We start from the raw sequence: 72,089 nt of genomic DNA, 5'->3' as shown, positions 1-72,089 counted from the left end.
GACGGCAGGAGTGCCACAGCCTGAAGAGAGACACACACATACAGTACCTCAAATATTGTACTTAACCCCTTCTGGGTGGGAAGGGAACCCCTTTTGGTGTTTTAGGGCTCATGTTATATTTTTAGCTATTGAAAAATAGCAGATCTACAAGCTCATAGCGCAGCAGCGAGTGCCGCGCTACGATCTACCTGGAACAACATATTTTCAGATGGGGGTCGGTGGCCAGTTACATATATTTTTGGGTTATCATGAAATTGTTTGAGAACGACGATGACATAGAAAACTTTTTCTCCAGAAAACTGTCAGGATTTAGAAGGCATTTGTAGAATCATCCTCGGGCCTAAAAGTACAGTACTTAAAGGGGCATTCCACTTATTTTCAACATTTTACTATGACATTAATGTACCTTAGAGCTGTTGTGTGGAAATAATAAAAAGGTTCCCCCATTCTGTGTTTCCTAGAACTAGAGGTCTGAAAAAAATCATTAACATGGTGAAACACATCTTGATGACATCATCAAGATGTGTTTCACCATGTTAATGATTTCTTTCATAATTACAGTTCTAGGAAACACAAAATGGGGGGGACTTTTTTATTATTTCCACACAACAGCTCTAAGGTATATTAATGACATAGTAAAATGTTGAAAATGGGTGGTTTTCCCCTTTAAGCAAATCTACTTACTTTCCACCACTGCATGCAGGACAGGTATACTCACCATAGGCAGCGCCGACAAAGGCAAGGCAGGAGAGGATCGACAGGAAGGCCATGGTTTCAGGTTGACTCTATAGCACGCATCCAGCAGGGTCTTTTATACTGGAAGGAACGCATGGCTTCTTATCACTCGCTGGGAGTTTGTACAGCTTGCGTGTTAGTTATGACATGAGTTTTTCCTCTGAAGGCACTAGTGGGGCCTCGTTAATATGTCATTTTACAGATACTGTAAAGAGCTGAGTTTGCGCTCCTCTGTGGCAGTCAGAACTGTTCCAACGTGGGATGAAAAATGTCACACACAAAAAATATATATATATCTCCGTCTGATTAGTTTACAGCAGTGGCAGATCATGAAAATGAACAATATTCATATGCAATATTCAATAGTCCCTAATTGTGTTGCCCTTCTCGTGGTGTAGATGTAGGCCTACCAAAAAAGGCAGCCGACACCTTGTGTCGGCTGCCTTTTGTGTGTGTGTGTGTGTGTGTGTGTGTGTGTGTGTGTGTGTGTGTGTGTGTGTGTGTGTGTGTGTGTGTGTGTGTGTGTGTGTGTGTGTGTTCAATTCAATTCAATTCAATTCAATTCAATTCAATTCAATTCAATTCAATTCAATTCAATTTTATTTAAGTGTCAAATCACAACAAGTTGTCTCAAGACACTGGGGAGGAAGGCCTTAATTGTATTTAATTGTGTCTATTGTAATCTGTTTATTTTTGAAGTGCACTCTTTGTATTGAGTTTGTGCATGAAATGTACTGTAATTCTGCAAACTGTTAATAAATATTCAATCAATCAAAACTGTTGCACTCTGTACTTGTTTTTATTTCTGTAAATCACTTTGAATTGCCTTGTGTATGAAAGGTAAGGCGTTGCCTTACTGGGGATACAGCAGGTTTCAGTAAGGCATTCCGTTGTACAGTGCGTGTGCGTGCGTGCGCGCGCGCACACGCACGCGCGCGCGCACGCACACACACACACACACACACACACACACACAGTATGGATTTAACTAATAGTTCTCAGGTCTTGTTTTTGTCCTCTCTTTTTTCTCATTGTATGGATTTTGGCCAGGCCAGAAATGGATTTGGACAACCTTATTGTAGATACGCCTCTGATGCAGAGACCAAGTGAACTATGTGGGGACATTCAGACACCGTTGCACATCACATCCCAGGGAAGAACAGAAGCTCTGTGTTATCCATGTTCAGTGGTAGAATGAGAGAAGTACCATCTCCTGGGAGTGTGTTATCCATGTTCAGTGGTAGAATGAGAGAAGTATACCATCTCCTGGGAATGTGTTATCCATGTTCAGTGGTAGAATGAGAGAAGTACCATCTCCTGGGAATGTGTTATCCATGTTCAGTGGTAGAATGAGAGAAGTACCATCTCCTGGGAATGTGTTATCCATGTTCTGTGGTAGAATGAGAGAAGTACCATCTCCTGGGAATGTGTTATCCATGTTCAGTGGTAGAATGAGAGAAGTACCATCTCCTGGGAGTGTTTTATCCATGTTCAGTGGTAGAATGAGAGAAGTACCATCTCCTGGGAATGTGTTATCCATGTTCAGTGGTAGAATGAGAGAAGTACCATCTCCTGGGAATGTGTTATCCATGTTCAGTGGTAGAATGAGAGAAGTACCATCTCCTGGGAATGTGTTATCCATGTTCAGTGGTAGAATGAGAGAAGTACCATCTCCTGGGAATGTGTTATCCATGTTCAGTGGTAGAATGAGAGAAGTACCATCTCCTGGGAATGTGTTATCCATGTTCAGTGGTAGAATGAGAGAAGTACCATCTCCTGGGAGTGTTTTATCCATGTTCAGTGGTAGAATGAGAGAAGTACCATCTCCTGGGAGTGTTTTATCCATGTTCAGTGGTAGAATGAGAGAAGTACCATCTCCTGGGAATGTGTTATCCATGTTCAGTGGTAGAATGAGAGAAGTATACCATCTCCTGGGAATGAGAACATAAGAGCATTCAGCTCTGCAAGGACACGCGTGGACCTGCGGGGAGTAGTGAAGCACAAAGATGTAAAGAAGAACAAGGTGTGCAATTGAAACAGCATGACATTCAAATGTCATGTGAAATAAAATAAATTAAGGGGCATACATATTACACGTTTGTTTTTGATTGATTGATTGATTGAACATTTTATTAACAGTTTGCAGAATTACTGTACATTTCAAGCACAAACTCAATACAAAGGCTGTTAACTGTGAGTGGACGACCCAATTAAGCATTACACTTGTTTACAACAGGGTCCACCATGTTCAATTCATCAAAACATTTAGAGACGTACAAATAGACACTTCTATATAGACAAGGAACAGTACAGGAATTCATCATAATGGAGGTAAAAAGGGAAAAGAAACATATACAGTGAGGGGAAAAGGGGGTGGGGGCGTTGGGGGGGGATTCAGATTTTACGGGGGCCAGTTTCGAATTGCAGCCATCCGTAGGTGCCCTTTGAGAGCGGTTTTGAAGGAGTCAAGGGATTTGCATGTCTTAATGACAGATGCTGTACTCTGTTGCCGACCCTAAGCCATGCCAGTCTGTCAAAGTGGGCAGGGGTGAGGTGGGTTCGGGGGGTGAGGCCAAGTAGGAGCCTGACCAGTTTGTTTTGGGAGGTCTGGAGCATTTGCCATTGACCATTTGCCATTTGCCATTGACTTGCCATTGACTTGAATGCTATGACAGACATGACAGGGGGTGGACAGACATAGAGCCACACGTTGGAGCACCGCTCAAAAATGCACATAACGCCTTACAATTTCACGGTTGAGATATTACCAAGTGTACTTAAAGATGGAGTGCCACATTTTTTGTATTTTCCAGTTTTTCATGTGTCTATGAGGTGACAGTACTTCATTAGACACCCTGGAGTTGTGTTTATGTGCAATGGTGTATTAACTTTGTATTTAGGGTTTCTTCCTGGAGGCTGAACCCTTGACAGTCAAATGGGCCAATGAAATAAACAGTAATATAGTGACACCACACTATCAGCCCATCCCCTAACCCCTCCCCCTTTTCATACAACTACAGCTGTGGGTGTGGCTTCAGTTCAGGTGGATCACCACCCATCACCAGCCACCAGGCAAACCAGGCATACTTAATGAACTGGTGGGCGTGTCCACATAAAAGCATGATTTTAACAAATTCTGTACACTTTTTGGAAAAGGTTCTACCTCTTTATATTATAATAATACCTGATGATCATGTTTTAGGGTGGAAAAAAATTAAACATTATAACAGAATTTATTCTATTTTTGTTATAGTTTTCAGTGTTGGAACAATGCTTCATCTGTAAAGAGAAAATAAATGCACCCGTTGAGACCATCCCACTTCGTCATTCATTCATAATTGAGGGCTGCTACAAATTTTAATGCTACTGAGTTTATTTTTTGTTCTATTTTTTTTTTTACAGATTTCGAGGACTGATACCATCAACCTAACCTCAGGAGGAGGGGAACCCTGTGTACTCTCTGCTGCCCCATCTGGTGGAGTCAGGGGGTCGGATGAGGTCAAGATGGGGGTCTTCGGTGACAGGTATACGTGACAGGTGAGTAAGGGTCAATTTAGGCTTCTTCTGTTTAATTAGATCCCCAAATAAGTCATGTATGAAAACCAACAACACAGAAAAACAATCCTGTACCTCGCTCTGCTAATCAAGGGTGCTGCCTAAGTGATGCATAGGGCTGCGATCACACTGTCGAAACGCATGTTTTGTGGGGGGGGGGGGGGGTCCAGCTCGCAATTCATTTTCAATGGGAATCACCTGGTGGAAACAGCCTTGCTTGATGGCTCTGTTCTGTCCCCCCCCTCGACCAGAGCTGTTCGGTCAAAAACACGTGACTCCCATTGAAAATGAATTGCGAGCCCAGACTCTTCTAATACATCCCTTTGTTAAAAACCTCATTGTCATTTTTGATAAAGATTTTAAATTTAATAAACAAATAAGCTCTGTTGTAAAAATGAGTTTCTTCCAACTTAGAACTATTGCTAAGATCAAGTCGTACCTCCCCCCCAAACAGCTCGAGATGATCATCCACGCCTTCATTTCCACACGAATTGATTATTGCAATTCTCTGTACACTGGTATCGACCAGGCGTCACTTAGGTGCCTGCAGTTAGTGCAGAATGCAGCTGCCCGCCTTCTCACCGGAACCAAAAAACGAGACCACATCACCCATGTTCTGGCCTCTCTCCATTGGCTCCCTGTTAAGTCCAGAATAGATTTTAAGGTGCTTTTATTTGTTTTTAAATCACTTCACGGTCTCTCTCCCTCCTACCTCTCTGACCTAATTGTGCCCTACGCCCCATCTAGAGCATTAAGGTCTGCGGACAAGCTGCTGCTGGTCGAGTTCACGACTAGTAAGAGGAGCAGGGGTGATCGTGCTTTTGTGGCTGCGGGCCCCAAACTCTGGAACATGTTGCCCCTCCATATTAGATCTGCCGAGTCAATTGGGGCTTTTAAATCCCTCCTCAAAACTCATCTGTTCTCCCTCGCCTTTAATTGCACCTGATTTACCTGTATATTGATTTCCAGCTCTGTGCTATTGTATGCTCTGTTTTATATTTTATTGTCTCTTTTCATTGTTTTATATTGCTATGCTCTACTGTCTTGTTTCACTCTGTTCAGCACTTTGGTCATCTTTGGCTGTTGTAAAGGTGCTATACAAATAAAGTTTGATTTGATTTGATTTGATTCTTCAACAAAGATGGCGAAAGCAAACATTCTTTGTTCTGTACTTATACATACAATAGTATGGTACAAAACACTGAAGTCCTTAAACCAGAAACCTAACCCGAATGTGTGAGGAAGCCATCTTGAACCCCAGGTACACACCAAAACAAAGCATGTCACAGCATGACACTGTGGAGAATATAAACAGCTTCACTCAGCTGTCCAATAAACCTGGTTCCAGGTGGACTGGATCTCACCTATGCATTGTATGGCATAGGCAGCTCCCGGCAGGATCCACCGGGAGAAACTATGCTCAGCTGCGCGACATGAGACTAATTACTTAGAGCGACAGAGAGAGAGAGAGAGGAGTGTGTGTGTACGTGTGTGCGTCAATTTTACAACGGTGCAGACGATCAGAAATCAGCAGAGAGTGAGCGATGTTTGCGCTACTCTATGCCGGATTGAGGTGGACTCGGTCCCAGACTTGTTTTTCTCCCTGGAAATAAAAACCTCTGGGTTTCCGAGGCTAGGTTCCATGTGGTCCCCAGCTAAATGATGGAGAGCTGGTAACCAAATGGACCTCTTGAGAGAGCATATCATTTTACACTCAAGATTGTAATTATTATTCACTCCTTCAAAGATCTTTATATTGATGGGTTATTTCCGACCTTTGAACAAATATGACGCAAATTTAATTTACCCCAATCACATTTGTTTAGATTTCTACAGATACGACATTCTTTAACACAGCACACTGCTTCATTTCCAAACATAGGCCTACCTACCAACTCATCAATGGAATCTATATTTCTACCTGACCCATTGGTCAAAGGAGGTGTTTCTATTATTTATAATTCTCTCTCATGTTTAGATAGTAATGCCTCCTTGGATTATTTAAAAACTGCTTGGGAAAACGATTTAGGAATATCTATCACTGACGAGCAATGGTCTACATCTAAAAAATTAGTGCACTCTTCTTCAGTATGCGCCAGGCATGGTCTTCTACAATTTAAAATATTACACAGGTTACATTTGTCAAAGGAAAAACTCAACAGAATGTATCCAAATGTGAATCCAGCCTGCGACAGATGTGGCCAGTCGCCGGCCACTCTAGCTCATATGTTCTGGCACTGCACTAAAATAACATCATATTGGAAAAGTATATTTAAATAACTGTCAGACATTGTTGGAAAACCTTTTGACCCAGATCCACTGACAGCAGTTCTAGGAGTCAAAAGGCCTGGGGTCAAACTGTCTACTTTCCAATATAACATGGTAAAATATGTGACTTTACTGGCTCGCAGACTGATACTGTTGAATTGGAAGCAAGCACAGGTTCCGACTCACACTACACTTATGAAAGATGTTATGCACTATTTGCAATTGGAAAAGATAAAGTTTGAATTGAGAGGGAGTGAAGATAGATTTTACCAGACATGGCAACCCTTCATTGACTCCTACACAATAGATAACATAATCGAAAATTGGAAAGGAAAGAAGAAAAAAAAGGCATGTTTTTTCTTTATTTTATTTTTTCTCATTTAAAAAGAAAAATGTCTGTAATTCAGTTGATTTACAACAACGTGTTGGGAAAGTTTGAGAGCAAGAGTGTCTGTCCTGTTGTCTTTGTTTTGTTTGTCTGTTCACATTTGTCACTGTTTAACTGTTTTTAGTTTTTTCTTGTTTATCACATTTATATACCTTTTTTATTATGTATTGTATTTGGAACATTTACACTACCTGTCATTATTATTTTTTTCATTTTATATCACTTAATTACTCATTATCATTGTCAAAGATATTCTGAAGTTATGTCATATACAAAATGCCTAATATAATGGAGTTGGAACAACTGAGGTTCGGGAGGTTTGGCCAAGCAGATGACTACCTAGCTCAACCCACCTGCCACTGCCAACTCCACCCTTGCCACCCTTGCCAACCACTCACCCACCTCCAACCAACCTGGCCACTCCTCCCTCACCTACCACCGGGGGTATTTAAACGCAAGTTTAAAAAAATGCCAGTGTGCCAGTTTCCAGTAACCCTCCCTCCCTCCCTTTTCTCTCCTACTCCCACCTTCTCTGCAGGTCCCAGAGGGGGTTCCAACACAATCACACAGGCGCTCGCCTCGACCCCTAAGCCAAAGTACCTGGGTCCACGCCCCCTCGAACCTGATCCCTGTCGCCGACGTCCTGTGCTCACGTCGACGTCATACATGCCCCACTGATCCCTGTCGCCGACGTCCTGTGCTCACGTCGACGTCATACATGCCCCACTGATCCCTGTCGCCGACGTCCTGTGCTCACGTCGACGTCATACATGCCCCACTGATCCCTGTCGCCGACGTCCTGTGCTCACGTCGACGTCATACATGCCCCACTGATCCCTGTCGCCGACGTCCTGTGCTCACGTCGACGTCATACATGCCCCACTGATCCCTGTCGCCGACGTCCTGTGCTCACGTCGACGTCATTCATGCCCCACGCCCTCACCTGTGCTCTGACCATCTAAGCCGCACACCGCACTCTTGCAAGAAAGCGTGTGGTGCTGACCTTCGATGATCAAGCACCCGATGCCATTCGTGCCCCGCGCCATCTAAGCCGCACACTGCACGCTCGCGTGCGGTGATGACCTTCGATGTTCTTGCTGAGCACCTTTAATGGCACCCCCCCCCCCCGACCTGACAGTCCAAGCCGCATGCTACACGTTCGCGAGTAGTGATGCCCCTGGATGGTCACGCCGGCGCCCCATGTCATGCGTGCCCCGACCACCCAAGCCGCACACTTCACGCTCGCGTGGGGTCGTGACCTTGGATGATCAGGCCCGCTATGGCATCCCCTCCCGCCCCTGGCCATCTAAGCCGCACACTGCACTCTTGCAAGAAAGCGTGTGGTGCTGACCTTCGATGACCATGCTGGCTTCACCCTCACCTGTCCTGCCGTGGCCGTTTATGCCTCACGTCCCATGCTCCTCCCCCATGCGACGAGTACATAAACGTCCACGCGCCACATCTATTCAATAAACCATCTAAAAGGTTCTCATGTCTGATGCTTGGTCTTTCCTAGTGAAAACAGTATTACAAAAAAAAGATTGTAATTATTGTTACACATCTGCATTACTTAATTTACAAGAAGTCTACACAATTAGAGAGGGTAGAAGAATTGTTATTTTGATCAACATTTGCCTTAGAGATGTCCCGATACTGTATCGGTATCGGGAAAAGTATAAGGGCCGAATCGGATCGGCCCTTATTTGTCATATCGGGTCATATCGGTATCGGTGAATATGCCAGTCTAACCACAGATCCGACACAGGGGTAAGGGGTTGACACTATGGCAGGTAAATACAATGTTGGGGCATGTGGAGTTTACTTTGGAGTGCACATTTGAGATGACATTTGAGGAGTCTGCTATAAACACAACACGAGATATATAGCTAGATAGCTATAAACACAACATGAGATCACGACACTGGTATCGGTATCGGCTAACACAGAAATTGAGGTATCGGGATCGGATCGGAAGCGAAAAAAGTGTATCGGGACATCCCTAAAATGTTGCCTGTTATCTCTCCTATCAATACAGCATGGAATTGAGGACAAATTATCTAACAACCGGCATACCCACAGACAAATAGTCTGCACGTATATAGCCGAGCTCTAAGATGGTATGTAGAAGTGGTTGGTATTTAATGACCGTGGTCATAAAGGCTCTTGGCTAAAGGTCAAAAGGTGCAGACTATCTCTTGACTCTTCATCAACCACAACAACATTAGCTGTCAAAGACATACAGGTGTCTGGGTAATGACAGAGTTGAAACAAGGATGGGATGACTCCGGAATGTTTGTACCTACATTTTCACTGAGGATGCAAGATATTTAGATATGTACTTTGTTATGAGTTCCACTATTCTATCATGGCGTGCTATATATGTATACTAGGGGCTCATATCTTGTGCCACCATTATCCCTTATATCCCTAAACTTATTTGCCATTTTTTACTATTTTGAAAATCATTTTAAAATAGTTAAAAATGGAAAATAAGTATAGGGATAAGGGTTAAGTGGGTGGTGCAAGATATAGCCCTAGGTCCGTTTTCCCAAAAAAATGCAATGCAACACCGAGCAATATTTCCCACCCCGGGGCAGAGACGGGCTAGTGTCGGTAGGCCAATCAGAGGCATGCGGGGGTGGGTCTTTACGCGAAAGGCCCGTTGTGATTTTGAATCGAGCTGGTGGGAAGGACCTGTAGTCTGGCTTTAACTGTGAATGGGATGATGTCTTTAGCTTGTTGAGTGCAGTGTTCTTAAGGAATGAGTCCTTAGCTTGTTGAGTGCAGTGTTCTTAAGGAATGAGTCCTTAGCTTGTTGAGTGCAGTGTTCTTAAGGAATGAGTCCTTAGCTTGTTGAGTGCAGTGTTCTTAAGGAATGAGTCCTTAGCTTGTTGAGTGCAGTGTTCTTAAGGAATGAGTCCTTAGCTTGTTGAGTGCAGTGTTCTTAAGGAATGAGTCCTTAGCTTGTTGAGTGCAGTGTTCTTAAGGACTGAGTCCTTAGCTTGTTGAGTGCAGTGTTCTTAAGGAATGAGTCCTTAGCTTCAATGTTGAGTGCAGTGTTCTTAAGGAATGAGTCCTTAGCTTGTTGAGTGCAGTGTTCTTAAGGAATGAGTCCTTAGCTTGTTGAGTGCAGTGTTCTTAAGGAATGAGTCCTTAGCTTGTTGAGTGCAGTGTTCTTAAGGAATGAGTCCTTAGCTTGTTGAGTGCAGTGTTCTTAAGGAATGAGTGTGAGTGCAGTGTTCTTAAGGAATGAGTGTGAGACGGAGTGATATCAGCATATAAGGAAGACGTGCAGGTTTCCCTTGGAGTTTTAGTCCAGTCCAGTGCACCTGCAGCTGTTAGAAGGTGACTGTGACCAACATAGGTGAGTGACACGCACGCACGCACGCACGCACGCACACACACACACACACACACACACACACACACACACGCACACGCACACGCACACGCACACGCACACGCACACGCACACGCACGCACACACACACACACACACACACACACACACACACCAGAGGGACTATCCCCTAGTTTGATCAGTCACTGTGCAGGGATGCTTCTTGGCATGCCCTGCAATTTGGGGTCTGGGGACCCCCAAGGGGTCCTTGAGGAGGGTCCAGGAGGTCCCCTGCCAAATATCTCTCTTTTTTTCTTTTTTTCTTCAAAATGTTTTGCACTGCATGCAATCACCTTGACCCATCCAACATATAATTGGCACTTTTATAGCGGAAATTCATTGATTGGCTGTAACTAGTATCAAATGGGGGGTGGGGGGTCAATGGTCTACTGGGGTTCCTTGAAATTGAAATGTTGGGGATCGCTGCCATAGAACCACGGTAAACATCTTCTCTTATATGGAGGTCCCTGACATAGATGTATCTTCTTATGGAGGTCCCTGACATAGATTTATCTTCTATATGGAGGTCCCTGACATAGATTTATCTTCTATATGGAGGTCCCTGACATAGATTTTCAATATCAATTTGGGGTCCTTGAAATGGTAACATGCAGTACTACTGATGCAACACAGGACTGCTATGCATAATACAGCTCCATCTCAATGCATTAGAATGTTTTGTAAAAGTTCATTTTCTTCCGTAATATAATTCAAAAAGTGAAACTTTCATATATTCTCAATTCATTGTGAAGTATGAACAAGTATTTTGTTTTGTATTTTTTTTTATACCTTTTTTTGTTTTAATCTTGATGATTATGGCATACAGCACATGAAAATCTAAAAATCCTATCTCAATGAATTACAATATTTTACGAGACCACTAAAAAAACGTTTTTTTTAAACGAGAAATTTCAACCATCTGAAAAGTATATTAATGTATGCAGTTAATACTTGGTCTGGGCTGCTTTTGAACAAATCATTTCATCAATGGGGCGTGGCATGGAGGTGATCAGCCTGTGGCACTGTTGAAGTGTTATGGAAGCCCAGGTTTTCTTTGAACAATACAAATTAATTTACGGCTGATATCAGTCTCAAGTCTCACACCTTCCTCTTGACAATACAACCTAGATTCTCTGTCGGGTTCAGGTCAGGCCAGTTGGCTGGTCAGTTAAGCACAGTAATACCATGGTCAGTACACCAGTTACTAGTAGTTTTGGCTCTGTGGGCAGGTGCCAAATCGAGTTGGAAAGGAAAATTAGCATCTCTCCATCTCCATCAAAACATTAAACGCCATTGACATTGAAGGGAAAATGTACGTCATATGTAAACGAGCAAATCAGCTAACCAAACACAGGCAACAGGCATTCTGATTGGTCAGTATAAGATGATGCATGATGATGTATCATGTATGATGATAAGAGCTGATAATTCTCAAAACATTAAACGCCATTGACATTGAAGGGAAAACTTACGTCATATGTAAACGAGCAAATCGGCAAAACCAATCACATGTTGGTGGGAGCGCTTGGCCAATAAGGGACCAGCTTATGTACCTTATGTAGCAATGTCAAATGTCCGCTAACATAAATTGATGTACGATAACAAGCACGGTGTGATTTTTTAAATGTAGGCCTAGTTGCTTATTGGGACTTGGTTTCTTTCTTTAAAAAAAATAAATAATATGCTTTATCCACCAAAGTCAATATAGAAGCACAATTAAGTGTCATCCAGCTCTCACACAGAATATTTAATGAACATGTCAACCTCCTCTTTCTGACATCTCTCTCTCTACGCGTCGGGGGGCTAGGGATGCGTTTAGCTCCAGGCAACTGGCCTATTGACCCTCAAGAATGTCAAGGCATGGGAGCGGCAGCATCGTATGTTGCAAGCGAAAGGTTTTGACATTTACGATAATAGGCCTACTCATTATACCTGTGTTGTATGACATCATGAACTTTCTCTCTCTCTCTGGAATGTCACGTTTTCTCAAAACAAGACGCATGTTGTCACGTTTTCTCAAAACAACACGCATGTTGCAAGACCCCATGTTGCAACTAAGCCCATGATGCAATATCTCAACAAGTACAATCTTAAACATGATCCATGGCTTTTGGCCAAACGAGGCATTATAGTCATGCCTGTTAATGGGAAAAAGAGGTTGCGCATCAGCAATGGTTTTCAGTGGAGTGCTAGACCCAAACTCCAGCATACATCAACAAGTAGGAATTTTAAAAAGAAATCCAAAAAGGTAGCACATCCAAAATTGGTGGACAAAGTACTCACTTTTCAATTGTTTTTAATTGGCACACACCAAAACCACCACTCATCCGCTGAAAAAACTTAAGTGAGGTGCTGGAGCCACAAAGGGAACATGAGAAAAATAAAGGGAAGCTCCGCACACTCAGATCTGCACACAATCAATGTATTAATTTAGCAAGCTAAGGACAGAATATATGTTCATCCATTGGCACACACCAAAAAGGTGTAGTCTGAAAACCCACCTCTTCAGACTCCCCCATGGCCCGTAGCACTAGCCCCTAGCACTTAATTAGACTTAGATAGTATTTTAAACAGACTTATAGCATGTTACGTAGACAGCACTAGAATTGCATTTTACGTAGACAGCACTAGAATTGCATTTTATGTAGTCATAGCACTTTATAGTACACATGTATAATATATAATAGTACACATGTATAATATATAATTGCGAACGCAGTGATTGCGAACGCAGTGAGCATTTACTATGAGACCCAGCAGATCACGTCTGTGTGTGTGTGTGTCTGTGTGTGTGTGTGTCTGTGTGTGTGTGTGTCACGCTGTAACACCACCCGCCCACCACCAGAGGGCGCATCTGTATCACACACAAAAACACACACACACACATGCACGCACGCACACACACACACGCACACACACACACACACAAAAAACTTAACTTAAAAAAAAACTTTTAACTTAAAAAAAAACTTAACTTAAAAAAAACGTAACTTAAAAAAAAAACGTAAAAAGGAAAAACGCACACACAAAAAACTTAACTTAAAAAAAAACTTAACTTAAAAAAAAACTTAACTTAAAAAAAAACTTAACTTAAAAAAAAAACTTAAAAAGGAAAAACGCACACACACAAAAAACTTAACTTAAAAACAAACTTAACTTAAAAAAAAACTTAAAAAAAAAACACGCACGCACGCACACATACACACTAAAAAAAACTTGAAAAAACATTTAATTTAAAAAAACTTAACTTAAAAAAAACCTTAAAAAGTACGTAATTTATTATAATTGTTGTTATTGCAATTTACGAGCTGCGTTCGCTTCCCGCGTTTGCGCGTCTTACTTGTATAGTATGTATAGTTTACATAGATACTCCACTGTTACGTTCTTAGCTTACGCATGTTTCATGATAACTACTTTTTGTCTCCACCAGGCCGAAGGCATGGGGAGACAAAAAGTACTCCACCAGGCCGAAGGCATGGGGAGAGAGTATGTTTTGCACTCCGTCCGTGTGTGTGTGTGTCCGTCCGTGTGTGTGTCCTTCCGTCCGTCCGTTACCAGCTAATCTCCGGCACCGTTAACCCGGTCGATGCCAAACTTTGCACACACACTCCCTGGATGCCAACGATGAACCTCTGCCCCACATTTTCCACAACAGCCTGTTATAGCGCCACCATGAGGCAGCTTTTCACATTTTTTACCTAAAACTGCACCGATCTGCGTGAAACGTTGCATGCACACTCCCTAGAGGCCAAGGACAAACCTTTGACCTGCATTTTCCGCATCTGCTTTTTATAGCGCCACCAGGAGGCCGACTTTTGTAAAACAATTTTTTTGATATTACTCCTCCAGAATCTGTCCAAAAATCTCACAAATCGTTACACAGTATCTCTATGGTCATGTGCTCAAGTCAGATCTGTCCGATATTTCATATTCCATTCTAATTGGCTATAATTGGCTTTCACAGTTTGCAAGATTGCCGCGTTAACAAAAGCCTCAAATCATGAACGCAGCATGCAATTTACGTGAAATATTTCACACATTTTCTTACTAGGCTGAGGAATATATCCCACCCTTTTCACATTGGCCTGTTATAGCGCCACCAACAGGTTGATTTTTGCAAAACACATTTTTGGAACAAAATGCCTCAAATCATCCAATTGCCATCAAAGGCGTATGAAGAAATGGCACCCTTTTCACATTGGCCTATTATAGCGCCACCAGGAGGCCACAACCTGACCTGCCCTGGTGGAGACCTGTGCCCCGAGGGGCACTTTTTCTAGTTATATATATGATGTATGCCATGCTTTTTGTTATTGCTTAATGTAAGTCGCTCTGGATTAAGAGCGTCTGCTAAATGCCTACATTGTAAATTGTAATGCTTACGCGTTTCTGCTATATGAGCCTTCATCAGAGCCGCTCATAGCCGAATCACGTTTGGTGTGTGCCAATAAAAAGAAAATGGAAATGTGAGTACTTTGTCCGCCGTTTATTATACAGTACATCACTTGTTTGTCACATTCAGTAGAGCCTGTGATATTTTGTGCAGACCAGATGTAATTTCCTGGGATCTAGTAGGCTATAGTAGGCTATATGAGCAAGATATTTAATCCATAACTGCTAAATATGTTAGGCTTATATGGGTTTCTTTCTCTTTATTACTATACTATTATAAGAGATTGCCGTAAAAGAAAACATATAACAGTTATGGATTCAATATCTTGCTCAAGGTCATTTCAATGACATTGTTGACACATCCTGTCTGCTTGCATTTGTGTGTTACAGTTTCCCGATGGCTCTAAACATAGCTGGCTTGGTAGCGACGTTGGTCTTCTATGCCTTGATCCTGGGGATGGGGGTCTGGGCTTCTAGGAAGTCCAGGAGGGAGGAGAAGAAATGCGTGGGATCCAGAAGTGAGGTCACCATGATAGGAGGACGCAACATCAACATGTGGATTGGCATCTTCACAATGACAGGTGAGAAAATACAAATTGTTTCACGATACCATTGGCATAAATCAGGGATTCACAAACCTTGTCAAGTCAAGGACCCCCAAATAGAGGGTATGTGTGTGACATCATCATCATACCCGGAAGTAATGCGGGAACGCCTACTGAGTGGCAAGAAACTACTTTCTGGCCTTGACAGCCCATACATCCAAACAGAAAAGTCCTTATGATACTTTACATCAGGAAGATCTTTACATCAGTACGGTCAGGTCTATCCACAGTACAGTACTGTAAGTTAAAAAGGTTTTTTTCTGTATTTGTAACAGATCTTTCTAACCAACATCCCATTGTAAGCTTTTAGATTCTCTGTGAGATTGCCTTTTCCCATGACCCTCCTGTTCTCACGCTGTAGTTTGAACCACACTGTGTTATTTTGCTGGTGTTAGGCAGAAACCGTTGTACAGTGTCACGTATCAGAGTGAATGAGTGATGATGATGATGGGGCGCGTTGTGAGCTTGTAGATTTGCCTTCTTTTGAAAATGTACGAAACATTTGGCCTACAGTGACATGCCCAAAATAGGGATGCCAGGTTGAAAGTAGCCTCGGAAACCCAGACGTTTTTATTTCCTGCAGGGAGAAAAAAAAAGTCTGGGTCCGAGTCCACTTCAATTCGGCATAAAGTAGGCCTAGTGCAAACATCACTCACTCTGCTGATTTCTGATCGTCTGCACCTTTGTTAAATTGACACACACACACACACACACACACACACACACACACACACACACACACACACACACACACACACACACACACACACACACACACACACACACACACACACACACACACACATACACACACACACTCCTCTCTCTCTCTCTCGCTCTAATTAATTAGTCTCATGTCTAGCAGCTGCGCATAGTTTCTCCCGGCGGATCCTGCCGGGAGCTGCCTATGCCATAAAAAAAGCATAGGTGAGTTCCAGGCTAGGTTGAAAGTGCTTAAGCGTTCCCTGTGGGTTTTCTGCAGCAAATGTTAAACAACGAAAAGTATTGAGAGCTTGTGGCTAATAATAATACTACATTATTTATTTTATTTATTATGCACGTGCAATGTAAGGCTTCTTCCTGAGAGCGTCTTGTTGTGTGCAAGACGTGTGTCAATCTATTCTAAGGCCTCACTCAGACCTTTACAGCGTTGTATGAATGTTGTGAGTGTCATGGCCGCCCCAATGCATTTCCAATGGAGGTCACATGGTCTGTTGTATGGCTTTCAGCTGTGTTTCGACTGCCCCCTCCCCCTCACACAACACAAATGTTGTGTCAAACCATGTGACCTCCATTGGAAATGCATTGGGGCGGCCATGCCACTACACAACATTCATCCAACAAGCATACAGCAATGCAGTAAAGGTCTGAGTGAGGCCTAAGTGTGTGTTCCTGTGTATATGTAAGCAAAGAAAGCAAAGTTACTATATTTACCCAGGGTAACTGGACTAAGCATCAGATACTTGTTTACAGCCAGGCTGGTAGTGGTTCAATGCCTTGCTCAAGGGCACATCGGCGGTGGTAATTTTAACGTGCCGGTCCGGGGATACGAACTGGCGACCTTCCGGTATCAAGACCGCTCTGCAAACCGTTCGGCCACCGCTGCCACATGTGACTGTGGCTGTGACTGTGTTAACTGCTTTACATTCCATTCCTCCATCAGCCACCTGGGTTGGAGGAGCCTACATCATGGGTACTGCCGAGGCCGTCTACACGCCCTCCCGTGGCGTCGTCTGGGCCCTCGGGCCCCCTTCATATATTCTGACCTTCCTCGTCGGTAAGAAGCAGCACGTGTATCTTTCCAATATTTCTTCACTGATATTGACCCATACAATAGAGGGTATGCGTGTGACATCATCATCAAACCCGGAAGTTATGCAGGAATGCCTAATGAGTGGCAAAAAACTACTTTCTGGCCTTGACAGCCCATACGCCAAACAGAAAAGTCCTATCTGATTGCATTAAACAACATTAAACAATGTTAAACTCACTTTTCCTGTTGCTTTGCCACTCGATTTGCCACTCGATGTGCCATTCACTTTAAGCATGCGCATACTCTCTATACAAAAATATAATAATGTAATTTCACCTAATGGCTTTGAAAACGCTCATCCTGATCCACGCAGACAGCCTCGCACAGAACATGTCCCGACCCAAAAAACTGAGGTAAACATGCCACCGAAAAATAGCTTCCAATATAATAGCTTGTTATTTTCCTTCGAGGAGCGCTGTGTGTAGCCTACATGTTCACCATGGCCAAAAAAAAACACTCCCACAGTGAAGCCTGATTTAATCTTTGTCGTATGACGTGGTGCATGCTTAAAATAGCTGATCTGCAAGCTCACAATGCGATTCGTCCGCGACACGTTGTGAGCTGGTAGATCAGCTATTTTTGTTGTGACAGGAAGATAACAGGAAGTGAGGTATATAGTATATTCTTTTAAATGTTTTCTTTTTGTGGCTTTCGCCTTTATTTTATATTTTTTTATGGAGGGACAGACAGTAGGCTGACAGGAAATGGGGAGAGAGATGGGGGGGAAGACATGCAGTAAAGGCCGTCGGGATCGGGAGTCGAACCCGCGGCACACTGCCAGACTTGATTACCAGCCAAGGTGCCTGGACCACTGAGCCATGGCCCATATAGTATATTCATGATACAATCAAGTGCAATTGAATACAGGTACCAACTTTCATCACCTTGAAAGCTGTCAAATGAATATGGTACTTATGTGGCATTCACACCAGAATGCTTTACTGCGATTAAAACGAATTGTATTGTTGGAAAGTGCGCTTAGTTTGGCAGGTGTGAAGGCTCAATCGAAGTCTGATGCGGATCAAAGAACCGCATTATAACTTCGCCAAAAAACGGGGGTTTCACTTCGCTTCCAAGTGCACCTGACTTCGATTCACTGCAGGTGTGAATTCAACCTCCATCAAATAAAAAGGAAATTAAGCAAACAATGTGGCGGATGAATGATGAGGAAACACAGTTGGAGACGGAGAAGGCATATTTTACGCAGCGCAAAGATGTCCCGTTACCGTGGATGGACGTGGTCGAATGAGGAGACTGATATGAAGCCCTCATCGAAATATGAGGACGAGTACGTTAATCAATATTGCTTAAGGAAACACTGCAGAGTACAGAATATTCTGCCTTTCTGTCTGTGCGTAAACATGGAGTGCTGTCACTGTGTGGGGAGTAGGGACTTTCTTCATCTCAATAAACTTGTAAACGTTGGAGGTTGGATTCATTTTGCGCTGCGCTGCACTCAGTGCCTCACAGTGCACGACCTGGACCAGATGTGGACCAGGCCCCTCCATGGAGCCCACCCTGTCTATCTCTCTTCTATTCTTTCTTCCTATTCCCCCTCTACCCACCACCCCCCCCCCCCCCCCCCCCCCCCCCCCCCCTCTCCCCCGACACGGTCGCGGCAGATGGCCGCCCACCCTAGAGTCGGGTTCTGCCTGACGTTTCTTCCTAAAGGGGAGTTTTTCGTTACCATTGTCGCAATATTGCTTGCTCTGGGTGGATCTTTGTTGGTTGTAAAGTGTCTTGAGACAACTTGTTGTGATTTGACACTTTAATAAAATTGAATTGAATTGAATTGAATTGAGTGCGCTCAGTGCTGTGCCTCCATGCCCAAAAGACCAGTACGTGTGTAGAGAGAGAGAGAGAGAGAGAGAGAGAGAGAGAGAGAGAGAAAGAAAAGAGAGTCCCCGACTTGACGGCCCGACGACCCACTGCATGCACGTTACCCTAATTCTTAACACCATATATTTCACTGTGTAGTTTATGAGTTGAACACATTGATAAAGGTCCCTGCTGCGTTTCCAATTGCTGTGGATGACAGCGTGCAGTGTGAAGGCAAACGCAGCAAATTTAATATGCAAAAATGATGCAACTTCTCCACCCATTCGCATCGACTCTATACCGAATTAGAGGTGTGAATGCGACCTATGACAGGATAACTGCCATGTGAAATAGTATAGTAAATAGTAAAAATGTACACAATCACATAGAGCCAACTCAATATAAAAGAAGGCAGGGCCACTACAGGGCCTATAAGGTGCCTGGAAAGTTTGTCAACCTAACAGACAATAGAATAGCTTATGAGGTTGAACAATGCATGATTCAAAATACAATATAGAAATAGAAAACATGAGAGGGAGACCATTGGTAAAACTCAAAAGTGAACGTAAGTCTCTATGATGGACGTATTTAAAACTAAAAGTGTCTATTCTCTTATTCTAAACCTTATTGTCAGTAGATACATGGTTAACTGAGTACTAGACACATACTGTATAATGACACCTTTGCAAAAGCCCTCCCTTCTCACTCAAAATGTTCTGACAATTTGCTGACAATCCACTTTTCATGCATACAGGCTTCTTATCTCTCTGGGAGTTTGTACAGCTTGTGTGTTAGATATGAGTTTTCCCTCTGAGGGCACTAGCGGGGTCTAGTTAATATTTCACGTGAATTCTATATTTCACAGTTAGTTTTTGAGTGGTGTAAACCACTCCTACGACGGGCTTTGTTAGTTTACGTGTCTGTCTGACTGTCTGTCTGTCTGTTCGCTCAAAAATGAGCATGGTTGCTATGGTCACCCAGTTCACACGGGTGTGATTTCATTACGTCAGACATTACGTCAGACCACAGCTGATCAGTCTATATAAGACCTTACACCACTCAGTTCACACGGGTGTGGTTTTTTAAGTATATTGTAAGTTGCACTCTTTATGCTATTGTGTAATACTAAAGATTAACATTTTAATGCCATAGACTTTCTTCGCATCCGGCTGCTGCAGATTGCACAAACTGTATTGTATTGATATATGTGACCAGATTTGACGGAGAGCCTGCCATCGAGGAGAAAACATTTTTTTTCCCAAAATGAGTTAATAGCATAGGCAGACTCTTCACATACTGAGCATGTCTGAAATAAGTGTCAGAGCTGAAATCGACATGTAAATATGAAATAAATGCTTAAACATGTAGCTAGCTAGGTGTAATGTTAGAGACCACAGAAGTGAACCTTTCAAGCCTGTTTTCTAAACTCGCACATGTTTTCTGCAAGACATTACTCTATAAGCAGAGGCATCTGGGAAAAATGCGAGGCCCTGTGCGAACATTAATTAATTAATTATGAAAGCCTTTTATGTTTATACTATTGGTATGGTATTTCTCACAGGTGCTGCCACTAACTAATTATCTTGCCAGTCAGTTGCATATGGAATATCTATTCTAGGTCATATCAATTTAAGCAGCAGAGCAGCACTGACCAGCTAGTTTATGCCTATACTTTAAAACATAATATGACAAACTTTGGATTTATTTCTTCAAAACCAGCAGAAGCAATAAGGTAAGTGATTCACACATTCAGGCGGGCAGTGGGTGTTAGTTATTGGATCAGGATGCACTGCGAACGAAAGCAGTGTGTGGCCTGACCACTCCGCTAAACGTTGTGACAGACGTGTGGAGAGAGAGAGAGAGAGAGAGAGAGAGAGAGAGAGAGAGAGAGAGAGAGAGAGAGAGAGAGAGAGAGAAGCCGTTCCCACTTCAGATAATTGACAAATTGTTAACATTTTATAAGCCTATTAAAAGGAGAGAGGGGGGGGGGGGGGGGGGGGGGGGCTGCAAGCGTGAGGCCTCGCGCTGTGCGACAGCCCAATAAGCCATATCTCCAAAACTGGTGGGTCAAACTGAACAACCAATATGTCAATTTGAAGCTATGATTCCCTGCTTTCATATGACATGAAAAAAAAACGAAAATCCAATGGCAGCCCCTCAGTCAAATTTAGTCACATATGAATGCAACATGCAATTCATCTGGGTCGGGAAGTGATTGGTCATCACTCAACACCGCTGAGTGCCCTTGAGCAAGGCACTGAACCCCCAACTGCTCCAGTGGAGCCGCTTAGTGGCCAATAGTATAAGACTGTGGTTGTACTGGTCAGCTCCCAGGTTTGAATGTGTGTGTCTGTCTGTGTGTTTCTATGTGCATTTGCTGAAAATGAGCACTCGTGCTCAGCTATACTACCCTGGGTAAATAAAGGAAAAATGTGATTTAATTATGAAACAATTCAATTAAGTGAGAAAAAAATTAAGTGAGTATGAGGAAAAGCTCCCAAAATGCCTTTGATGAAACCAAAAACAAAAACAATGAAGAACTGATCTTAAAATGTTAAAATGTTATTCAAGGTGTCCGCTGCCTTATTTGGTAGGCCTACATCTGCACCAGGAGAAGGGCAACACAATTAGGGACTATTGAATATTGCATATGAATATATTGTTAATTTTCATGATATCTGCCACTGCTGTAAACATTTTTCATCACACAGTTTTCATCCTCACCCAGCTGAGTTCTGACTGCCACAGAGGAGCGCAAACTCAGCTCTTTACAGTATCTATGTATGTAAACTGTGAAATATAATTCACATGACATATTAACCATGCCATTACAATGACTTACTTTACTGTTGAGTGAAAACAACGTTGCACATTATTCATCTGGGGACCCACATTGGGGTCCCGATCCCCAGGTTGTGAACCCTTGGTCTAATCCATCACCTATACGTTGTGTCCCAACAGGAGGCTTGTTCTTTGCTAAACAAATGAGGTCGAAGCGCTACGTGACGATGATGGATCCATTTCAGCATCGCTACGGCAACGTAATCACCACAGCCCTCCTGCTTCCCAGTCTGCTCAGTGACCTTCTGTGGGTGGCCTGCATCCTGGGTGCCTTGGGTCAGTCATACTTTATACTGTGGGTGACCTGCATCCTGGGTGCCTTGGGTCAGTTATACTTTATACTGTGGGTGACCTGCATCCTGGGTGCCTTGGGTCAGTCATACTTTATACTGTGGCCTGCATCCTGGGTGCCTTGGGTCAGTTATACTTTATACTGTGGGTGGCCTGCATCCTGGGTGCCTTGGGTCAGTTATACTTTATACTGTGGGTGTCCTGCATCCTGGGTGCCTTGGGTCAGTCATACTTTATACTGTGGCCTGCATCCTGGGTGCCTTGGGTCAGTTATACTTTATACTGTGGCCTGCATCCTGGGTGCCTTGGGTCAGTTATACTTTATACTGTGGGTGGCCTGCATCCTGGGTGCCTTGGGTCAGTTATACTTTATACTGTGGGTGACCTGCATCCTGGGTGCCTTGGGTCAGTTATACTTTATACTGTGGGTGACCTGCATCCTGGGTGCCTTGGGTCAGTTATACTGTATACTGTGGCCTGCATCCTGGGTGCCTTGGGTCAGTCATACTTTATACTGTGGGTGACCTGAATCCTGGGTGCCTTGGGTCAGTCATACTTTATACTGTGGCCTGCATCCTGGGTGCCTTGGGTCAGTCATACTTTATACTGTGGGTGTCCTGCATCCTGGGTGCCTTGGGTCAGTTATACTTTATACTGTGACCTGCATCCTGGGTGCCTTGGGTCAGTTATACTTTATACTGTGACCTGCATCCTGGGTGCCTTGGGTCAGTTATACTTTATACTGTGGGTGACCTGCATCCTGGGTGCCTTGGGTCAGTTATACTTTATACTGTGGGTGGCCTGCATCCTGGGTGCCTTGGGTCAGTTATACTTTATACTGTGGCCTGCATCCTGGGTGCCTTGGGTCAGTTATACTTTATACTGTGACCTGCATCCTGGGTGCCTTGGGTCAGTTATACTTTATACTGTGACCTGCATCCTGGGTGCCTTGGGTCAGTTATACTTTATACTGTGGGTGACCTGCATCCTGGGTGCCTTGGGTCAGTTATACTTTATACTGTGGCCTGCATCCTGGGTGCCTTGGGTCAGTTATACTTTATACTGTGACCTGCATCCTGGGTGCCTTGGGTCAGTCATACTTTATACTGTGGCCTGCATCCTGGGTGCCTTGGGTCAGTCATACTTTATACTGTGGCCTGCATCCTGGGTGCCTTGGGTCAGTCATACTTTATACTGTGGGTGACCTGCATCCTGGGTGCCTTGGGTCAGTTATACTTTATACTGTGGGTGACCTGCATCCTGGGTGCCTTGGGTCAGTCATACTTTATACTGTGGGTGACCTGCATCCTGGGTGCCTTGGGTCAGTTATACTTTATACTGTGGCCTGCATCCTGGGTGCCTTGGGTCAGTCATACTTTATACTGTGGGTGACCTGCATCCTGGGTGCCTTGGGTCAGTCATACTTTATACTGTGGCCTGCATCCTGGGTGCCTTGGGTCAGTCATACTTTATAGCTCTGCTTATCATGAAAACCTGCAAAACATGTCAGTCAGTCAGTCCGTCCGTCCGTCACGCCTCGTCGTGACACACTCCATGTATGGCCGTCTCCAGATCACAACACTGACCTCATAGCCATACAAGACTGGATTATCACCTAGATCTACATGGAGCCGGCCAGCAACTCTACATCTGACCTCAACCCCTTAGATCTCCTTATATGGAGCTGACCTGTTGATTCCATATGTTGATCCTTCCCCATCCGTCCTTCCTCTTCGATGTCTCCCTTTTGACTGATACCCGTCCATTCAAACTTTAGACGGGCTGCCCTGAAGTTATTAGCGCAGCCACGGCCGGCAGCCGGCGAAAACTAGAGGTCCAAAAATGAAGGCCTGGCCCTACTTGGGCCCCAACTGGGCTGGGCGAGGCCCCGTCTGGCCTTACTAATTAGCACACATTTTACACCCTATACCCGGCCCGAAAATGTCGCTTCTTGCCCTCAGGGTGTCTTACTGGTCTTGTCTACTCCCACTTTCACTACTTTTTTTACTTTGTCATGTCAGTGCATCAATGCTATTTAAACTCTGATTGTTAGTTCTGTTTATCATTGCATCAGGCAGTGCTTACTGCTTAGTACCTAGGCCTCGGAACAGGTTGGAGGAGCAGAAACACAAAAAAAAATAAAGAATTAACCAAATTTGTAATTGTTCCAAACTGAAATTTGGCATCTCCATCACTGGTTATTATTTCCATTCCTACAATATCTAACACCTATACTGTACAAAAGTGTCCTCCATGGAAGGCATGTGAGGTTGTGGGATCCATCTTGCGCCACCCCTTACCCCTTATCTCTAAACTTATTTGCCATTTTTTTACTATTTTAAAACATTTAAAAATAGTTAAACTAGCCGATCTACATCGACACGTTGTTAGCTTGTTGATCGGCCATTTGTACTATTTTAACCGATTTAGACCTGACGTTGAAATTAAAAATCACACCTGTGTGAACTGAGTGGTGTAAGGTCTTATATAGCCTGATCAGCTCTGATCTGACGTAATGAAATCACACCCGGATGTGATTTCACAACTGGCTTTTTTTGTGCAGAAAAAATGAGCATGGTTGCTACGGTCATCCAGTTCACCCGGGTGTGATTTAATTACGTCAGAAATTATTTTGAACATAGCAACCATGCTCATTTTTTCTGCACACAAAAGCCAGTTGTAGGAGTGGTTTACACCACTCAAAACAAAGTATTCTGAAAGAATATACAGTATATTCAAAGATTTGTGCCGCATCTTCACGATTTTTCAAAAATAGCAGACCTACAAGCTCGTAGCGCGCCACTCGGTGGCGCGCTACGAGCTTGTAGATCTGCTATTTTTCAATAGCTAAAGTATAACATAATGCTTAGTTAAAACACCAAAAGGGGTTCCCGTCCAGAATGGCTTAAAATGTTTTAAAATAGTAAAAAATGGCAAATACGTTTAGGGATAAGGGGTGGCGCAAGATCTAGGGCTATATCTGCAATCTCCGCTGCAAGGTTCACCTAGTATGACATGTAGGGACACTAGGGTTCACATTGTGTGTATATTGTGTGTTTCTGCAGGCGGGACAGTCAGTGTGATCCTTGACCTTCACTCGTCCTACGCCATCGTCCTGTCTGCAGGGGTTGCCATCACCTACACACTGCTGGGAGGCCTGTACTCAGTAGCCTACACTGATGTCATCCAGCTGGTGATCATCTTCATCAGTCTGGTGAGAGCAGACGTGGATGGGTCCAGGGCCCCATGCAGGGTAGCCTGGGTTCCAACAGACGTGGATGGGTCCAGGGGGCCCATGCAGGGTAGCCTGGGTTCCAACAGACGTGGATGGGTCCAGGGGGCCCATGCAGGGTAGCCTGGGTTCCAGCAGACGTGGATGGGGTCAGGGCCCCATCCAGGGTAGCCTGGGTTCCAGGGTCCAGGGGCCCATGCAGGGTAGCCTGGGTTCCAGCAGACGTGGATGGGTCCAGGGGCCCATGCAGGGTAGCCTGGGTTCCAGCAGACGTGGATGGGTCCAGGGGCCCATGCAGGGTAGCCTGGGTTCCAGCAGACGTGGATGGGTCCAGGGGCCCATGGAGGGTAGCCTGGGTTCCAGGGTCCAGGGCCCCATGCAGGGTAGCCTGGGTTCCAGCAGACGTGGATGGGTCCAGGGCCCCATGCAGGGTAGCCTGGGTTCCAGCAGACGTGGATGGGTCCAGGGGCCCATGGAGGGTAGCCTGGGTTCCAGCAGACGTGGATGGGTCCAGGGGCCCATGGAGGGTAGCCTGGGTTCCAGCAGACGTGGATGGGTCCAGGGGCCCATGGAGGGTAGCCTGGGTTCCAGCAGACGTGGATGGGTCCAGGGGCCCATGGAGGGTAGCCTGGGTTCCAGGGTCCAGGGGCCCCATGCAGGGTAGCCTGGGTTCCAGCAGACGTGGATGGGTCCAGGGGCCCATCCAGGGTAGCCTGGGTTCCAACAGACGTGGATGGGTCCAGGGGGGCCCATGCAGGGTAGCCTGGGTTCCAGCAGACGTGGATGGGTCCAGGGGCCCCATCCAGGGTAGCCTGGGTTCCAGCAGACGTGGATGGGGTCCAGGGCCCCATGCAGGGTAGCCTGGGTTCCAGGAGACGTGGATGGGTCCAGGGGCCCCATGCAGGGTAGCCTGGGTTCCAGCAGACGTGGATGGGTCCAGGGGCCCATGCAGGGTAGCCTGGGTTCCAGCAGACGTGGATGGGTCCAGGGGCCCATGCAGGGTAGCCTGGGGTCCAGGGCCCCATGCAGGGTAGCCTGGGGTCCAGGGCCCCATGCAGGGTAGCCTGGGTTCCAGCAGACGTGGATGGGCCCAGGGGCCCATGCAGGGTAGCCTGGGTTCCAGCAGACGTGAATGGGGTCCAGGGGCCCATGCAGGGTAGCCTGGGTTCCAGACTAGATTTGCTGCGTTCCGCGGATCTGAAATGTCACTTCGCAAATCAGGCTGGAACCCCAGGCTAGGCCCAGGGGTTGCATAGCTGAATAGCTATGTACAGTGGTTTTCAACCAGTGGTCCATGGACCACCGGTGGTCCTTGAGAGTGTTCCAGGTGGTCCCCAGCTAAATGATCAGAATCAGAATCACTTTATTTGTCATTTTCCTACTGTATGTACTTGCATACAAAAGAACATGATAATACCGTTTCCCCTCAGTTATTGGCAGTACAACATAAAACATAGAGCCTATTTAAAAAACATATAAGCTAAAAACTAAAACACAACATGGACAAACATTTAAAAAGAGCCCCAGTATGTATGATGACGTGCAATTCATATGGAAAAGTTAAGAGTTACCAACACCACGCACAACCTATAGATAAATAAAGTGGCATGGTGCTATCCTTTTTTTTTTAAAGTGCTGTTGTGCATAGCATTAGCTGGTAACCAAATGGACCCTTATCAGACTTTTATCTCTCGAGTGTAAAATGTAACCAAGGTTTAATTTTATACTCTCGTCTCGAGAGTTACATTGTTTTTTAAACATCTGCAGTTCTTAATTTACAAGGAGTAGCCTATACACAATTAGAGAATGTTCTTAATTTACAAGAAGTAGCCTATACACAATTAGAGAATGTTCTTAATTTACAAGGAGTAGCCTATACACAATTAGAGAAATAATTGTTATACGTTGATCAACGTTTCTATAGAGCGTCGCAGTCCCGCCTCCTACCCTGGATCAAACAAATAATTACAAAGAAGAAAAACAACAAAAAAAGTGTTGTAACCTGCCGTTTTTTTCTTCTTTCTAATTATTTGTTTGGTCCAAAATATTGTTTGTGTTGTCATGAGTTGTCACGACTCGAGTTGGCTTTGTCCGCGGCGTAACCGTCTTTAAATAAATACTTTAAGAAATGTCTATGAGAATAATGCATTGGGTTTCATTTCCTGGTCCAGGGTAGGAGGCGGGACTGCGACGCTCTATAGAGCGTGGAATTTCTGATTAAATGTGCTGTCGTCTCGGGTCTGAGAGGCTAAATCTCGTCAAATGGTGGTCCGTGGCTCAAATGCCGAATACATTATGGATGGTATGAAAAGGGTTGAAACCCCCTGGCTATGTAGATCAGGGGTTCTCAACGTTTTTGGCCGGGGACCCCCGGAAATGCTTTGGCAATGTCTCGGGACCCCCGCCCCGCCCCCTCCCGACCCCCAATATAAATTGACTGCTACAATAACCTTAAACCATTTTGGGCGGGAACCCCTTTTGGTGTTTTAAGCATTGTTATAATTTAGCTATTTAAAATAGCAGATCTACAAGCTCATAGCGCGCCACCGAGTGGCGCGCTACGAGCTTGTAGGTCTGCTATTTTTGAAAAATCGTGATTTTTTTTTTAAAAAACAAAATCTTTTTTTTTCTTCTTTTTTTTTAAAATTATTTGGGGACCCCCTAAAATAATTTGGCGACCCCCCGAGGGGTCGCGACCCACGGGTTGAGAACCCCTGATGTAGATTGCCTGGTTGGGAAGCAGAGGATCTCGGGTTTGATTGCCGGCCATGGAAATATGTATGTTGAGGAGGTGCTCTGAGTAATGACCTTGGATCTACAGTAATATGTATGTTGAGGAGGTGCTCTGAGTAATGCACTTGGATCTACAGTAATATGTATGTTGAGGAGGTGCTCTGAGTAATGACCTTGGATCTACAGTAATATGTATGTTGAGGAGGTGCTCTGAATAATGCACTTGGATCTACAGTAATATGTATGTTGAGGAGGTGCTCTGAGTAATGCACTTGGATCTACAGTAATATGTATGTTGAGGAGGTGCCCTGAGTAATGACCTTGGATCTACAGTACTATGTATGTTGAGGAGGTGCTCTGAGTAATGCACTTGGATCTACAGTAATATGTATGTTGAGGAGGTGCTCTGAGTAATGCACTTGGATCTACAGTAATATGTATGTTGAGGAGGTGCTCTGAGTAATGCACTTGGATCTACAGTAATATGTATGTTGAGGAGGTGCCCTGAGTAATGCACTTGGATCTACAGTAATATGTATGTTGAGGAGGTGCCCTGAGTAATGACCTTGGATCTACAGTAATATGTATGTTGAGGAGGTGCCCTGAGTAATGACCTTGGATCTACAGTAATATGTATGTTGAGGAGGTGCTCTGAGTAATGCACTTGGATCTACAGTAATATGTATGTTGAGGAGGTGCTCTGAGTAATGACCTTGGATCTACAGTAATATGTATGTTGAGGAGGTGCCCTGAGTAATGACCTTGGATCTACAGTAATATGTATGTTGAGGAGGTGCCCTGAGTAATGCACTTGGATCTACAGTAATATGTATGTTGAGGAGGTGCTCTGAGTAATGCACTTGGATCTACAGTAATATGTATGTTGAGGAGGTGCCCTGAGTAATGACCTTGGATCTACAGTAATATGTATGTTGAGGAGGTGCTCTGAGTAATGCACTTGGATCTACAGTAATATGTATGTTGAGGAGGTGCTCTGAGTAATGACCTTGGATCTACAGTAATATGTATGTTGAGGAGGTGCCCTGAGTAATGACCTTGGATCTACAGTAATATGTATGTTGAGGAGGTGCCCTGAATAATGACCTTGGATCTACAGTAATATGTATGTTGAGGAGGTGCCCTGAATAATGCACTTGGATCTACAGTAATATGTATGTTGAGGAGGTGCCCTGAATAATGACCTTGGATCTACAGTAATATGTATGTTGAGGAGGTGCTCTGAGTAATGACCTTGGATCTACAGTAATATGTATGTTGAGGAGGTGCCCTGAATAATGCACTTGGATCTACAGTAATATGTATGTTGAGGAGGTGCCCTGAATAATGACCTTGGATCTACAGTAATATGTATGTTGAGGAGGTGCCCTGAATAATGCACTTGGATCTACAGTAATATGTATGTTGAGGAGGTGCCCTGAGTAATGACCTTGGATCTACAGTAATATGTATGTTGAGGAGGTGCTCTGAGTAATGCACTTGGATCTACAGTAATATGTATGTTGAGGAGGTGCTCTGAGTAATGACCTTGGATCTACAGTAATATGTATGTTGAGGAGGTGCTCTGAGTAATGACCTTGGATCTACAGTACTATGTATGTTGAGGAGGTGCTCTGAGTAATGACCTTGGATCTACAGTACTATGTATGTTGAGGAGGTGCCCTGAGTAATGCACTTGGATCTACAGTAATATGTATGTTGAGGAGGTGCTCTGAGTAATGCACTTGGATCTACAGTAATATGTATGTTGAGGAGGTGCTCTGAGTAATGCACTTGGATCTACAGTAATATGTATGTTGAGGAGGTGCTCTGAGTAATGCACTTGGATCTACAGTACTATGTATGTTGAGGAGGTGCCCCGAGTAATGCACTTGGATCTACAGTAATATGTATGTTGAGGAGGTGCCCTGAGTAATGCACTTGGATCTACAGTAATATGTATGTTGAGGAGGTGCTCTGAGTAATGCACTTGGATCTACAGTAATATGTATGTTGAGGAGGTGCCCCGAATAATGCACTTGGATCTACAGTACTATGTATGTTGAGGAGGTGCTCCGAGTAATGCACTTGGATCTACAGTAATATGTATGTTGAGGAGGTGCTCCGAGTAATGACCTTGGATCTACAGTAATATGTATGTTGAGGAGGTGCCCTGAGTAATGCACTTGGATCTACAGTAATATGTATGTTGAGGAGGTGCTCTGAGTAATGCACTTGGATCTACAGTAATATGTATGTTGAGGAGGTGCTCTGAGTAATGCACTTGGATCTACAGTAATATGTATGTTGAGGAGGTGCTCTGAGTAATGCACTTGGATCTACAGTAATATGTATGTTGAGGAGGTGCTCTGAGTAATGCACTTGGATCTACAGTAATATGTATGTTGAGGAGGTGCCCTGAATAATGACCTTGGATCTACAGTAATATGTATGTTGAGGAGGTGCTCTGAGTAATGCACTTGGATCTACAGTAATATGTATGTTGAGGAGGTGCTCTGAATAATGACCTTGGATCTACAGTAATATGTATGTTGAGGAGGTGCTCTGAGTAATGACCTTGGATCTACAGTAATATGTATGTTGAGGAGGTGCTCTGAGTAATGCACTTGGATCTACAGTAATATGTATGTTGAGGAGGTGCTCTGAGTAATGACCTTGGATCTACAGTAATATGTATGTTGAGGAGGTGCCCTGAGTAATGCACTTGGATCTACAGTAATATGTATGTTGAGGAGGTGCTCTGAATAATGACCTTGGATCTACAGTAATATGTATGTTGAGGAGGTGCCCTGAGTAATGACCTTGGATCTACAGTAATATGTATGTTGAGGAGGTGCCCTGAGTAATGCACTTGGATCTACAGTACTATATGTATGTTGAGGAGGTGCTCTGAGTAATGCACTTGGATCTACAGTAATATGTATGTTGAGGAGGTGCTCTGAGTAATGCTCTTGGATCTACAGTAATATGTATGTTGAGGAGGTGCTCTGAGTAATGCACTTGGATCTACAGTAATATGTATGTTGAGGAGGTGCCCTGAGTAATGCACTTGGATCTACAGTACTATGTATGTTGAGGAGGTGCTCTGAGTAATGACCTTGGATCTACAGTACTATGTATGTTGAGGAGGTGCTCTGAGTAATGCACTTGGATCTACAGTACTATGTATGTTGAGGAGGTGCCCTGAATAATGCACTTGGATCTACAGTAATATGTATGTTGAGGAGGTGCTCTGAGTAATGCACTTGGATCTACAGTAATATGTATGTTGAGGAGGTGCCCTGAGTAATGCACTTGGATCTACAGTAATATGTATGTTGAGGAGGTGCCCTGAGTAATGCACTTGGATCTACAGTAATATGTATGTTGAGGAGGTGCCCTGAGTAATGCACTTGGATCTACAGTAATATGTATGTTGAGGAGGTGCTCTGAATAATGCACTTGGATCTACAGTAATATGTATGTTGAGGAGGTGCTCTGAGTAATGCACTTGGATCTACAGTAATATGTATGTTGAGGAGGTGCTCTGAATAATGCACTTGGATCTACAGTACTATGTATGTTGAGGAGGTGCTCTGAGTAATGCACTTGGATCTACAGTACTATGTATGTTGAGGAGGTGCCCTGAATAATGCACTTGGATCTACAGTAATATGTATGTTGAGGAGGTGCTCTGAGTAATGCACTTGGATCTACAGTAATATGTATGTTGAGGAGGTGCCCTGAGTAATGCACTTGGATCTACAGTAATATGTATGTTGAGGAGGTGCCCTGAGTAATGCACTTGGATCTACAGTACTATGTATGTTGAGGAGGTGCCCTGAGTAATGACCTTGGATCTACAGTAATATGTATGTTGAGGAGGTGCCCTGAATAATGCACTTGGATCTACAGTAATATGTATGTTGAGGAGGTGCCCTGAGTAATGCACTTGGATCTACAGTAATATGTATGTTGAGGAGGTGCCCTGAGTAATGCACTTGGATCTACAGTACTATGTATGTTGAGGAGGTGCCCTGAGTAATGACCTTGGATCTACAGTAATATGTATGTTGAGGAGGTGCCCTGAATAATGCACTTGGATCTACAGTAATATGTATGTTGAGGAGGTGCCCTGAGTAATGCACTTGGATCTACAGTAATATGTATGTTGAGGAGGTGCCCTGAATAATGCACTTGGATCTACAGTAATATGTATGTTGAGGAGGTGCCCTGAATAATGCACTTGGATCTACAGTAATATGTATGTTGAGGAGGTGCTCTGAATAATGCACTTGGATCTACAGTAATATGTATGTTGAGGAGGTGCTCTGAGTAATGCACTTGGATCTACAGTAATATGTATGTTGAGGAGGTGCCCTGAGTAATGCACTTGGATCTACAGTAATATGTATGTTGAGGAGGTGCCCTGAGTAATGACCTTGGATCTACACTACTTTTTCCCCAATTTGTATGTTTTATCATGGAAATATTTTGGAAAATGTAGATGTTTTTTTGGCAATTTAGTTTTAGTACATTTTGATACATTTTGGAAAGTGGTTAATGCAACCCCCATCCAATGCGGGAAGCGAACAAAACTGTTGTGGCAGTCTGACACACACACACACACACACACACACACACACACACACACACACACACACACACACACACACACACACACACACACACACACACACACACACACACACACACACACACACACCTCTGTATCGTTCCAATTTCAGTTTCCCTCTGGTGGCGGGCAGGTGGTGTTACAGCGTGACACACAGACAGTTTTGGCCAGCTTCTATATTTAGTGCTCACTTCGTTTGCAATTAGCACTTCTTCACGAGCGGTGAATATAATTATGTTTTTGTTGACCTATTTCCTTGTTCTGTTGTATCTCTCTCTCCTTCCCCAGTGGCTGTGTGTTCCCTTTGTACTTCTCCACCCATCATCATCATCATCATCATCATCTAATGTGACTCTCACAGCTGCTCTCTCACCGGCCTGGCTGGGGGAGCTCAAGACGGAGGATGTTGGAAAATGGATTGATGAATTCCTCTTATTGGTTAGTTGTTGTTTCCCCCAAAATTCCTATTAATTGTACAGTATGCGCCATGTGTTTAGTGGTTACATATCTGCATTGTCAGGCCTGTCCTACCAGGGACACCACACAGGTTTTCCATCAGTCTAAAAGTAATATTTGCAAGCAGCTATACAAGCTTTCCGCTCAAAAAGCTGTGATGTGTGGGCGGAGGGCATGCATGCATATACGTGCACACGTCAGTGTTGGCTGGTGTGTGCGTGTGCATGTCTTTAAGTGGTGCATGTGTTGCACTGTCTCCCGTTTGTGTTTCATTAGTGTAAGGGGTTGCATCATTGTGTTGCAATCAGCTGCAGCTGTCTGTGCTGCACTCATACTGTACATACTGTACGACAGACAGACAGACAGACAGACAGACAGACAGACAGACAGACAGACAGACAGACAGACAAGTGTAAAGCAGCTGGCACCGCTAAACATTTGGCAACAATGGCAGTTATACAGTTGCCATCCTAATATTTTGATGCCCTCACAATATTGGCTACAGCAATACAAGAGTGTGTGTGTGTGTGTGTGTGTGTGTGTGTGTGTGTGTGTGTGTGTGTGTGTGTGTGTGTGTGTGTGTGTGTGTGTGTGTGTGTGTGTGTGTGTGTGTGTGCGTGCGTGCGTGCGTGCGTGCGTGCGTGCGTGCGTGCGTGCACACTGCAGTCCCTCGGAGGCCTGTCCTACCAGGCGTTCTACCAGAGGGTCCTTTCTGCTGCATCACCTGCTCAGGCCCAAATCACGTGCTTTGCATCAATGATCCTCTCCGTCATCATGGGCATTCCCTCAGTCATTATAGGAGCGGTGGCTGTTTCTGCAGGTATTTCACAAACATCATCATCATTTTTCGACCGCGGTCGAGATCATGGATTTCACAATGCCATGCCAGACTTCCCGGTTCTTCATTTCCATCCCCAGTTCCTGCTTACTGATGCATGTGTCCCTAGCGATGACATCAGGGAACGACAGTTTTCTACCTCTGGTCTGCTTTGAGGCAGGACTCCAGAGAAGAAGGGAAGATATAACCTCATTGTCAGCTCTGTAGCAGTGGCCGGCAAACTGTGTTCTTCTGGATCGGACTAGTGAAGAAACATGGGGAAGGTTGCCCTATATTAGATCAGTCGATGGGTGGCTCTTCCAAGACAGATTTTGCGCTCTCATTAGAAGGCGGGTGTAAGAGTCATCCAACCGTTTCTCTAGTTTCTTTGAAAGTGTCCATGTCTCGGAGCCATAGAGTAGAATCGGCTCAACGGTCGTCCTAAATATTTTTACTTTTAACATCTTACTAAGCTCGGATGACCAGATCTTATGCAGGCTGACCAGGCCATACCCTTCCTAGTTTGAAAGTCCTTTTGGGAAGAAGATATATATGAACCCAAAAACTTGTAGTCATCAACCTGTTTCAGAGGAGTGTTGTTAAGTGTTTGTATAATGTGGTTATTGTTAGATTTGAATATATTTACGTATTCAGTTTTTGTCTCGTTGAGATAAAGACCAACACAGTTGGAGGCCTGCTCAAGAGACTGAAGGAGAGCCTGAGCGTATTCCAATGATTGACTGATAAGCGCGATGACTTCATAAACACACACACGCACGCACGGACGCATGCACGCGTCTCATTGTGTCACAATCACAGTGACATAGTTTTAAAATGTGATAATTTCATAAATCCTTAAGAAATGAATTATTAATAATATATATACTACGTCCTGAATGTCCTCATCATTATTCATTATTCATTAATTCATTCATTATTACAGAACACATGGGATTTGCACTAAATTCAATCACTTGTGATGTGGCTACTAGTCACCATAAAGTGTCACCAAACTACCAAAGAGAATATCTCACACGTTTGTCTTGCTGATCAAGGATGAAACATTTGTCATTGGGCTGCCCTCTGCTGGTCCACTGACAAAACAACATGTTCAAGTTCATCTTCTCATCACTTTCCCCCCTCTCAGACTGGAACCAGACCGAGTATGGTCTTCCACCTCCGTTTGAGCGCGGGGAGGCAGGGAATGTGCTTCCACTGGTCCTGCAGAACCTCGCCCCGTCCTGGGTGTCGGTGTTGGGCATCGGGGCAGTGGCTGCAGCCGTCATGTCCTCCGTGGACTCTGCCCTGCTTTCTTCTGCGTCCATGTTCACTCAGAATATCTACAAGAGCTACCTCAGGAAACAGGTTGGTTAAACTTTGCTGTATGTGTGTACTATAACTATATGTGTCTCGATCTGCATGTGTGCGTACAGCAGACAGCAGTGAGTAAGAGAAAGTCATTTTTATGTTTGTTTTCTTTACTTTTGCATCCTGTCAATATATGCTAAAGCGTTGTGTCTAAGCACTGAGGACCTGTAGGGCTTTAAGCTAAGAAAAGTAGGTTTTGGTGTGATAGCAGTCTGGGTGCTCTAATAGAGCTGCAATCCATTTTATTTTTTGTGAGTAAAACATTATTTTGACAATTCCATAATAGTAGAGGCCGGGCGTTAATACAGTATAACTAGCACAATTGCATTCGCTGGATCTGCTCTTCTATTGAGACATTGTGATTGGTACTCGAGACCCTTCAGTGAAAACATCCCGTATGAAGTGTAAAAAAAAACCTCTCAATCTTATAAATTATGAAGCTATAAGAGCAGATTTGCCACCTCATCCCTTCACCCTTTCTGAATAAATAAGGGTCCTTTTTGGTAATCGTGTGTACCGATTTCTGTGAGATCTGTAGGTTTAGGATCAAAAAGTGTGTTTTGAAGAAAATTCAAAATGGCGGAAAATCTATCATGACATTGGGAGATGCGTCATGACCCAAGGAATCCAGGGGGGAAATAATTTAGATTTTACAACGCCAAAACATAAAGTGGGCTGTTATAACGCCACCATGAGGCCGACCGATATAATTATAAGTTAATTCATTTTAGTAATTATTATGAACCTCCCCTCCAAGTTTTGTAACTTTAGCCCTGACGGTCTCCAAGATAAAAAATACTTGTGATTATGTGATTATGTGATTATGTGAAAATAGCAGATCTACACGCTCATTCACAACACAGCAAATACTTAGATTTAACGATGCATCTATGTCGTCATTCTGTAATAAGTATTTTCCTCTCTCTCAAGGCATCAGATAGGGAGTGTGCATGGGTGATCCGGCTAAGTGTGCTGTTAGTGGGCTTGGCTGGCACCGGCCTGGCCTTCACCGGGGAAGGCGTCATGGCGTTCTGGCTGCTGAGTTCAGACCTGCTGTACTGCATGATCTTCCCGCAGATCATCTGTGTCGTGCATTGTCCCTTCGCTAACGGATACGGTGCGAGCGCTGGCCTCTTCCTGGGGATCTTTCTGAGACTTCTGAGCGGGGAGCCTCTACTCCACATCCCCCCTGTCCTGATGTTTCCCGGTTGGAGGGAGGATGAGTTAACGGGGGACATCCACCAGTATTTTCCCTTCAGGTCTTTCATAACGTTGCTCACCGTGCTCACCATTCCCTCTGCCTCCTTGCTGGCACGTCTGGTGTTCACCCGCCACATGCTGCCTCCTTCCTGGGACGTCCTTGGTGTCTTGAGGGAGACTGGGAATGCTGTAAAGGGTGTGAATGGAGCAGAGAGAGCAGAAGTCATCTTACCTGCTGCTACTGAGACTACTGAGAATCTGCTGGTTACCTCCACCTCCAGCTGCTAGCAGATCGGTAGCCCTACCGATGATACTGTTTTTGATTGATTGATTGATTTATTAACAGTTTGCAGAATTACAGTACATTTCAAGTACAACTCAATACAACAACTGTTAACTGTGAGGGGACGACACCATAAAGCATTTAAGACATACGAATATACACAACTATAGTCAAAACAGGAACTCATCGTAGAGGTAAAAAGGGAAAAGAAACATACACAGTGAGGGGAAAAAGGGGTGGGTGGGGGATTCAGATTTTACGGGGGCCAGTTTCGAATTGCAGCCGTCCGTAGGTGCCCTTTGAGGGCGGTTTTGAAGGAGTCAAGGGATTTGCATGTCTTAATGTAGGTTTATTCCAACCCCGATAGTGGAGACTACTAGACCACAGATTACCCATGTTCTGTTAGAAAGAAAGCCAGAGAGAGCTCTACTGGATCCATACCCTAAAGAGAGCTCTACTGGATCCATACCCTAAAGAGAGCTCTACTGGATCCATACCCTAAAGAGAGCTCTACTGGATCCATACCCTAAAGAGAGCTCTACTGGATCCATACCCTAAAGAGAGCTCTACTGGATCCATACCCTAAAGAGACCTCTAATGGATCCATACCCTAAAGAGACCTCTACTGGATCCATACCCTAAAGAGAGCTCTACTGGATCCATACCCTAAAGAGAGCTCTACTGGATCCATACCCTAAAGAGAGCTCTACTGGATCCATACCCTAAAGAGAGCTCTACTGGATCCATACCCTAAAGAGAGCTCTACTGGATCCATACCCTAAAGAGTTTAGAACCTCTGGGTTTAAATGAGGATTTTGACATGGGGTGTTGTACTATAAACCATTAACAATATTCCATTTGCTCCTTGCTTTATGATGGCCATGTATCTGATCTGATCTGTGTCTGCATTGTATTGCATTGTGTCTTTAGTTTTTTCTGTTAACCCATTTACCGCTACCATTATTTAATCCCTCCGTCGCGGTCTGCCAGGGTCGCCCGTAACACTTACGAAAAAGTGGACCACGAGTATCACAGCGCCTGCTACAGGCCGTTGAAAACGCTTGTCTGGGACAAAGCGACCCATCCAATGTCGCTTCTGGAGATACATCCGTCTGAAAACAGAGCAGGCGATGCAAGTGGATGCGCGCGCATCTTCAAAATGGCCGCGGCCAGTGGCTCAGAAGCATAACAGAGCTAACGAACGGTAGCTGTCGATACGATCGTATTAAAACATTCATTAAAGAATACATCGCTGTTAAAACGGCTTTTCCGGGTGTGGCACGGTACGCTATTCTACGTGTCTATGTTCCTGGCAGGCCTCGTTGTAATTACTTTTTCTTGGTGTTCCTTTTTCAGTGGACACTAAATGGTAGAATGTTCTCTCACTGAAATGTTTGACACATTTGTTGACACATTTACTAATCAAGTGATGAAACTATGTATGTGACCCACCGTGACAAACACTTAGTCATTGTTTTTCTTCATGTCATATGAAAGCAGGGAATCATAGCTTCAAATTGGTATACTGGCTGTTCAGTTTGACAAACCAGTTTTGGAGATATATGGCTTATAATATAGAGTATTATTACACGGCTGGGTTGAATGCTTCATTGTGATTGGTCAATCGCCAAATTCAACGTTGTGTTATTTCTGGAGAATGACTGCTCGGCTCTATAACACAGGGGTTCTCAACCTGGGGGTCGCGACCCCTCGGGGGGTCGCCAAACTATTTTGGGGGGGTCCCCAAATTTTTTTTATTTTATTTTTTTCCCAACTGAATGGATGGAAAATCGACAATTAAGAGTTTACATGGTACACATAGTACATGCATACACCTTCCTAATGATTATATCTGGTTCCAGTATTTATTTATGGTGTATTGTGTCATGATCTGTCTCTCCACAGACCATGTCAGCCCTGGCCACTCCCACTTTCCTTTCCACACTCCCTCATCAGCCCACCTGTGAACATTTTGCATTTTTGCCATTAACCTCCTCCCTATATAACTGGACTCCTTACTAACACTCATTGTCAGAACATATGTCATTTTGCCCTAGCAGTCCTGTGTGTTCCTGGTTCGTTGTTTTTCGTGCTCCTTGAAAGGTTTGCATTTGGACATTTTGATTTTACTGCCTTGTACCTGAGTTTTGCCTTCTTGGTCTTCCTAAGTTTTTGTACATTTGAATAGTTTGGAATGTTTCCTGAGTTTCCTGCGCTAGCTTACAGCTACCTTTTTGTTTGTGACCCCTACTGCTTTTCAATAAATCTTTGGATTTTGAACCTTTGGTTTTGAGACTCTGCATTTTGGGTTCAGTCATCCTGATATCACAACAGTATGTTCTGACCAAAAGATGAACCCAGCAGAGCTCAGACTTTTCCACCGTAAGGTGGTGGAATTTGAACATGTGGTTGGTCAGCTCAAGGCCTCTCCTCCTAACCGGCGTGCTGGACTTCAGAGGCAGATTTCTACCCAGCAGCTTTGGTTTAAAGCGAGACCATGGGTGAGTCATTTTGTCCCCCATTTGGATGTGGTCCGTGGGGAGCTTAAGAACTTTGAAACCAGCTCTCAACCGCATGCTTCCCAGCCAGCTCCTCACTTTTTTAGGGTTGGAGTGATGAGCATGCACCCCGCTAACCTGGATGTTAACCAGCAGAGCACCCAGTCTATGGATTTATTTCCCCATTTCCGTGACAGTGAAGAGGTTCCCGTTTTTTCTAATCAACAAAATCCTTTTTATGGCACCCGTCTGGCTCGGGGAGGTCCCCGTTGCGCCAACAGGCGTGGGGGTGGCTCCCTGGGTCTCCCAGCCACCAAGCCCACCCAGCCAGCCTGTCCTGACAGTGTGGGGAACCATGGGTCTGCTAGAAGGCATGGTCGCCGTGGCCGCCTACACCACCAGGAACCTCCGCCGCCCAGCCTGCCCAGCTCTCCACCGCCCAGCCTGCCCAGCACTCCCCTGCCCGGCACCCCGCTGCCCGGCATCCAGAGCAACGTGTTGCCCAGCATCCACCAGCCCTTCCAGCCTGCTGTCTCCAGTGGTGACCTGCCTGTGCCCTCTGCACCCTCACCGGTGATATCGACTGCCGACCTGCCAGAGCCCTTGCCAGCCGTCTTCCTAGATGTCCTGCCTGCGCCCTCTGCACCCTCGACAGCCCTATCAGCCAGTGACCTGCCAGAGCCCTTGCCGGTCATCTCCAGGGGCGACCGGCGTCAACCTGACGTTGTGGAAGCTCTGGCCCTGGGCTTTTTGTTGGGCTGCATCCGTCAGCTGCTGTCTGCCGGCTCCAGGTGTCCTGAGTCTGCAGCACCCTCCTCGTCTCCTGGGTGTGCAGAGTCCTCTGGGGTCCCGTCTCCAGAGTCTGCAGCATCCTCCTCCTGTCCTGAGTCTGCAGCACCCTCCTCATCCCCTGGGTGTGCAGCGTTCTCTGGGGTCCCAGCATCCTCGTCTCCTGGGTGTGCAGTGTCCTCTGGGGTCCCGTCTCCAGAGTCTGCAGCATCCTCCGCCTGTCCTGAGTCTGCAGTCCCGCCTGCAGCTCCGCCTGCAGCTCCACCTCCTCCGCCTGCAGTTCCGCCTGCAGCTCCGCCTGCAGCTCCACCTCCTCCCGCGTCTGCAGTTCCGCCTGCAGCCCCTCCTCCCGCGTCTGCAGTTCCGCCTGCAGCCCCTCCCGTGCCTGCAGTTCCGCCTGCAGCCCCTCCTCCCACGCCTGCAGTTCCGCCTGCAGCCCCTCCTCCCGCGTCTGCAGTTCCGCCTGCAGCCCCTCCTCCCGCGTCTGCAGTTCCGCCTGCAGCCCCTCCTCCCGCGTCTGCAGTTCCGCCTGCAGCCCCGCCTCCAGTGCCTGCAGTTCCGCCTGCAGCTCCGCCTCCTCTGCCTGCAGTTCCGCCTGCAGTTCCGCCTTCGGCTCCGCCTGCAGTTCCGCCTGCAGCTCCGCCTCCTCTGCCTGCAGTTCCGCCTGCAGCTCCGCCTCCTCCGCCTGCAGCTCCGCCTCCTCCGCCTGCAGTCCCACCTGCAGTCCCACCTGCAGTTCCGCCTGCAGCTCCGCCTCCTCCGCCTGCAGTTCCGCCTGCAGCTCCGCCTCCTCCGCCTGCAGTTCCGCCTGCAGTTCCGCCTGCAGTCCCACCTGCAGTTCCGCCTGCAGCTCCGCCTGCAGCTCCGCCTGCAGTCCCACCTGCAGTCCCGCCTGCAGTTCCGCCTGCAGTTCATTCTGCAGCATCCCTGGCGTCGCCTGAGCCTGCAGCGTCCACGGCGTCGCCTCAGCCTGCAGCATCCCTGGCGTCGCCTGAGCCTGCAGCGCCCACGGCGTCGCCTCAGCCTGCAGCACCCCCGGCGCTGCTTCCACGGTCCTCCGCCTCGTCTCGTCCTCCGGGCCACCCTCCTGACGGCGCCTCCGCAGCCTCGTCTCGGCCTCCAGGCCGCCCTCCTGACGGCGCCTCCGCAGCCTCGTCTCGGCCTCCAGTCCGCCCTCCTGACGGCACCTCCGCAGCCTCGTCTCGGCCTCCAGGCCGCCCTCCGGACGACGCCTCCACGTCTCGACCTCTGGGCCGCCCTCCGGATGATGTCACTGCCTCATCCCAGCATCCTGGCCGTCCCCCCGATGGAGCTCGTTCTGCCACCTCCCATCCTCCTGGACGTCCCCCTGAAGTCACCAGCCCTGCCTCGGGCCGTCGTCCTGGCCGCCCCCCTGAAGATCCCCGTTGCTCTGGTCCTTTGCCTCAGGTTCCCTCCTCCAGGCCCCCTCCACCCGCCCTGCTCGTCCCTCGTCTATGTTGTGGGACGTCTGGTATCCGTCCCTTGAGAGGGGGGTACTGTCATGATCTGTCTCTCCACAGACCATGTCAGCCCTGGCCACTCCCACTTTCCTTTCCACACTCAGTCCCATTCTCTCACCTGTCTCCAACTCCCTCATCAGCCCACCTGTGAACATTTTGCCATTAACCTCCTCCCTATATAACTGGACTCCTTACTAACACTCATTGTCAGAACATATGTCATTTTGCCCTAGCAGTCCTGTGTGTTCCTGGTTCGTTGTTTTTCGTGCTCCTTGAAAGGTTTGCATTTGGACATTTTGATTTTACTGCCTTGTACCTGAGTTTTGCCTTCTTGGTCTTCCTAAGTTTTTGTACATTTGAATAGTTTGGAATGTTTCCTGAGTTTCCTGCGCTAGCTTACAGCTACCTTTTTGTTTGTGACCCCTACTGCTTTTCAATAAATCTTTGGATTTTGAACCTTTGGTTTTGAGACTCTGCATTTTGGGTTCAGTCATCCTGATATCACAACATATTGTCTATTATTAAGGTTATTGTAGCAGTCAATTTATATTGGGGGTCGGGAGGGGGCGGGGCGGGGGTCCCGGGCCGAGACATTGCCAAAGCATTTCCGTGGTTCCCCGGCCAAAAACGTTGAGAACCCCTGCTATAACAGACCACTGGAAGGCTCGGAGCACCTGGCTGCAGCCGCTGGGCTGCTTGGATTTTATGCTGTACCCTGCCCCTCCAGAGGGAATACAAATACCAACTCATCAGGCTGAAGCTATAGCTATAGCCATCTCACAAACGTTGGGTGGAGGATGTTATGTCACATCTCAAACTCGAAGAACTTAAATATACAATCAGGGGCTCCACTCAGAAATATACCAGAGTTTGGCAACCGTTTCTAACAAAGAATCCACTTCAAAACACTCCTGACTAAACAACCTGGCTCCCCCATACCTCTGTGACCTCCTCAAACGTCATGTCCCCTCCCGCTCCCTCAGGTCTGGTGATGCAAACCTCCTCGATGTCCCCAAAACCAAACTCCGTACGTGGGGTGACAGAGCTTTTTCCTTTGCTGCCCCAACCCTGTGGAATGTCCTCCCTAAGGCACTCAGAGATGCCCCCACCCTCCAAACTTTCAAAACCGCCCTCAAGACCCACCTCTTCAATATTGCCTTCCCTAGCTAACCCTTCTCACTGTCTTTCTTTTTAATGTTTTTTTAGCTTTTAGTGTTTTTCCTTTTTCTAATAAAGTTGTTTTTATTTTGTTGTTACCTCTGTAAAGCCCCCCCCCCCCCCCCATGTAAAGCGTCTTTGGGTACTCAGAAAAGCGCTATATAAGTTTGAGATATTATTATTATTATTATTATTACTTTGCGGTAGTATTTTCTACGTAGTCATTGGCCATCAGCCCCCCCCCCCCCCCCCCTTATTTCAGACTTTTATATTTTATACATGAATGTTGAGTACTGGTGTTGTTGTTTTGTCCTGTCTCATGTGTAATTGTTGTCATGTATCTGTTGTCTGTCCTGTCTCATGTGTAATTGTTGTCATGTATCTGTTGTCTGTCCTGTCTCATGTGTAATTGTTGTCATGTATCTGTTGTCTCATGTCTCTCATGTGCAAACTTCAATAAAAATACTTGAATAATATGCTGTGCCCAACATGACAGTCATGTAAACTAACACACAGGGCTCTATTAAGCAGGTGAAATCATATTACAGTTTTAAGAGGTGGAGGCGTGGCCAATGTCATATTACAACTAGAAAAAGTGCCCTTCTGGGCACAGGTCTCCACCAGGAGGATAGGATTGTGTGTGATGTTTGGCAAAATGTTTAGGAGGTGTGTGTGTGTGTGTGTGTGTGTGTGTGTGTGTGTGTGTGTGTGTGTGTGTGTGTGTGTGTGTGTGTGTGTGTGTGTGTGTGTGACGCGACTTGGCCTGTTGTAGCGCCACCATGAGGCTGATTTGAAAACTGTCAAGTGGCATTTCTTCCTCAGCCTAGTAGTGGGAATAGGCATGCACAGTTTCACCGCAATCGGACGCTGCGTTGCGGAGTTGTGGCAATTTGTACAAAACGGGCTACTCCTGAAAACTTTAGAAGCCAATCGTAGCCAATCAGGATGGATAATTATGAGAAATCAAACAAATCACATGGTCACATGACTATGGAGAGCATGTGTACCGATTTGCGTGAAATTTGGATAACATCTGAAGGAGTAATATTAGAAAATGTGTTTTACATATGTCGGCCTCCTGGTGGCGCTATAAAGAGCAGATGTGAAAAATTCCAGGCAAAGGTTTTTCCTTGGACTCTAGGGAGTGTGCATACATGGTTTTACACAGATCGGTGCAGTTATAGGTAAAAACACAAATCGGCCAGTTATAGCGCCACCATGAGGCTGAGTTGAAAATATTCAAGTGGCATTTCTTCCTCGACCTAGTGGGAATGTGCGTGCAACATTTCACGGAAATCACACCATGTGTTCATGATTTGCAGCATTTTGTTTGAAACGGAGCACTCCTGCGAACTTTGGAAGCCAATCTTAGCCAATCAGGATGGAGTCTGAAAAATCTGAAAGACCCGTTTCGTTGAATGGCTCTAGAGAGACTGTGTACCAATTTGCGTAATGTTTGGACAAAATCTGTAGGTGTACTGTCAAAACATTTGTTTTGCACAAAGCGGCCTCCTGGTGGCGCTATAACAGGCCAATGTGAAAACTTTGGGGCAGAGGTTCAGCTCTGGCATTCAGGGAGTGTGTGTGCAGAGTATGGCTGCGATCAAGCCAACGGTGCCAGAGATTAGCTGTTCACAGACGGACACACGGACGGACACACGGACGGACGGACGGACGGACACACGGACGGACGGACGGAGTGCAAAACATACTCTCTCCCCATGCCTTCGGCCTGGTGGAGACAATTATAGGCACGGTAAGAAGTGCTTTCGACCATAGAGTATATCAAAGGATAGAGACTGATCTGGCGCGAAGCTCCCCCCCCCCCCCCCCCCCCCGCTATTCATGTCAGTGGAAGTTGCTCAGTGGCGTTTTGAAGCACCCGGAAGGACCGTCGGAAGTGCAAACGCGCTCACCGTTAAAGCCCAGCTGCACGACGTTTCCTCATCATACTTCCACGGGTCCGCCTGCAGTCCCTCCTCTTACCGCTAGGGGCCGAGCGCCTCAATGTTGGAAAGCATCACTGGCCCCTTGCTTTCGACCCACGTGGCGTGCGCAAAAACGGCCTTGAATTAGTGTGTTTAGGGCGTTTTCTCCTTCCAGCCTACCATGCCATTCCCTTTAAAAGTCAGCTGATCACCTGCGGTCTGTGCAAAGCTATTATGATGACGGATATCCCAGAACGACGCTGGGTTATTCGTTTCTCTCCAGAGGAAATAAGGGTGCTCGTGCATGAGGTCAAAGCACGTCAACGGGCCATATATGGGCCTCGACCCGATAAAGCAGGCGTGGGCTGAGGTGCGGGCGGCCGTGTGTGCGTCCTCCGGAGTCAGCCGCACGGTGGCACAAGTCAAGAAGAGGTTTGCTGATCTCCGGAGGACGGGCAAACACAAGGTATGTTGAGTTGACTGTATAGATGGTGTCATGGGGAATATTGACATTGACCAGAATGGCTTGGGGATTAATAGAGGTGGCTCTCCATGGCCTATTGCCTTATATTGAAATTGACAATAGAATATTCAATCCAAAGGTCGCTCACTTGAGACCACCCTGGGACGGGTCGCGGCCTCACTGGAGACCACCCTGGGACGGGTCGCGGCCTCACTTGAGACCACCCTGGGACGGGTCGCGGCCTCACTGGAGACCACCCTGGGACGGGTCGCGGCCTCACTTGAGACCACCCTGGGACGGGGCGTGGCCTCACTTGAGACCACCCTGGGACGGGTCGCGGCCTCACTTGAGACCACCCTGGGACGGGTCGCGGCCTCACTGGAGACCACCCTGGGACGGGGCGTGGCCTCACTTGAGACCACCCTGGGACGGGTCGCGGCCTCACTTGAGACCACCCTGGGACGGGTCGCGGCCTCACTGGAGACCACCCTGGGACGGGTCGCGGCCTCACTTGAGACCACCCTGGGACGGGTCACGGCCTCACTGGAGACCACCCTGGGACGGGTCGCGGCCTCACTGGAGACCACCCTGGAACAGGTCGCTGCCTCACATGAGCGGGCCACCGAAGCGCTCGCGTGCAGTGCTAATGCTCTAGAGCGACGGCCCAAGCCCCTCCACCTCCTCCCGCACCTCCAGCTCCACCATCAGCAACACCACCGGCACCTCGCTCTTCCCCCAGCGGCAACACCAGAGCGGCCCGTCGCCGGCTTGATAGTCCTCCTCCTGGTCCTTCCCGTGGCCAGCCGGCCCGTGGAGGCCTGCGCCTGTGATAGTCCTCCTCCTGGTCCTTCCCGTGGCCAGCCGGCCCGTGGAGGCCTGCGCCTGTGATAGTCCTCCTCCTGGTCCTTCCCGTGGCCAGCCGGCCCGTGGAGGCCTGCGCCTGTGATAGTCCTCCTCCTGGTCCTTCCCGTGGCCAGCCGGCCCGTGGAGGCCTGCGCCTGTGTCTGCCGAGGTGGGGAGGAAAACAATGATTGCTTTGACCTCATGCACGAGCACCCTTTTATTTATTTTTTATACTTTATATTTTTATTTTTTGTGAACACCACGGTGTGGTCATACAAATACAACAAAAAACAAAAAAACACTTAGGACAACATAAAGACAAATACAACCAAAAACAATGACATAGCGAGAAAGAAAATAAAAATAAATAGATACGATAAAAGAAGAAAACAAGGACATAGCAGAACCTGACCTAGCATACCATACCTATCAATATACACATACAAAGGAAACAAAAACCCTGTAGGCCTTATGCATGGGCCAAGCGCCGAAACCCTTATTTAAATTAATTGTCTTTATCTAATAATACATTTTTTTTAGGTTTTTGCAGGCCAAATGCCTTGCCTATAAGGGAAAAAACAAAAAAACACACTGAAAAAGGAAAAAAAAAAAGTGCTATCCCTGCATGGTTGTTGACTCTTCCTAGAATGTATTCCTGTTAGATTTTAAACTGTGTTTTTAGTTAAGCTGTGCTTTTAGTTAAGCTTTTGTTTTCTATATTTAAATGGTATTTTTGTTTTTTGTTTTTTTAATAAGTTTACAGCAAAGCTGTCATTTAAATTTATAATAAATACATTTCAAATCAAGCTTACCCGTTTTCTGTGCGAGTGAAACTCAACTTCAAATGTGTTCAAGGAAAGAACAGGTCATCTGGTTTAAGTTCACCTGCAGACAGGAAGACAAAGGGGAGACGCTAAGGCCCCATTTACACTGGCAGCCAAATCCAGCCTGAATCAGATCTGTGCCACATCCAGATTGGAATCTGATTTGTTTAAATGAGTCATGTGACCATTTAAACCAATCAGATTTCAATCTTGATGTGGCACAGATCTGATTCAGGCTGGATTTGTCTGCCAGTGTAAATGGGGCCTAATAGTCTGGCAAAATGGAACAGCTTTGTGAGCATATGTTTGCAGAAAGGGCCTTTCTGTGTGGAGTTTGCATGTTCTCCCCGTGTCCCCTAGGGCAGGGGTTCTCAACCCGTGGGTCGCGACCCCTCGGGGGGTCGCCAAATTATTTTAGGGGGTCCCCAAATTATTTTCAAAAAATATATATATATATATATATTTTTTTTTAAACTTTATTTTCACGATTTTTCAAAAATAGCAGACCTACAAGCTCGTAGCTTGTAGATCTGCTATTTTTCAATAGCTAAATTATAACAATGCTTAAAACACCAAAAGGGGTTCCCGCCCAAAATGGTTTAAGGTTATTGTAGCAGTCAATTTATATTGGGGGTCGGGAGGGGGCGGGGCGGGGGTCCCGAGACATTGCCAAAGCATTTCCGGGGGTCCCCGGCCAAAAACGTTGAGAACCCCTGCCCTAGGGTAGGTACCCTCAAAAAAACATGCAGTAATCCTGGTCGCTAAACTGCCTCCCCCTGGCCAACTGGGGCGCCTGATGGAGGGGAAAGGAACTGGTTGGAATAACGTCATGACGTGGAGTAGCGCATGCTGTGTTCATGTGTTCCCAAATGCACGTGCATTTGTGAACCAACTGCACTCGTGTCAAATCAAACATTATGTAAGAGGTGGTCAGACCCAGGTGAAATCAGTATGCGCCGATTCTTTTTAGGTCATGGGGCTTAATAGCAAATTGCGCAAAGCGAATATAATTAACATATGGACACTCCCCCAATGCTAAAATATGCAGGAAAGTGGTATGCCATTATGTGTGTGTGCGTTCAGCACGGCTTCCATAATATCATGAAAGGGCGCATAACGAGGTCACGGTTTGAGCAAATGATGTAATACCCCCTGAAAACACCACCTGTATAATGGGGCCCTTTGTGTTCTACTTGGAGCCTGCCATGCGACCCGGTCAGCACTGTGGACCAGCTTAAGGTGTTTTTATTATTTTTAAACTATTATTTTTAAGAACTCTGAATTATTGCTTTGCGATGGCTCAGGGAACGGTGCTCTCATTATCAACGGTCCGGGGTGCAGTCGTAGTGAAGGGAACGGTGCTCTCATTATCAACGGTCCGGGGTGCAGTCGTAGTGAAGGGAACGGTGCTCTCATTATCAACGGTCCGGGGTGCAGTCGTAGTGAAGGGAACGGTGCTCTCATTATCAACGGTCCGGGGTGCAGTCGTAGTGAAGGGAACGGTGCTCTCATTATCAACGGTCCGGGGTGCAGTCGTAGTGAAGGGAACGGTGCTCTCATTATCAACGGTCCGGGGTGCAGTCGTAGTGAAGGGAACGGTGCTCTCATTATCAACGGTCCGGGGTGCAGTCGTAGTGAAGGGAACGGTGCTCTCATTATCAACGGTCCGGGGTGCAGTCGTAGTGAAGGGAACGGTGCTCTCATTATCAACGGTCCGGGGTGCAGTCGTAGTGAAGGGAACGGTGCTCTCATTATCAACGGTCCGGGGTGCAGTCGTAGTGAAGGGAACGGTGCTCTCATTATCAACGGTCCGGGGTGCAGTCGTAGTGAAGGGAACGGTGCTCTCATTATCAACGGTCCGGGGTGCAGTCGTAGTGAAGGGAACGGTGCTCTCATTATCAACGGTCCGGGGTGCAGTCGTAGTGAAGGGAACGGTGCTCTCATTATCAACGGTCCGGGGTGCAGTCGTAGTGAAGGGGAATATTGTGACTAAAAGGTTAAGGAAAAAGAAAAAAAAGGCCATGAACAGCTATACTGTGATCTCATCAGTCTACTTGTCTATTTTAAATATAAGCTTATAGAACCCATTTGATGAATCAAATATTTGTCTTCCACTCTTACACCCACACACTACACATACACTTTTGTACTTTTTCATTTTCATGTAGGCCTATAGGCTACTGTGTATCCATTGTTGTATTATTTATGTTGCAAAATAATTTGTTTGATTTTCATGATTTCTAGAGATCTACAAACTCAAACCACATCGGACACAATGCGTTTTGAGCTTGTAGATCTGCTACTTTTGAAACTAGTTTGACACTAGGACTACAAACTCAAACCACATCACATAATGTGTTTTGAGCTTGTAGATCTGCTACTTTTGAAACTAGTTTGACACTAGGACTACAAACTCAAACCACATCACAATGCGTTTTGAGCTTGTAGATCTACTACTTTTGAAACTAGTTTGACACTAGGACTACAAACTCAAACCACATCATGTGTTTTGAGCTTGTAGATCTGCTACTTTTGAAACTAGTTTGACACTAGGACTACAAACTCAAACCACATCATGTGTTTTGAGCTTGTAGATCTGCTACTTTTGAAACTAGTTTGACACTAGGACTACAAACTCAAACCACATCACATAATGTGTTTTGAGCTTGTAGATCTGCTACTTTGGAACTAGTTTGACACTAGGACTACAAACTCAAACCACATCACATAATGCGTTGAGATTGTAGATCTGCTACTTGACTTCAGTGTGACACAAAGCCACATAAAGTTAAAACATTTATGATGAGATGTTTCTGCCAATTAGCAATTAGCAACATAGATCAGGAACAAGAAGAGAATGGTACAAGTCAACAAGCCAAAGTGAACGAGAAGAACTGGCCTATATATATAGACACAGGGCTAACAGCACACAGCTGAACACCATGGGTAATTAGCACAGGATTGGCTGAACCACCAACAGCACACACAGGATTGGCTGAACCGCCAACAGCACACACAGGATTGGCTGAACCGCCAACAGGACACACAGGATTGGCTGAACCGCCAACAGGACACACAGGATTGGCTGAACCGCCAACAGCACACACAGGATTGGCTGAACCGCCAACAGATTATGATTATGGTTTGTTAAATATATATATATGTACTTATTCTTATTTCCATATATATATATTTACGTTAGCTATTAGTTCGCTCCTTACAGTTGTGGAGCTAATCTTGTATATCAAGACTGTCAGCAGCGTTGTTTACCCTGTGCCATTGCGGCCAGTATGGGAGGCATACTATAATCCGACGGAGCATTAGTTCGACATGCGTCCGCATCTCGGACTAGCGCCTGCTCCCGTGCTTGCGGTTATGGTTAGGTTAGGGTTTGAGGTGGGTTGTCGTTTTTCGGACCAATGACTAGTCTAACTAAAGTACTGCACCCGGCCAGTATTGCTGCCATGTTACTGTCTCTGTTTTCTCAAGTACAGATGAAGAGTGTCCCTTCTCGCTCGCCATCTCTCGCGAGAACCGGTGGAAACCGTGTGAGGTCTTGATCCCTCCTCATTGGCCAGACCGATCATGTGACGACTCGTTGGCCATGAGTCGTCACCTAAAAGACTCATTCATCCTGTTGTTCTTTGAGATGACACCGCTAACCTAAGCTCTAGCTGTTTTCTTTTCATTCCGTTGGTTTAAACTTTGCTTATCCTTTTGTTTTATGTTAGTTCCCTTCGGGAAGGAACGACAGGTTAAGTTGTAGTTTTCCATGCTGTTGTTAGTTACGTCAATTACGTCACCATCAACATCTAGTATATATACCTCTGAGCATACGCATAAAAAAGCCAGCACGACCACAATACTTGCGCGCTCTGCTTGCGCAAGTAATAACACACAACGCACGCGCGCACACTTGCTTATGGCAGTCCATCGTTGTCGATGATGACTTCATATCTCCTGGGGGTATAGGGGGTGGGGGGTTTCAGCGCTTGTTGCGCTCATGCGCCCTCATGTGGCTGTTTAGACCATTCTTGCATCCGCACACTTCTTGATCCGCACACATGGGTGTGTTGAACCTGGTTGGACAGGTCTTGCAGCACGCTCATGCCGCTGCCTGCGCTTCTCTGCGCGCCTCAGGGATGTCTTGGCCTTCAGGTGGGAAACACCTGTGAGGCAGAAAGAGCGCCATGTGTCTCGATCTGCTGCTGTCCTTTCTAGGTTGGAGGGTAGAATGTTGCAGTCCTTGAGCAGCACCTCCATGTGGTCCTTATAGCACTTGCGTTGTCCTCTCGCAGACATCTGGCCGTAGAGAATCTGTCGGAGTAGCCGGACTGCAGGATCACATGACCTAACCAGCGGAGCTGTCTGCGTGCCAGAATCACCACTATGCTGGAAGAGTTGGTGCATGTGTAGATCTCTTCATAGGTCATGTGGTGCTCCCATGTGATGCCCAAGATCCTTCGCAGGCAGTGGATGTGAAAGGCCTCCAGGGATCTTATGTGCCGTCTGTATGGTGTCCAGGCTTCAGAACCATACAGTAGTGTGGACACACATATGCCTGGTAAACTGCTGCCTTGGTTGAGGCCTTCAAGTTTTTGTTGGTGAAGACCCGTGACCTTAGGCGACCAAACGCGGTGGAGGCAAGGTTGATGCAGGTGTACAGTAACAAACACACTTGCGTTAAAAGGATAACAGAATTGCGTTAAAAGGATAACAGAAAAAGGTCAGCTCAGAGGTCAGGTGTTGATGGTGTCCAGAGGTCCAGTTGTTCTCTCCTGGTTGCACTTATGGAAGTAGGCCTTTCCAAACTCGTAGGTGCTGATCATGATGGCGCACGCCGGAGCCACTTTTATCACCCTGGGCATGAAGCCTGCAAACAGTCCCCTGATGCCATTCTCTGCTACGATCCTTCTCATCACGCTGAGGGTAGAGGACGACCAGTTCACCGCCTTTAGATCTCCCAGCTCCACCTGCCTCTTGGTTTTGACGACATCAAACGGCGAGGTGACAATGGCAGCGACGGAGCCAGACGCCGCTCCAGAGATGAAGGTGATAGAGGAGGTGACTTCGCTGCTCTCGGCTCTGTCGCACAGCCAGGCTTTGGTCTTCTCGTAGTTGTACCAGTACAGGGCGGAGAAGGGCACATCCCTCAGCAGGGTGGCTCCCAAGCCCCTCCACAGTGACAGCCAGCCCTCGGACTGCACCGCCTGGCCGATGCAGCCCATCAGCTGCCTGTACGACTGCCTCTCGGACTGCAGCTTGGTTCGGATTAGCTCCAACGGACTGATGACCGTCGCCGAACCCACCCTGGCCACGGCCCCCGCCACTAGAGGCACCGTCTCGGCGTGTTCTCCCATCCTCGTCCTCAGAGAGGAACACAGCTGGTCATAACAGGAGAAGTAGATGACGGTGGCCGGCACCGCCATGACAAGCGTCGGAGGAAGTCCACTCCATAGAGATGTGATCCCCTCGACTCGTACGATCTTGACGAAGGCGTCCGCTGTGCCGTTCAAGTGGCCAGGTGGCAGTGCTTTGTACCAGGCCCGGGAGTTGCCGTTCTCACACACACATATGTGGTCCATCAGGCCGTTGCAGTAGACAAAGCATGTCCCTTTGGGGAAGGGATTGGTCTGCGCTTGGAGTCTGATCTTCACCACATCCAATGGGGTGACAAAAAGTGAGGTCAGGAGAGCTCCGGAGCAGGATGCCACAATCTGTTGAAGTGGAGTAATGCCATTGCTGGCTGCTGGTGGTGGACTTTGTCCATTCATAGTGACACCTCGTGTCACTGCTGTCCACTAGCGACACGCTCCCCCATGGGCACACACAGCCTCATGTATAAATAATGACTCAAGGAAGACTGGGTAGGACACGCGGCCCTGGTGTCTGAACTTAAACCAAGATATCTAACCTGTGTGGTTGGGAAGGTGGTTCAAGGAAACTAGTAGGCCTAGCTTAAGCCAAAGGAGTGCAGGTGTGAAGAGTCCTAATACAGTCGAGATATCTGGGTTGTAAGGTCAGATACCCTGGTTTGTGTGGAGATTAGAGCTGGAGTGTGGTCGTCTTGATGATAAGTCATAGATCCTCGAGCGCATTGGTTGAATATGCACGTCTCTTTCATGTACATTGGTTGAATCTTCCTCTATCTGAGGATGCTATGTCCTTTAGACCTTGGTTGAATCTTCCTCTATCTGAGGATGCTATGTCCTTTAGACCTTCGTGCTAAGGTGGTTGTGTCATCTCTAGGTCACGATGAGCCAGCTATAACAATGCAGTCCCAAGGTCAGCCATGTCTCAATATGGAGTCCACGATGTCAGATCCATGACGTGGACGAATAAGCAATGGACAACCAGGACTCAACTATGGTCAGTGGTGCCGAGCCAATGGAGCAAAGGGGCTACCGCTGCCAACTATTGCCCGTTTCCCCTCCCCCCACGTATAGGGGGCAGGGGGATGCCCATATAGGGGCATTTACTGAGGATATCAGCAATCTCAGATTCGGTTGTCTAAACTAAAGCCACGGATTCAACTGTTATCCCCATATTTGGTCATATGCATATAGGCGTTGAGTAGTGCGGTGCCCGCCATTGAGTAGTCTGGATATCCACCTGTTCAGAACCGCCAATCCAAACTATATGCCCATAAACGGGAACCTTGGCACTCCATGGTTATAGCTGACTCATTGTGACATAATAGTCATATAATAGCCCCACTGACTGCATGCACAGCTCCTGCAAGACACCCAGGATAACATCAGGGATTCTCCTTCTGTCAGACAACCTCTGAAGCTGGACAATGCCACTCTCAACCTATAGCTAGATCCAAGATTTAAACTGCTGCCATTCCTGTTATGTCAGACAGTAGGCCAGTAGGGTCCTGCACACTGTCTTCACTTATAGAGCAGTAGTTTTATTCAGATTATCATCGGAATAAAACTACTGCTCTGGATAATGATCTCGTCAATAATTTGATGTATGCAGATGATTTAGTCATACTGAGCCCAAGTAGCACTGGACTACAGCAGCTGCTCGACATTATGTACTGAGTATGGCATTGAAAAGTATAATGCCAGTAAGAGTGTTTTTCTTATTTGTAGAACAAAAGAGGACAAAAGTCAGACAGATGATGATGATATACACAGACAGTGCCGTAGGATGTATGCACAGGCGAACACCCTCGCACGCAAGTTCATTATGTGTTCAGAAGCAGTTAAAGGGGCATTCCACTCATTTTCAACATTTTACTATGTCATTAATATACCTTAGAGCTGTTGTGGAAATAATAGTCCCCCCATTCTGTGTTTCCTAGAACTAGAGGTCTGAAAAAAGTCATTAAAACTGGTTTATGGCCAATGACGTAATGGACGTAATGAAATCAATAACATGGTGAAACACATCTTGATGATGTCATCAAGATGTGTTTCACCATGTTAATGATTCTTTTCATAATTACAGTTCTAGGAAACAAAGAATGGGGGGACTTTTGTATTATTTCCACACAACAGCTCTAAGGTATATTAATGACATAGTAAAATGTTGAAAATGGGTGGTTTTCCCCTTTAAGATTACTCTATTTAGAGCTTACTGTACACCACTCTACACTGCCCACTTGTGGTCCAGCTACAAAAAAGCAAGTATTCAGAAACTTCAAGTAGCGTATAATGATGCCATGATCCTTTTACTCAAAAAGCCTAGATGGTGCAGTGCAAGTGAAATGTTTGTGGCTACTTTTCAAGCTGTTCTCCAGAACTTAATGCATAGATTCATGTGTCGCTTGGATGAGTCTGTGAATAGCATCGTCGTCAGTATAAATAACCCTGTCAAAAGCTGCACTAGATACTCCTCTAGCCTTAGGAGACATTGGCTTAAAAGCCTTTATTTATAACTGTCACAAATGCCTGTCTAACATGTAGATTTGGACTGTTTTTTATTGGATGTGTATATTGTATTTTGTGTTTTGTATGTTTTTCTATGGACCCTGAGTCTGCAATAGAGTCATTAATTCATTCATGCATTAATTAATTAATCAATCAATCAATCAATTAATTCATTCATTCATTAATCAATCAATCAATCAATTAATTAATTAATCAATCAATCGATCAATCAATTCAATAATGAATTAATTAATGAATTCATGTGGCGGCGCTACAAAAAGGGCAGTATGCAGAGACTCAATGTGGCTTATAATGATGCCATGAGACTGCTGCTTAAAGTCCCACGATGCAGCAGTGCAAGCGAAATGTTTGTCAGCATCGGCGTACCCACCTGCTCAGCTGTGCTGAGGAACCTCATGTACAAATGTACTGTATGTGGCATTATTGTTATTCTGACTAACCCTTTATTGAGTTCAGTCAGGTTTGTTTCTAAACTGTGGAATCATTGGCGTGTAAGCCTGTATAGTATGCATTTGTGATTTTATGTAGACAATGTCTGCTTTTTGTTTGTCTCTGTATTTGTATGTTTGGTTTTTTTACGTCACTATGGACCTTGTGTCTTTAATAAAGTTTGATTGATTGATTGATTGATTGATTGATTCATTCATTCTATCTCAATGGGATAGTTCCAGCCATAGGAGCAATGTTTGGAACTATAGCCCATAGGCACCTGCTTTGCAGCGAGATCAAAGCGTGACGCTACTCTCCTACTCTACACTCTGGTGTGCAGAAGGCCTTTTCGCTACAATGTCAGACAGTAGGAAATAATAAATGGCTGCTGAAGCTGCATCCATGATGGATGGATGGAGCATCAGGTAACTAATAATGTATAAACATTATATAAGCATTAGAGCAATGAAAAAATATTGTTTTGTTTAGTTCATAGTGTGCGTGTGTGAGTGCGTGCGTGCATGTTTCATTTTTATTTTATTTTTTTCACCCTGTAGGAAGATGTGGTGGTGATCGAGGACAGAGCCAGACTCAGACCAGAAGGAGCTCAGTGCTGCTCAAGAGGATTAATGAAGAACCTTCATGTTACGCTCTCAAGAGTTAAATTATTGTTAGATTGTTAAATTATTGCTTAATTTAGTTTAATTTTAAGTCTACACAATTAGAGAATGTAAAATAATTGTTATTTTGATCAACGTCTGCCGGTTATCCATTGTAAATGCGCAACAGAACATTGGCCGCGCCCCTAGCGGCCAATGTTCTGTTGCGCATTTACAATGGAGTGAAATCCAAGATGGATGCCAGATTCCGAGACAGAGTGGATCAAAACACCTTTTTTATTGAAAACGCTCCTACGCCTTTCAAACACAGGGCGTAGGCCAAGCTGAGAAGTGGGGGAGCAACGTAAGCACCTTAGATTTTGCGTATGTACTGTACATCGAAGAATCGAAAAAATACCTCTACGAGAGTCTAAAACTAGTGGAGACATATCAGTGGAGTGGTGGTGCCGGTGGTCTCCACCGGCTGCCTCGCTCCCCACATGCCTCCCAGCGGTCCGAACAGGTGTTCCGCGGTCCAGGGAGGCTCATTCGGCATGACAGGGGGTCCACAGAGCTCAGCTTACTAGTTACTACTACTATAGTACTACTACTACTACTAGTACTACTACAAACAGCAGGCTACTAACTCTCAAAAACGCAGTGATCATGGGCAACAACTGGCATCGCACGGTAAGTTTCTTCTGCACCCGTGGCTGGCTTGTTGTAACGCTGGCCAAGTGGCCAGCCTTTCTGTTGGGGATTTTCGGTCACATGTTTGGTGGGTCATGTGTTTTCTCACTGTTGCAGCATTAGACAGAGCAACAAAGGGAATTCACTGCAGCGCTGGCTCATATGTTGATCTTAAGGGTTCTAATTGAACCCTTACAACCCGCGGTGCTGCGGGTCTGGCTATCAGAGGGTGCAAATATTTACCCACGACCCCCACAGGTCTGGCTTTAAGAGTGTTAATTTGTATTTGTCATAATATCGTTAACATGCACTTACCTAACAAATTAGGTAGGTATGAGGAATTAAGTTGGAATGTATCAATTGATATTTAAAAGACGATGGCAACCCCCCTATGCATACTTTCTTTAGATATTCCACTGTTACGTTCTTTCATTCATGATAACTACTTTGTTATGTAAATTGCCATCATGCAAGTGTTTGCCAGAATATGCTCAAAACAGGTAAATCAGGTCAAACGTGGATTAGATGTAAAATGGTAAATGGTGCATTTATATAGCGCCTTTATCCAAGGCGCTTTACATAGATTGTGCATTACATTCACCCATTCACACACACATTCATATACCGATTGCGAGGCAAGGTACCAACCAGCACATCGGGAGCAATTTGGGGTTCAGTGTCTTGCCCAAGGACACTTCGACATGTAGACAGGAGGAGCCGGGATTCGAACCGCCGACCCATGGATCATTGGACGACCTGCTCTACCTCCTGAGCCACAGTCGTAAAATGTGTCACATGTTCACAGGTGATGATCATCTACCGTACTGTTACAGTACATGCTACAGGTGATGGTAAACAATCTGCTTTGTGTATTTTACGGCTCAGGAAGATCCAACATGAGTCCAACATGATCCAACATGATCCATGTGAGTACAGTAGCCCGGGGAACCAACCGCCAACCAACCAAACACAGGTGTGAACATGTGCTGTACATTCTAATTACAGTACAACTTTGTACAGAACAATGAATGTTTGCTTTCGCCATCTTTGTTGAAGAAGAGTCTGGGCAATTATGATTTAGTCTTACTAGAAACACTAACATTTTCTAAATCTTATATATATAGAGTTGCCATCTCTGCGCCGCGGTGATCACCACTCACACAACACATCTCTCTGTTTTTACTAACCACCTTTTCGGTGGTCACCTCTTCACCTAAAACTGGAGTATGAATCGGCCTTAACTCTTCATTTGTGACGTGTCAGCACATTATGCCAGCGCGGGGAGCTTGAGCTGACTGACGATCACATAATCACCACCTGTGCCTTGTTGTACAGACCACAATCAGAGGCCGGCCTCTTTGATGTGGGACATGAGACGGGTGCATATCTTTGGTCCGATCGACGTCCTAACAGTCCGACAAACAATAGTCTCCCACCCGGGAGGCATACTTTGGTTAGACATAGCATTGGTTAGACATAGCATTGGTTAGACATAGCATTGGTCCGACTGCCTACCCCAAAACAACCTAACCCTAACCGAGTCGTTTGGCCGCCAGGATTAATTAATTATTTGCTGTAATTCACGCCTGTTTTTTGCACCGTTTTACCCTTACTTTGAAGAGCCAAAACCCGCGACCGGAGGTTACTCTTGTTACTTACACTACACTGTGTGTGTGTGTGTGTGGTGTCGGATCCATATCCGGTCTCCCACGGGGAGCGTGATAATAGTTTTAATTGCTGTATGTTAATGTATGTTAATCCAAATGTGCTGTATATAAAGCAAAAAAATGTGCTGAAACATAATAAAAGACATATATATATGTTTGACTAAACAAGGTAGAAAATAGACTAAAAATGTCCTTTTTTATGTTTTCATATATGGGGAATACAATGAAATATTCAGATTTAAGATCAGTTGTGAAGGAACCACTTACCCAGGGGGCAAAGGGGGTTGACCTGCATTTGTCATAACATACAAAGTTGTCCACCAGAAATAATATCTATGACCCACTAGGATCACAACCTATATGGACAACTCGGTCAATTTTGTTGCGAAAGTCCAATATGGCCGCCCCCAATATTAGCCCCTATTAGTTATAATGGGGGGTGAATAGGGCAAAATTTTAAACTGAGAGATATTTCCACGAAACTTCTCAGGTTGATCAATGATATGAATACGAACATTTTTTGTATTGCAAGTTTCCATGAAATCCAATATGGCCGCCACAATATGGCCGCCACAATATTAGCACCAAGAAAATAGGTTTTGGCTCTAACTTCTGAACCAGATGAGCTAGAAATGCAACCTTGGTGTCTATTTCATGGTTTCTGACCATGAGAGACTCAATGGAATACCTAGTTTTATTATTGGGTGTGTCTGGACCCTTATTGTGCATATTTACAAGATGGTGGCTACCCGAAATAGTGATTTACCATGATTTCTACCATGATTGTTGACTGTTTTGGCAAACACAAGCAATATTAATCCATTGGCTAAGATTCATGGCAGAAGGAACATATTTTCTTGAGCTTGCATATTGTCAAAATGGCTGCAAACATGAAAAAGAAAAGAGACATTACATTTCCTGTCGGATCCTATTACCCAGGGGGGCAAACCACCCCTTTTTGGATACCTGCATTTGCCATAACATCAAAGGTTGTCCACCAGAAATATCTATGACCCAATAGAATCACAACCTATATGGACACACTGGTCAATTTCTTTGCTGGAAATCCAATATGGCCACCACAATATTAGCCCCCATTAGCCTATAATGTGGGTGAATAGGGCAACATTTTTAACTGAGGGATATTTCCACGAAACTTCACAGGTTGATCAATGATATGAATACCATAATGGTTTGTAAATTCTGAACCAGATGAGCTATAAATACAAACTCATGGTTTCTAACCACGAGAGATATATAAATATTTTAGCCATAATTTCCCTCTATTAAGTATTATTGTTCTGGGGTGTTTCTTTGCAGAAAGACATCCCTCTGGCTGTATTTTGGTTTTATTCTACAGTTTCTGTTGGCATTTTCTCTGTTTATGTTGACAATCATCCCTGGCAGGGACGTGCATCGCCAAGCCGGACATCCCTTCACTGAGTATGGATGGTCTCTCAGTGATGGTCCCCTGTCCATCTAGAGCCAGCCTGGCCTATGCCAGAAAATCTGTTCATGTGCCAGGGACTGGAGACAAGATGCAGCAGGAGCTTCACTCCATTCCTGACTGGGGATGCATTACCATTATCTTGGACTCCGGCTGCATGGCATCCTGTCATGAAAGGACGTGATGAGAGAGATCAATGTCCCTGGACAGCCAAACTTGCCAGGGATCTGCCACAGGCCCTCACAATTGACTGTGTGAAAGGCCTTGGTGAGGTCGACAAACACCATATAGAGACCCTTCTGCTCTCTGCACTTTTCTTGCAGCTGGCAAATGGAAAAGATCATGTTACAGGTACTTCTGCCTCCATGGAAACCACATTGGGATCCAGGGACAACATTCTCAGCATGGCTGATTAGCCGGTTGAGGATGATTCTTGCTAAGATCTTTCCTGTGATGTTCAGGACTCAGGAGGGCTATACCATGATGGTTATCACAGTATGCCCTGTCCCCTTTCCTCTTGTAAACATGCACTATGGATGCGACCTTGAAGTCTTGATGGACTTCCCCCTATCCAGATTACCTGGTACAGGTGCCATGCCTCCATTCTTGTAGATGTCTGCGGGCAACCCATCACCTCCTGGTGCCTTTCCAGGAGTGGTTTGTTGGAGTGCTTTCACTGTCTCTGCACTGGTGGGGGGGGCGTCAGCCAGATCAGCTTTGATTGGCAGCTGGGGTATCGTGGCAATATCCTCTTCGGAAATTGAGGACTCTCTGTTTAAGACCTCACTGAAGTGTTATTCCCAGTGTGCTAGGATGTCACTCTTGCCAGTGAGCAGGACACTTGTCAGAGGAGCGGACTGGAGTTGAGCCAGTGGTTTTGGGCCCATAAAGAGCACACAGAATGATGCATGCATCTGAGACATTCCCAGTCAGGAATGGAGTGAAGCTCCTGCTGCATCTTGTCTCCAGTCCCTGGCACATGAACAGATTTTCTGGCAGCCTTTGATACAGCTACATGATATTGTCTTGTTCATTGACATAGGCCAGGCTGGCTCTGTAGATGGACAGGGGACTGCATTCCCGTCACTGAGAGACCATCCAGACTCAGTGAAGGAAGGGATGTCCGGCTTGGCGATGCACGTCCCTGCCAGGGACGTGTAGAACAAAACCAAAATACAGCCAGAGGGATGTCTTTCTGCAAAGAAACACCCCAGAACAATAATATCTTTCGTGGTTAGAAACCATGAGTTTGTATTTCTAGCTCATCTGGTTCAGAATTTAGAGCCAAACCTATTTTCTGGGTGCTAGTATTGTGGTGGCCATATTGGATATCATGGAAACTTCCAATACAAAATATTATGGTATTCATATCATTGATCAACCTGTGAAGTTTTGTGGAAATATCCCTCAGTGAAAAATGTTGCCCTATTCACCCGCATTATAGGCTAATGGGGGCTAATATTGTGGTGGCCATATTGGATTTCCAGCAAAGAAATTGACCGGTGTGTCCACATAGGTTGTGATTCTATTGGGTCATAGATATTTCTGGTGGACAACCTTTGATGTTATGGCAAATGCAGGTATCCAAAAAAGGAGTGGTTTGCCCCCCTGGGTAATAGGATCTGACAGGAAATGTAATGTCTCTTTTCTTTGTCATGTTTGCAGCCATTTTGACAATATGCAAGCTCAAGAAAATATGTTCCTTCTGTGCCATGAATCATAGCCAATGGATTCATATTGCTTGTGTTTGCCAAAACAGTCAACAATCATGGTAGAAATCATGGTAAAGCACTATTTCGGGTAGCCACCATCTTGTAAATATGCACAATAAGGGTCCAGACACACCCAATAATGAAAATAGGTATTCCATTGAGTCTCTCATGGTCAGAAACCATGAAATAGACACCAAGTTTGCATTTCTAGCTCATCTGGTTCAGAAGTTAGAGCCAAAACCTATTTTCTTGGTGCTAATATTGTGGCGGCCATATTGTGGTGGCCATATTGGATTTCATGGAAACTTTCAATACAAAAAATGTTCGTATTCATATCATTGATCAACCTGAGAAGTTTCGTGGAAATATCTCTTTGTTTAAAACTTTGCCCTATTCACCCCCCATTATAACTAATAGGGGCTAATATTGGGGCGGCCATATTGGACTTTGGCCCAAAAAATTACCGGGTTGTCCATATAGGTTGTGATCCTATAGGGTCATAGATATTATTTCTGGTGGACAACTTTGTATGTTATGACAAATGCAGGTTTCCTAAAAAAAAGGTTGGTTTGTCCCCTGGGTAACATGTGGATTTCATTAATATGGAAAAAGGAAATACAGCATGACTGTCAAAAATGACATGTCATATACATCCATGGTGTTTATAAATCATTGTGTTAAAAGTTGTTTTGTTTGTGTGGTTTCATTTATAGTTTTTTCACGGTGGAAAGTATTCTTCTTTTGGCACAAATGTGCTACTTTTGCGTGATGTTTTCACTTTGGTACATTGACCACCTGTACATGTTGTACATGTTGTACATGTTGGTCCATGTTTTCTTATTTTAACGCACGCACGCACACAGTTCATTGATCAAATCTGTGACTGCCCTACTAAAGTTTATGTTAGCCTCTCACCTCTCAGACAACTGGTAAATATTGTAATATTTATTCTGCAATGTTGACTAATAAAAAAGTCATTTTACTTTCAATTCAAAGTCTTGGCTGTATTTTGTGTATTATATATTGTGTAAGGGTGCTGGGGGTGTAGCTTGAAGGGGGTGTGGCATAAAAGGCGTGGCTTGGGGCGTGGCTACCCCAGACCACAACATCTCCTGAATTCTGACACTCCAATGTTGGCAGCCCTGGTTTAAATGGAGAAGAAAAGAAAGAAGGGGAGATCCACACACAAGTTCCATTCACAAGATGAAAATGTGTTTATTTTATTCAGTCACGTTTATTGTCAGATGATGCGAGCACTGTACTTTAGTATCTATGACTTGTCATTGTCATCCTGGATTAGTTTGAATGATCATACATGTGATCGTACATGTGTCATATTATGTCATATGAAAGCAGGGGATCTTAGCATCAAATGTACATATTGGTTGTTCAGTTTGACCCTCCAGTTTTGGAGATATGGCTTATAGAGTAATACAGAAAACAGCGAGTTGCGAGTTTGAAAACAGGCTTGAAAGGTTCACTTCTGTGGACTCTAACATTACACCTAGCTTAAGCATTTATTTCGTATTTACATGTCGATTTCAGCTCTGGCACTCATTTCAGGCATGCTCTAGTAGGTGAAGAGTCTGCCTGTGCTATTAACTGATTTTGGATTAAAAAAAATAATAATTTCAGTTTTTGTCCTCTGGTGAAAAGCTGTGCGTACGTGGCAGTGCATCCAGGTACAGGGGTGTTACTGTTCCTCCTAGATCTGACACAGAGACACTGAGGAACCAGCCATGTACCAGCACCCTAACCCAGCATAGAGTGGTTCAGTGAAAGTGGTCTGGAAGGTGTGAATGTGTGTCAGTGTGGAGTTAGAGGACACTTTGTAGAAGGACAGGGTCCCGGCAGGACAGTCTAAATACACTGCTACTCTGTTGGATTGACGGAGACGGAGGACAGAGTCAGAGGGACGGACAGCACAGAGTCTCGTCTGCCCATCGTGAAGGACAGAGTAACTGTCATCACAACAAAACAGACTCCAGGACTTGTTGTTGTATCCGAACCTGGTGATTCCTCTGTATGCCACCGATACATGGACCCTATTGCTCCAGTCTACCTCCCAGTAACAACGTCCGGTCAGAATCTCTCGACACAGAACCTGCTCCAAGATGCTAAATCGGTCCGGATGGTCTGGATATCCCTGGTCTTTTCCCACGTTTGTCACCTTCCTGTAGTTCTCAGACAGAGAGAGGCTTTTTTGCGCTGTGTTTGGATCCAGTGTGAGTTCACACGCATCTGATGATACACAACACAAACCTATAGTTAACAAACATATTATGACTTCATAATAATATGCAAATAGAACATATTAACCACTGAATCCGTATTATAAAAATCACACCCGTGTGAACTGAGTGGTGCAAGGTCTTATATAGCTGACGTAATGTCAGTGTCCATAGTAACCATGCTCACCTGTGCACGGACACGTACACAGGTACACAAACATACAGACAAAGCTGGTTGTTGGAGTGGTTTGCACCACTCAAAAATTAAGGGACACGACGTATTGTGATCTTGTAGCTATTCTCATGTCTTAGGCGTATGGTTAAAATTGCTAAAAACAAGTGAATTGCATTGATAAAAATGTTGATGTGTAGTATAGGCCTAATACAAACCTGTGTGTACGTGTGCGTGTCGTGTGCGTGTCGTGTGCGTGTGTGTGTGTTTTGTTAATATTGACTCATTGTACTTACAGTCACAGTAGTATGTTACTGAGTGAATTGCACATGCTGCTGTATGTGTATATGAGCTGTTCATATACTTAGGGAAATTAAAGTAAATATAGCGATAAGACGCTAGTAAATATAGCGATAAGACGGCGCCAAGCTATAAAAGCGTATGACGTTTGCTGGTTGGAGACTTTTTTTACATTTTTTTACTAATGAATCATATTGAGAAAATAGCAGATCATACAAGCTCACAATATATCATGCATCTACTGTATATAGCTGGATAGTGTGATACTTTGATCTGATGAATAATAATTCACTCTTACACTTCCTCAGCCCTGGTTTCAGCCAGCCCACTCCACAAGAGTCGACACTGGGGAATGGAGGAGACACAAAGTTAGGCCTGCACAATACTATTTGATAATAGAAACGATGACTTATATTAATGTTATGACCTGACGTCGAAATTTAAAAAAATGTCTTCTAAATCCTGACAGTTTTCTGAAATACCTGTGTATATCAGTGGTGCTCAATATTTCATGTTTCAAGGACCCCAAAAATGATATGTAATTGGCCACCGACCCCCATTTGAAAATATGTTATTCCAGGAACCCCTCGGAAGCAAAGATTTGAGTTAAAAACGTTCGCTCTGAAAGAATACATTCAAAGATTTGCACCACATTTCCAGGACTTTTCAAAAATAGCAGATCTACAAGCTCGTAGCGCGGCAATCGGTGCCGCGATACGAGCTTGTATATCTGCTATTTTTCAATAGCTAAAGTATAACATAATGCTAAAAACACCAAAAGGGGTTCCCCCTCCAGAATGGGTTAAACAAGCCTACTGTTTAACCCATTCTTTTGGTGTTTTTAGCATCCAGCATCTCAGTATGATTTCCCTCTAGTCACATTTGAACTGAGTGGCAATAAGTCTCTAACCTGACTCCGCCAGATGGGGCAGCAGAGAGTACACTGGGCCACAAAACGGCCTGGCCAATCAGCAGCAGCTATCCCGCCTATAGCTGCTGCTGATTGGCCAGGCCGTTTTGTTGGCCGGGCATCAAGTCTGCCTGAGAGTTCCCAGATGGGAGCAGGAGGGGGGACTCTCTGCTGCCCCATCTGGCGGAGTCAGGTTAATACGTCTCTACATACCTGAGGTTCTCCAGTTGTGCAGCAGAGCGCAGCTGCTTTTCAGAGTCTCCTCCTGGGTGATTGTAGCTCAAGTCCAACACTTTGAGACGGGAGTTGGATCTCAGAGCTGAGGCCAGGTAAGAACAGCCTACCTCTGTGACCATGCAGCCTGACAACCTACACACGCACGCACACACGCACACACACAAACAGGGGAACAACACACATTTGCACATACATTAAATTTGTACTCATGTACGCATTTATCCATTCTAACATGCAGCGGGTGCAATTATTACAGCAGCCATGAAGGAGACAAGCGGTTGCTCTGGGACTCTATAGGTTCACACGTATAGACTCAGTGGCGTGCACAGATAGACACTAGGGGGTGCTAGAGCACCCCCTGCCCTTTTGGCAATGTGCCCTTTTGAAAAAAATGTGCCCTTTTGATTTTTCAAAAATAGCAGACCTACAAGCTCATAGCGCGCCACTCGGTGGCGCGCTATGAGCTTGTAGATCTGATATTTTTCAATAGCTAAAGCATAACATAATGCTAACACCAAAAGGGGTTCCCGCCCAAAATGGATTAAGGCAACCAGCTGGTTCCACACGCTGCACAAGGTGCCCTTTTTTAACTTGAGCACCTGCCCCTCTAAATGTCTGTGCACGCCACTGTATAGACTGTGTGGGCAGGGTGGAGAACCGACGACCCACGCTGGTGTTGTATGATAATGGGGGAGGCGTTAGGGAAGGGGATGACTTTATGATTGGGCCTTTGTAGCATGTTAGGATCTTAGAGTATATATTAATAGAGACGGCACCGGGAGGAAGTCATGAGGCAAAATGGACATAGTGGCCGAATTTGGTATTGCAGCTCGAGCCAGCGCTGGGCCATTGACTATCATTGAACATGTTCATGTTATTGGGCCCATGACACGTGAACGCTATGTTTCATACGTGAACGCTCGCAAACGGCGCAATGATAGTCAACGGCCAGCGCGTTCATGTTATTGGGGCAATCAATCCCAGAATGCACTCTGTTCCTACCCGGAAGGAGGGGTGAAATCGCCTCATCGCTTAATTCATCGGTGAATTATGTGTTGATGATGGCCGCTGCCTAATCAAACCCTCTGAGCACCAGCTGCGCCGCTGCGCCCCACTTGATTTACTGCTGTTTCCAACATGACAGCCATGTAAACACACACACACACTAGTGACACACAATGTCATTTACAGCTAAACATTGCTCTTAAAAATGTTTTTGAAAACATTTCAGCGAGAAATAGACGAAGCAGGACCCGAAAATGGATTCTATTTGATCAACTCACTTCCTTGTTTTCCGACAGTCCTGCAGCTGCAGACGCAGCCAGCGTGAACTTATGGAATACTTTTTTTGTTGTGTTTTGGGTCAATGTATTAATTTATGTTAGTTAGCCATGTAATAAGCGGGATAATATCTGGCTATAATTCACCTTAAACTCACGTTAAACTCCCTGTCGGTGAATTATCTCCCGACAATGACCACCTAGCCAGATATTATCCCTTACATATTTCAGGATTGTGCCTTTGTTTCTCCTCAACATTGCGTGCATGCGGGAGGACCCGTCGTGAGGCAGAAAGGGTCACAAATCTGTTGAAAGAGATTTGGGGAACACTGACCTGAGAGTCTCGAGGGTACATGGTGAACTTCCCAGTCCATCAGCAATCAGTTTCACGCCTGGATCGAGCAAATTGTTGTTACTCAGGTCCAGTTCTTTTAGCCTAGAGGAGCCGGAGCTCAGGACTGACGACAGCATCGTACAGCATCTCTCCGAGAGGTTACAACCACTCAGCCTGTGAATAAAACAAACACATCAGTAATTAACCCATTTAGGCCTGACATCGAAATTAAAAAAATGTCCTTATGTTTCTGTATCAGTGAAAATAGCAGACCTACAAGTTCGTAGCGCGCCACTCGGTGGCGCGCTATGAGCTTGTAGATCTGCTATTTTTCAATAGCTAAAGCATAACATAATGCTAACACCAAAAGGGTTTCCCGCCCAAAATGGGTTAAAAGAAAATGCATTTCCTGTAACGGCCGGGCTCCACCGGGCGCGTCAGCGTCGCGTCTCCGTCACCGTCAGGGAATGTTCCCTTTTTAATCAATGAAGGGTGGCTACACAGCCCGCGTTGACGGAGACGCGACGCGTGCATTAAAATTGAACCGGTGCGTTTTTTGACGCGACGCGACGGAGACGCAACGCGTCCGGTGGAGCCCTGGCGTAAGAGAAGCATAAATAAATCCATCTGGTTCACCCACAGAGCACTGTTGGAAGCTTTGACCACTGGCAGGAGCCTCAGAAGAGCCTCTTCTGAACCGCCGTACTTCTTCAGGTCAAACACGTCCAGCTCTTTCTCCGACGACAGCAATATGAAGACCAGAGCGGACCACTGAGCGGAAGAGAGCTGCTTGTCTGTGGAGAGGCTTCCTGAGATCAGGTACTTTTGGATCTTCTTCTCTAGAGAATGGTCGTTCAGCGCGTTCAGACAGTGGAACAGATTGATGCTTTTCTCCGGAGAGGGATTCTCCTTGATCTTCCTCTTGATGTACTTCACCGTTTCCTGATTGGTCTGTGGCACGTTTCCCGTCTGTTTTATCATATCACGTAGAAGAGTCTGATTCGTCTCCAACGAGAGGCCCAGGAGGAAACGGAGGAACATGTCCAGGTGTCCGTTTGGACTCTGTAAAGCCTTGTCTACAGCGGCCTGGTAGAGGTCGTTTAATGTAGGCTTGTCTCGAAATAGCTTGAACCGCGTGGACTGCTTGGAGTTTGACAGCACGTTGACGCCGTCATTGACGAATGAGAGGTAGACATAAAGAGCTGCCATGAATTCTTGTACACTCAGATGGACAAAGCTGAACACCATGTTGTTGTTCCACCCACGCACCTCTTTAAAGAACTCTGTCAGCATTCTTGAGTACCTTGATGCATCTTTGATATGAATGCCACAATCACTCAGGTCGGATCCATAGAAGTTCAGGTTGCCTTTCTCCAGCTGTTCAAACGCCAATTTTCCCAGAGACATTATGATCTCACTATTCTTTGAAATGCCATGGAACCTGACATTCATCTGTTTGAATTGAAAGATCATGAAGAGGATGTACAGCTCCGTCAGGGCCTTTGGCAGTGCACCGTCCACCTCTGTTCTCAACATATCCTCGAGAACCGTAGCAATGATCCAACAGAAGACTGGGATGTAGCACATGATGTGGAGGCTTCGTGATGTCTTAATGTGTGAGGTGACTGAGCTGGCCTGGTCCTCATCGCTGAACCTCTCCTTGAAGTACTCCTCCTTCTGACGGTCAGTGAACCCTCTCACCTCTGTCACCCTGTCAACATACTCGGAAGGGATCTGGTCGGCTGCTGCAGGTCGCGTGGTTATCCAGATGCGAGCGGAAGGAAGCAGCGCTCCCTTGAAGAGGCTTGTCAACAACACATCCACTGGGGCTGGCTTCGTGACATCAGTCAAGATCTCATTGTTATGGAAGTCTAGAGGAAGCCTGAACTCATCTAAGCCATCGAAGATGAACGCAACATTGGACTCTTTGATGCCACAGATTCCTGCTTCCGTGATGCCAGAAAAGGCATGAACAAGTTCCTCCAAGCTGTGGTCCTTCTTCACTGAATTCAGGTCTCGGAAAGTGAAAGAAAAGATGAAATGGATATTCTGGTCGCCTTTGTCTTCTGCCCAGTTGCGAGTGTAATTCTGAGTTAGGGCTGTTTTACCAATGCCAGCCACCCCCTTCGTCATCACTGTTCTGATTGGTTTTTGTCCAGGTAATGGTAAAAAGATGTCTTCAAATTTGATTGGTGTTTCTTGTCCAGCTTTCTGGTTTGCTGTTTCAATCTGTCTGACCTCACTTTGTTTACTGTCCTCTCCACTGTCGTTCTCTAGGATGTAGAGCTCTGGCTCTATGAAGATCTGCTCGAGTTGTTGTTGTTGTTGTTGTAGTTGTTGTTGTTGTTGATTATGATGAGGAGGAGCTGGAGTTTCTGAATAACCAAAGAACAGAGAACAGAGGACAGAGGACATCAATAAGTCTAAGTCATGGCACATATGACTCGATCTCTTCCAATAGCTTGAAGCATTTTGAATAAGTTGTCAAATAACATACAAAAATAAAATTAATGAGACTTCTTTACAATTATTTCAGAAAAGACGTACGCACGCACGCACGCACGCACACGCACGCACGTCACGCACACATGCACACACGCACGTCACACACGCACGCATGCACACTCCTGCAAAAGATGAAGTCTAAGCTCCCTATCTTCCATTTTAAAGTGATATTTCTTATGTATTATTTTTAATATTAACTCACTCACCCCTAATGACGTCTTTTGACGTTTCGTTTTTTGGGGGGTCAACCTGTTGAACACCATCCTGTTGAACACAGTCATGTTATTTCATTTCAACAACATGAAGTACAGTAAATGGTATCATACAATATGAAAGAAAAATATTTATTGTGCACATGTATGCAGCGACGTAACTACATGTCAGTAGGCCCCGACGCAGGCTGGTCAGCGAGTGCCCCCAACAGCAAAGGCCCCCCTGCCCTCCCACCGCGAAACGCGTCGCGCTGCGACGCGTTTTGAGCTTGTAGATCGGCAATTTTTTGCTATATTTGACTTGAAAACCTGGATATTTTTTTGCCATTTTTGAATTGGAATCTTGAAAAGTAACCTTTTTAATGAATTTCAAATGCATTTAGTTATAGTTATGTTAACTTTATGAACTGTTACCATAACTACATTGGACACAAAAAGACAATAACATTTTAATACTAGTCATTAAGTACTAGTCATTTAATACTAGTCATGAAGTAATTCAAGCGAGTTTGGAATTGTAACAGCTGAAATCAATACGTATTCTGATATTAACATGCGGGCTGCATTAAGTGAAAGTGGGGGCCCACCCCTGCCCACCCCTGCACTAGTATAACCCCCCTGATTGTGCAACATAAGATTAGAGATAAGAAAAAACATGCGATAAGAAAGTGAGTGAATGAGTTCAGAATGCATGTTCTTTACCAGCTCCTGCTGGACTTGGTAGACGGCGTGATTCATCCCACTCCTGTTCTTCTCATACAGGACTTCTGTCACAGCGATGCATTCTGGGAACAATACAGACACGTAGTGGGATCAGCTTCTCAGACTTGAACTGGGGACCCCCAAAGATAATCATATTTAAACTGGGGACCCCCAAAGATAATCATATTTGAACTGGGGACCCCCAAAGATAATCATATTTGAACTGGGGACCCCCCAAAATAATCATATTTGAACTGGGGACCCCCCAAAATAATCATATTTGAACTGTGGACCCCCCAAAATAATCATATTTATACATTCTGTTCTGTTCAGTGCCATATAATATTTATCCCGTTGGTGAGCAGTTATATTACCATATTGTCCCTAATATTAGTCTTATATTCAGGCCAAAATAGGGGTAAAACCATTCAACTTTATTTTTTTCTTTATTTATTTATCTATTTAACCTTTATTTAACCAATAAAAACACATTGAGACAGCGTCTCTTTTTCAAGTGGGAACTGGCCAAGAGGCAGAATACATAATTACACTTTCAACGCTACATACGTACATGTCAAGTTATACAACAGCCAAACAATAAATCCATGAAAAGTGATATGTTTGTTGCAGGACAGTCTTATCACCTTTAAAAGTTGGTCTTTGGTCAGGATTTTGGTTCCAGCACCTCTCAATGAGTTCCACCAGCTCCTCCAGCCCTGGGGCTTTCATTTTTTTAACATCCTCCAGGGATGGCCTTACTCCATTGGAAACATCGAACCATGCAGGGCTGTAACCAGGGTCTGAGAGAGTGGAGAGGAAGACACATGATCGCATGGGAAGTATAGAGAAACCTTATTTATACACAGAATGGATACTCGTCAGTAGTTTATATTGTTGAATTGACATTACGTCAAAGAAACTAATGTGAGGCCGAGACCAGTGTTGATTTCGTCGACTAAAACTAAACAAAAAATGGTCGTCGACTACCTTTTTTTACTGACAAAAACTAAATAGAAACTAAATGAAATGAAAACTAAGCTATGATGACTAAACTAAGACTAAATATATCGACAATTTCGTCAATAAATAAAAACTAGACTAAAATGTTAGGGAGGGACTAGTGGACACGAGATCCACACTTGGTTAGTTGGTTGCATGCTGAAAATAGCCGATCTACAAGCTCACAACGCGTCACTCTGCAACACGTTGTGAACTTGTAGATCGGCACTTTTGCACAAAATAACAAAGCTTTCTAGAAATTCTCCTTTAAGGCTCTGTGTATGTGTTTAAAAAAAAAAAAAAAAAACGGTTTTAAAAAATCTAAAAGGGAGAGAGAGAATTACTCACTTAAAATGGTCCACATCAGTATTGCGTAACTAAAATAAAAGGAGAGATATTGATCAGCAATTAGTTTACATTACCACACATGGGACAGATAGCATTATAGCAACTCATTCTCAGCACCAGTGTTGTAGATTTCCTATCAAAAACACTAACGAACAATAATAAATGGAAACAACCTCCTGCCTGCCCAACCTCCTTATACGCCCCTCCGATCGATTTATTTGTATTTAGATTTATTTGTACATAGTTATAATTCTTTTGAGATATCTCGATTATTATCATTGTCGTGTTTGTGAATGAATGCATCGGCGCTATCCTTTTGGACCAATGTGCTTTGACTGTACCATGTACTGTTTGCATTTCCATTGTCTAATAAAATAATCAATCAATTAAAAAAACAGGATAAAAACTAGGATGCATCACTGTAGATCTGCACTTATGTGAAATGTGTTTAGTTTGCACATAAGTATACAAACATGTACAGGACTACAACTCAAATGTAAACACAACCCAACAGGACTACAAGTTCGAAATTATTATGGATATATCATCATTTTTGTCCCGCTGCTTCCGGTTTATCGTTTCTGCTTGAGAGAGACCAGATC

At 45.2% G+C, this 72,089-nt stretch overlaps 4 protein-coding genes across 4 annotated transcripts in view; 1 reads left to right on the top strand and 3 right to left on the bottom strand.

Annotated features, from left to right (window-relative positions):
• Positions 1–770, bottom strand: part of LOC306932367 (chymotrypsin A-like) — a gene marked incomplete at both ends in the record, with an annotated part of 7,151 nt that extends 6,381 nt beyond the window's left edge. Inside the window, 2 exons of the mRNA XM_079514147.1 lie at positions 1–20; positions 719–770. The exon at positions 1–20 is cut by the window's left edge and continues 84 nt beyond it. Of these exons, the coding sequence (XP_079370273.1) occupies positions 1–20; positions 719–770 (72 nt within the window). The remainder of the gene's footprint in view (positions 21–718) is intronic.
• A 14,365-nt stretch (positions 771–15,135) lies between these two features.
• Positions 15,136–36,833, top strand: LOC306932989 (high-affinity choline transporter 1-like; the record flags this gene model as incomplete). The annotated part of the gene is made up of 8 exons (XM_079514958.1): positions 15,136–15,319; positions 17,007–17,120; positions 21,936–22,091; positions 25,172–25,320; positions 32,993–33,142; positions 33,827–33,980; positions 35,125–35,342; positions 36,276–36,833. 8 exons carry the CDS (start codon positions 15,136–15,138, stop codon positions 36,831–36,833), a joined length of 1,683 nt encoding a protein of 560 aa, XP_079371084.1.
• Positions 36,834–51,551: 14,718 nt separating this feature from the next.
• On the bottom strand, positions 51,552–52,586 carry LOC306931821 (mitochondrial glutathione transporter SLC25A40-like; the record flags this gene model as incomplete). The annotated part of the gene is made up of 1 exon (XM_079513435.1): positions 51,552–52,586. The coding sequence occupies one exon, from the start codon at positions 52,584–52,586 to the stop codon at positions 51,552–51,554; it is 1,035 nt and encodes a 344-aa protein (XP_079369561.1).
• Positions 52,587–62,962: 10,376 nt separating this feature from the next.
• LOC306932988 (protein NLRC3-like) overlaps positions 62,963–72,089 on the bottom strand; it is a gene marked incomplete at both ends in the record, with an annotated part of 11,940 nt that continues 2,813 nt past the window's right edge. The window contains 8 exons of the mRNA XM_079514957.1: positions 62,963–63,498; positions 64,259–64,305; positions 65,084–65,239; positions 66,722–66,895; positions 67,362–69,096; positions 70,026–70,056; positions 70,141–70,223; positions 70,900–70,940. Of these exons, the coding sequence (XP_079371083.1) occupies positions 62,963–63,498; positions 64,259–64,305; positions 65,084–65,239; positions 66,722–66,895; positions 67,362–69,096; positions 70,026–70,056; positions 70,141–70,223; positions 70,900–70,940 (2,803 nt within the window). The remainder of the gene's footprint in view (positions 63,499–64,258; positions 64,306–65,083; positions 65,240–66,721; positions 66,896–67,361; positions 69,097–70,025; positions 70,057–70,140; positions 70,224–70,899; positions 70,941–72,089) is intronic.

The sequence above is a fragment of the Electrona antarctica genome, assembly GCF_951216825.1.
Source record: "Electrona antarctica genome assembly, chromosome: 11".
Taxonomy (NCBI): domain Eukaryota; kingdom Metazoa; phylum Chordata; class Actinopteri; order Myctophiformes; family Myctophidae; genus Electrona; species Electrona antarctica.
This window is presented reverse-complemented; position numbering and strand designations above follow the sequence as displayed.